The sequence below is a fragment of the Callorhinus ursinus genome, unplaced genomic scaffold, assembly GCF_003265705.2.
Source record: "Callorhinus ursinus isolate GAN/ISIS: 27379988/994484 unplaced genomic scaffold, GSC_fseal_2.0 scaffold26, whole genome shotgun sequence".
In the NCBI taxonomy this organism is placed as follows: domain Eukaryota; kingdom Metazoa; phylum Chordata; class Mammalia; order Carnivora; family Otariidae; genus Callorhinus; species Callorhinus ursinus.
In genome coordinates this window covers 17,119,492-17,191,580 of record NW_027397088.1, presented here as the reverse complement: position 1 = coordinate 17,191,580, position 72,089 = coordinate 17,119,492, and the positions used below count along the sequence as shown (strand labels likewise).

Sequence of the window (72,089 nt, the reverse complement as noted above, 5' to 3'; positions counted from 1 at the left end):
CCACGACCTTATTTTCGAAGGTCACCTTATGGTCTATGTTGGTTGTTCCAGTTCCAGCCACCATGTCTATTTTTCAACAAGCAGGAAGGAATAAACAGGGAAGAACGGGCACACACACGTAGTTTGTGTCTGAGTCCTCAAAAGATAAAGGACCTCAGGTAATAACCTCAAACAACTGATCTCTGTAAAGGAATCTGTGTAACGCATTGAAGGAGGGTCTTCCTATTTCAGAGGCCCCCACGATATGGTGCTTTAGAGGGCGTTGACCAGAGGCAGCGCTGCCTGGTGGGGGGGCTGGGGCCCGCTCTGGTAGGTGGCCGCTGCAGGTGCCATGGTCCCATCCTGTCTCCTGCAAGCAAGGGCATTTGAGAAGGTATGTGAATAAACGTGGGCGAAATACTCTGGTGTGGAGAGGGGAGGGGTGCTTGAGGTAAGAGAGTGGATCAAGAGGTCCTGGGAAAGAGGGGACTGCAAAGCCAGAGAAATATTTTTTTAAGATTTATTTATTCATTTATTTGAGAGAGAGAGAGAGAGAGAGAGAGAGAGCACAGGGGGAGGGGCAGAGAGAGAGGGGGAGAGAAGCAGACTCCCTGCTGAGTGCATAGCACGATCCCACGACCCCGAGATCATGACCTGAGCCAAAATCAAGAGTCGGATGCTCAACAGACTGAGCCACCCAGGCGGCCCCCAGAGAAATACTTTTATTATTGCTTGCAGGGTCGTATTGGCTCCCGGCCAGTGTGCCCTGAGCAATATAAGCTACAGAGCTGCAGCTCTGAGTTATACCCGCTGAAGACTGAGCCATGTCGACAGGCCACGGGCATCACCAGTGAGAGACACAAGCAGTGTTGATTCTTCAGCTCCTCAGAGCTCACCCCACTTCCAAAATCAACCCCTGTCCCCTGGTGGGTCCTGACATGGGCATGGCTGAAGCTGAGGGGGCTCCCGGGGTCGATAGGAGACACTAAGGGAGCAGAAGTCTGGAGCCAAGCATCCTGGGGAGTCATGCTTCAACTCTCCGGAGAACAAACGAGGTGGGGCGGATAAAAACAGATCTGGGTTTGAAGCTGGCCTCATGCCCTCCCAGTTCTCTGTGAAGTTCCTCAACCACTCAGCTTCTGGTTCCTCTCTTGTAAAACAGGGTGTAACACTAGTAACTGCTGCAGGTGGAGATTTCTTTTTGCTTTTCCACCCCTTCCCTCCCCTCTCCTTGACCGTCCCCAGTCTAGGTGCTGAATGGGTCTGCAGTAAGACAAGGAGAAAGGCTGAGGCTTTGTGTGGACGATAGACTGCGCCGTCCTGAAGCTTTGCCCGAGGCTGGGGTCATGTTGGCAAGAGGAGGGGTCTCCTGCAGATGTCCCGTAAGAGGGCGCTGCTCTTCGGACTCGCATAAAGGCTTGCAAGCCCTTCCCAGAGCACTCAGATCACTTGGGATCCCACCGTGCTTCCTGCCCCCACAGGGCAACCAACCTGTGGGGAAGAACAAGGGTAGAAAAGGCCAAAAAGATTCCGAGTGAAAGAGACAGAGGAAGAGAGACCAGAAAGAGAAGGGTCATTCCTTCCAAACCAATGAGCTGAAAGGATCTCAATGGGGAAAGAAGTATTAAACACTGTCTTCTTGCACTTTTTTTCCCTGTTGGATAACGGACTGTCCCTGCACATTTACACGTATTGTAGCTTTCACTGCAGAGGCAATATTATGCTCCATTGTATCCAAAGTACCGAGCACAGTGCCTGGCACAACCACTACACAAATTCCAGTGACCATCTTTAGAACAGAAGAGACCTTGGTTCTTGTCTTGATCACGCCACTTGAGAGCGGTGTTTCCTGATCAATAAAATGAGGACTTTGAGTGGGACGGTCTCTAAGTTCTGTTTGAGCTCTCCTGGCTTTGTGGGGCTGGGGCTGCGAAAATGGCGGTGGAATGCATATAACCAAGACTGGGGACACAGGTTTGACATGACCTTGGCTGGTGGGAATCACCTGGGTGGAGAGTGGAAGGGCTGAGTTCCTGCTCTGAGGTCCCCCCTGAACGCTGAACCCAGAGAACCCCAAGGGCAGACCTTTCTTCTTCAGAATGGAAGTGTGTCTACTCTTCAAATGCTCTTCTCATATAGGAAATGCCACGGGTTAAACATTTGTTCATAAGGTTTCTCTCTAAAAGTGGAAATGGTTTTGGACAAATGGTGGTATCATCTATTCGGATGAGAATGGATTCAATCAAACTGATTCTCTTTGACCCTTTAACTGACAAGAGCCACGTTTAGGAAATGGGGCCTTTGATATTAGGATGAGCAAGTGGAGGGCAGAGAGGAGGCCTGGTGTGGGGAGAGAAGAAGGTGTGTAAGACAAGGAAGGTCTGCATGGGTGCTTTGGCGAACTCGGTTTGGGGAGGGATGCCTAACGAGCTTCCAGACTGCACTAGTGTCCGGTGGCTACTATAACAAATGACTACAAACTTGGTGGCTTCAAACAGTAGACATGTATTTTTTCACAGTTCTGGAAGCCAGAAGTCCAAGATCAAGGTGTCATCAGGGCCACGCTCCTCCTGGAGGCTCTAGAGAAGAATCTTTCCGTGCCTATTCTAGCTTCTGGGGGCTCCTGGCATCCTGGCTTGTGGCCATATCATTCCCATGTCTACCTCCCTGTTCACGTGGCCTCCTTCCCTATGTGTTTCTCTGTGTGTCTTCTCTTCTTGTAAGGAACCAGTCACGGCATTTAATCCATCCTAATCCAGGATGGTTTCACCTCAAGATTTTTAACTAATAACAACTGCAAAGACCCTATTTCCACACGAGGTCACACTCTGAGGTTTTGGTTGGCCATGGATTTGCAGTGGGACACTATTCAACCACTGTAGAGGCGTTGCAAGAGTGGGGGTGGGGGCATCTAGGTGGTGCTGGAGAGGAGCCGGAATAAGCTGTAAAATTAAGTGTTTTTTCTAGAGCTGGCCCTTCCTCTCTTCTCTTGTCAGGTGAGACTTGGCTTCTCCTTCCAGAAAATCTGGCCTGATGGGGCAGAAGATGCAACTGCAGGTGCCGACCTACGGTGTTGAGCTCTCTCCCGTCCCTCAGACCTACTGTAGAGCTGGAGAACATTCTCTCCCCAGCTTGCCTCCTTTCTTACCCTGCCCCTTGTCCCCTGTCTGCTTGGTCCTCCCTACAGAGGGACCCGATTCTACCTAAGACGGCTTCACAGGGATCGGGCTTAAAGTGTTTTGAAAGTGATAGACTGGTGTTCGAGGGTTTCGTCCGGGAAAGAAACGACTAGTGGCATTCACTCATGTCAATGGCAGCCTCTAATTGTCTAAGTGCTTTTGTTAGTTATTGACATGACTCGAAAGTGATTAGATGCCCTCAACCTCTCTACTGAGCACTTTTTTGAAAATATCATCTCTTCCGACAAGGGCTCAGTCTCCCAGCTTCCTCGGTGCAACGTCTTTTTAGGCAGAGCAGAAGCCCAAGGTGAAGTGTTGGATTCTTATTAGCATTTTCCAACAGCCAGGCCGGGTGCTCCTATGCAGATGGGCGGAATGCTTTCCTTTTATGTAAAAGTCTGATCCACAGCAGAGCTATCCTCTGACTCCTTGCATCCTGCTCAGATTTTACAGGGCCCTTTTAAGGTAGCAACCATTTGTTAGCTCTAATCAGAGAAGCTGGCCTCCTTCTATCAAGAAGTTAAAATTCTGACATAGCCCTAAAATTTCTTGAGACAAATAGTTCATCTATTTTCAGTTTGATGGTACGTTAGTAGTGAGTTGTTGTTTTTTTTTTTTTCCCTTGCGTATGATAAAAGATCAACTCAAACTAGCTGAAGCACAAAGAGGGATTTGCTAGGATCTTGGGGTTTCTGACATAATCAGAGGAAACCAACAGCCTGACTGTGAAGGGAATAAGGATGGGGCTCGACTCAAGGAAAAACCGGGAGAGCCTTGAACTACCACCAGGATTTGTGCTTTGTCTCTGCTTCTGTCTGCTCGGTCGACCTTATTATCACAACAGACGAGCCCAAATTTGACATCTCGCTGAGGCCACAACCAGAGCAGGACTGATTCACTCTCTCTTGGTCTCACAGTACAATAAAATGCCAAGGTAAGGCTGTGATTGGATGGGCTGAGGCTAGAAGGTCACTCCTGGATCCAAGGGCCACAGGGATCTGGAAAAGTCCTTTCCTTTGGACGGTGTACGAACTTATATTGAGGTCATCGAATCTAAGTCACCTTCTTTTAGGTAATGCAAGTCATGCTGGTTTTGCTGTGCACATGTCTCTTTTTGAAGAAATGATGCTTTGAATACTATAGTGTTCGTCTCCTTTGAGAGAACCTTGTGGAAATATCCATCCAGGCAAAAAAGTCTGCTCTGCCAAGTTTATTAAAATGGGTCAGATGTTTTGTTTAAAATTCTGTGTTAAGTGCTATTGTGTGAAGAATATTTAGTGCTGTGGATATAGATTTAACAAACACTACAATATTGTGTCTAGCGAGAAAAACTCTTTTCTAAGTCTATCTTTCGTTTGTTGAGGAGCTAAAGCTGAGATTTAAGAGGGGCAGTTGAGGGGCGCCTGGGGGGCTCAGTCATTAAGCGTCTGCTTTCGGCTCAGGTCATGATCCCAGGGTCCTGGGATCGAGCCCCACATGGGGCTCCCTGCTCCACGGGAAGCCTGCTTCCCTCTCTCCCGCTCCCCCTGCTTGTGTTTCTTCTCTCGCTGTGTCTCTCTGTCAAATAAATAAATAAAATCTTAAAAAAAAAATTAAAAAATAAAAGGGGCAGTTGATCAAAGCAGCTCTGTGCTATGTCCCCATATTTTAAAAATAAGAGTATCAGCAATAGGTATCACCATCCTTTAAAAAGAGAGATGTTGATTGCAACAGAAAAACAAACCGGATTCTACCACTAGGCTCAGCTTTGTTGCACTGAATCACCATTTCGTGGAGCAGAATTCTTCCCCATCCTGTGCATTCCACATTCCTCGTTCCTTGGAGTAGCTAGCACTTCCTTCAGGATCCTTTGCCCCCTTTGAAGGTTGAGGACAAAGGCCAGGAGACTACGCGGAAAGCTCCATCTCTTGCTGGGATACAGCACAGAGCCTGAGACTTGGAGGCAAACAGCCCTGGCCCCAGATTTAGACTTGGTCCCTTACTGTGTGATGCTGAATAGAACACTGAACACTATAAAGTTTTGATTTTTGTCATTTGTAAAGTTGAGATCATTTTACACAGCGTTGGTTGAGTATTAAAGGAACTGCTCTACGTAACGTGCTTGGCCCATGATTATTCGGCAAGAGTTCTGTTTGGTCCCAACCATACCCTGACCTCACCCCCTTTTCTGGGTTGTCCCAGTCTCTCTCCTTGGTCCCCTGTGTGCCCCCAGCACAAGGCAGGGAGGAGGGGCATCGAGGAAGAGCCACACTCATGTCAGCCTTACTTCCAGAGGCATCACTTAACTGGAAGCTTCTCTCTCTCTCTCTCTCTCTCTCTCTCTCTCTCTCTCTCTCTTCTGTTTTCCCGTGAGCACTGGGTCATTTCTGGGTTGGCTGGTCTCACACAGGGAGAGCACCACCTGATATGGAGTGTCCTCTGTCCCATGTATCCAGATGCCCCATCGGGGTGAGAGGTTTGTCTTTAGCCGAGTATTATGCTCTTTCAGAAGCTATGACTTGGACGGTGTTCCAGTTCTTTCTTTCCACCATCCGTACTTACCTGTGTGCTCATTCCAAGTACCCCATATTCTTTGGAGAACATGTCTTAGAAAGAGGAAGCAGTGTTTGTGCAAAAGCATCAGCAGCAGACTGAGGGACACTTTGAAGCAAGGGGGTTGGCTAACCCTTTCTATGGCTGGCCCGGTCCCTGGAGGGTGACAGCAAAGAGAATCAAGTGGCGATCAGAAATAGTGCCATCTAAACCCTCAGGCACCAGGATCCCCATCCAAGAAATTGCTATGAATGTCAAGTGCATCACATTTGCTGAGGCAGGATCAGAGGACAGCCAAACTCTTGGCCACTGCCAACAGAAAGATAAAATATTACCGTTGTTTTCTGTGCTCATTAATATCCAGTTTTCCTGAGGGGACATTTATCCCAGTGCTAGAAGGAAGCAAAACATGTCTTTAACCTTCTCTATCTCTGGGTATCAAGCTCCGTTTTACAGCAGAAGAGTCCAGACTCATTCTAATGGTCCATCTCTGTCAACATAAATGTCAGAAAGAAGAAGTCGGGAGGCAGCACCTGTGGATGGGGGAAGATTAACATGGGATAGAATTTGACCCTCAAAAATCCTGCCCTTTCCAGAGGAGCTGAGAGGAATGGCAGTGGCCAGCTGCCTCTGGAAATTCTGACCAAACTTCCAGAGAAGTTGCACAACCACTGAGTGGTGCTTCGGAACTGGACCTGTCTTTTGCTGAATACCGTATATTATTCTAGCTGAGGACTCAACCGCCAGGCCCAGGGCCAAGCACCATCCTATTTCTGTTGAGAAGAGTCAGGAATGCTTGCCATTTAATTCTGTCTCAGATAATATTCAGATGCTTTAACCCATAAAAATAAATCCAATTCTTTGAAGTCTGATGTGTGTTTGGATCTTTATATAGAGACAATGGGAGCTATATTTCATTATTGGCTTTAATAGAAAAAGCAGGGACTAAATGTCTGTAAGTGAAGCCTGTAGCACCCTTTTAAAGCCTGTAATTGTCTTGATAACTGGGGGGGGGGGGGGGGAATGCACCAGAACTCAATAAAATAATAAGGTAGGTTTTAAAAATTCTAAGGACAACTCTTGGACCGATAGTTATAAATACTGTTCAAGTGCGCCTAACTTTATCTCTCAATTAGCAAAAGATAAGAAAACCACTTCTGATTGTTTTAGGTCCAGACCAGGAATGAGTAACCACAGAATGAGATAGGAGCTTCTCCAGAGCGCGCGGCTCATGAATTTGTCCAGAGCGCCACCTAGTGGAGAGATCCGTGCCGCTGCAGAAACGGCCGGGAGGGAGAGCGCAATGAGTTTAAGAACAGTGAAAAAAGCCTTTGTGGCCTCATTCTAAAATGATTTTCCTAATGTGTCCATCTATATTTTGCCTCGATAAATACAGCATCGTGAACATAACCAACCATTTCTTAGGCAAATCGGAATGATAGCGCTTCACGGTCATCCTTTAGAAAAATCAGTTTCCTAGGTGGAGAATCAGTTTTCTTAGTAGCGCAGACAGCTAGAGATCGTCACAAACGCCTTTGTTACACGTGTTTTTAAGACGTCTTTTGTTTTCATGCAGTTTACCTCTTAATGACAAAAACTTAGTGCATAAAATTTTATAGAGTTGATGCTACTGGTTAATGAAGTTATAGGTTATAGTTAATCAAGTGTCCCATACATATGTGTGTGTGTGCGCACATTATACATGTTATATTCTGTGCATATATATTGAAGCATTCAGTGTGTTTGCTTCCCACCTCCCAACTGTGAGCTTCCTGACGGTAGGAGCCCCTGCATATGGGCCTCTACACCCTGAGTGCCTAGCATAGTGCTCCCATGACCAGGGATGCAAAGCAATGGTTCTAAACTTTGGCTGTGTTTTGGGATCCTCCGGGGAGCTTTCAAGAACACTGATGCCAGGTGCCACCCCAGAGACTCTGATTTCATTGGTGTGTAGAACGTGCTGGGTATCGGGAATTTTAAAAGTTCTTCAGATGATTCTAATGTGCAGTCAATGTTGGGAACCACTGATTTTAGGAGTAAATTCTCCAAGTGCTGAAATGGCAGTATCACTTCTCATCAGTGGTAGAGGGCGGCAAGAAGAAGGAAGTGAGGGGCGCCTGGGTGCTCAGTCGGTTAACCGTCTGCCTTCGGCTCAGATCATGATCTCAGGGTCCTGGGATTGAGTCCTGCATAGGGCTCCCTGCTCAGCGGGGAGTCTGCTTCTCCTTCCCCCCCTCTTGTGTTCTCTTTCTCTTTCAAATAAATGAATAAAATCTTAAGAAGAAGAAGAAGAAGAAGAAGAAGAAGAAGAAGAAGAAGAAGAAGAAGAAGAAAAAGAAGAAGAAAGTAGGTAACACAGAAGCCCCCGGGGCCTTGCCCCTGAACATATCCCCTGGTGTGACAGTAGAGCATTGTGGGAAATTTTCTGGTCTGAACATCACAGGTAGTTGGGATGAGAGAACAGAAGAGTTTGAGGGTATTTTAAGGTTCCAGAATTAAACATCACCTCCGGCACTGGTTTATAGACTATCACATAAACAAGCAATTCACCAAAAAAGGAAATAAATTAATAAAAATATATTTAAAATGTTTAATTTCAGCAGTAACAATATGAGGGCAAATGAACATTTCTTTCTCTTAATTACAATAAAAATTATTTTGATAATACTCAGCGTTGGGTCAAGGATGATAAAATTGTTCACCCTTTGACCTTATCATGCCCCTTCTGAGAATCTATTAGGAGGAAACAATTCACAATGCAGGAAAATCTACATGGATGAAATGAATGTGCACCATGGTTATCTAATAGTGCAATATCAGAAACAGCCAAAATATCAAGCAGGAGAAACGTTAGCAAAGATATGTAAGCGGCGGTCTATTCACTGGGTGGAATATTATACATCCATTATAAATATTGATAAAAACTGAAATGCTGCACATAAAAATGTTTGTGCTCCAGTGCTAAATAAATCATGCTATAATACTGTTTGCAAACTATGATTTCCATTGGGTTTTTTAGAAAGTCATATTCAATGCCAAAGCATTCCTCTCCTGGGAGCACTGTTATTCTGACACACCAAACATTTGCTTTCTAGTTTGATTGGCCTATGATGGCTTCATTTTCGATTCAGGTCTTTGATAAACTGTCTATCCTTTGGGGGCATCTGGGTGGCTCGGTGGGTTAAGCATCGACTCTTGATTTTGGCTCATGTCATGATCTTGGGGTTGTGGGATTGAGCTCCACATCCGGCCTCTGCTCAGCGTGGGGTCTGCTTGTCCCTCTCTCTCTGCTCCTCTCCCCCCTCCTCAAATAAATAAATAAAATTGTTAAGCTGTCTACTCTTTGACTTTATTACAAAGGTTATTAACCTATTATTTTAACATTTTAAAAAATTTATCTATTTGAGAGAGAGAGAGAAGAGAGGGAGAGGGAGAGGGAGAAGCAGACTCCCCACTGAGCAGGGAGCCTGAAGCGGGACTCGATCCCAGGACATGGAGATCATGACCTGAATCGAAATCAAGAGTCAGATGCTTAACCGACTGAGCGCCCAGAAGCCCCAATTAATCTATTATTTTAAAAATGCTTGAGTCCAAGTCATTTCCTACATTCCATCAGAGAGAATGAAGATCATTCTAAACAGACGGGAAGCAACCCTGAGAGTGAGGTCATAAGAAGTGCCTATTTGGGCTTTAAGACTATTTTATTTTACTCATTGTTTATAATTGTGGTAAAAAAAAAAAAACCCTGCATAATGTAAAATACACCAACTTAACCATTCTAAAGTGTGCACTTGTGTTAAGTATACTCACGCTGTTGTGCAATAGATCCCTAAAACTTTTTCATCTTGCAAAACTGACACTCTGTGCCCACTGGAAGCCATCTTCCCATCTTCCCCACCCCTCAGCCCCTGGCCCCCCACCCCCAACGTCCTGCTTTCTGTTTCTATGAGTTTGGCTACTCCAGATACCTCACGTAAGTGCAATCATACAGTCCTTGTCTTTTCATGATTGGCCTATTTCTCTCTCTTTTTTTTAAAGATTTTATTTATTTATTTGAGAGAGAGAGAGAATGAGAGATAGAAAGCACGAGAAGGAAGAGGGTCAGAGGGAGAAGCAGACTCCCTGCTGAGCAGGGAGCCCGATGCGGGACTCGATCCCGGGACTCCAGGATCATGACCTGAGCCGAAGGCAGTCGCTTAACCAACTGAGCCACCCAGGCGCCCTGGCCTATTTCTCTTCAATAATGTCCTCAAGGTTCATCCATGTGAGGGCATGTGTTAAAATTTCTTTCTTTCCTAAGGCTGATAAGATTAATTCGATTACTTGTTTTCTTTAGTCTACAAATATGCTCAATGATCCCATCTCATAATAATAGAAATAACAAAAACAATGATCTCCTCTCTTAGATAAACCCTCAAACTTATGTTTTTCTTCTTCATCATAGACCCTTAACTACCCTGTGCTCAGTCCTTTCCTCTTTGGGATCTGGTTTGTAGCTCACCACTCTTTTAAAACTATTTCCTTGAAGAGTTTTAGAACTTTCCGGAATTATTTAAAAAAAAATTCTTCTATGACATGATGCACTCACGGGACATCTACTTCTATTTCTTGGCTTATGTTTTCTTCCAGATGAGGTTCTTTGTCCATGTTCTGCAACTCCCTTCTTTCCCCTTTAATTTGCTTTTAGTTTAATTTTGTGTAGGTTTGTTTTTAGCCATGGGACACCTGGAGAGCAGACAGAAATTACTCATGCTTTAAGCAGACAGCTCTGCTCAGACATCCAACTGCTCTTCTAAGGAGTTCTACTTGACATGTTCCTCACCTTATTTTGAGGCCAATTTTAAGGCTAGGTGTTGCTTTCAGTTCAGTTTTCTGTAGCCTGGTGGCATGAAGAGGGGTGGAGGCTAACATCCAGCGGGGGGCTAACATCTCAGGCTGGGTGCACGAGTTCTGAAAGTGTTTTGAGATTTTTCTCAAATGTAACAGGGCCCACTTGACCCAGCCAGGGGGACAACCAACCCCCATCAGGCTGGATTCATCACCCCAACTCAACACGACATCTTGGAGGGTGGGAAGCCCTCTTCATCTTTCTAGGATCTTTCCAGGACCCAACAGAGAGAAGGGCTTCTAATGTGGAAGACTTTTCCACAGTTTGTCCAGGGATGCCAAAACCATGTGCTTGGTCTACTTCTCCACAGATTGGAAGTGAGAAGGCCCAAGATTTCATCAGCTCATTCATCTTCTTTCCTCCGCTAGTGTTTCTGGGGGAGGAGAGAGCTGTCTGGAGCCACACGGATGGCACCACCCCAAAATCGCTTGATCCTTCCTCCGCGTCTCTTTTTCAAAGTGTATGACATGGTGGTCTCTTTTTTCGTGTTTGATTATGCCTGCTAAGTTTGTGTTGTTTACTTTTGGCTTTTGTGTTTGTTTGCAATGTTTTGCTCATTGCTTTAGCAACTGAGGAGAGATTCTAGAGTTGGCTTTGTGTGGTCGTCTGTGCCTGGAAGGCCAACGGCAGCGTCCTCATTATGAAACGTAATGGTCTTTTCTTGGTACTCATCCCCCACCTCCTCAGCATTTTAATGCAGTTGATTATGCCCACATCTGACCCAGGTTCTGTGATATGCTCCTGCTTGGCCCTAGGACCTCTCTTTTTTGGACTCCATCACACTAAAACGAAGCTCTCAGACCACTTGTCAGTTCTTAGTGCTGGTTGCACATTAGAATCACCAAGGGAGCATCACCCAGGAAATCTAATTAATTGAGAGCCAGGGTCTCTGAATAGTGACGGCCCCACCTCGCTTTGATGCTGTAAGGCTGTCTTCCACTCTAAAGAAGGTGGGTGGTACTTACCAGAAATCCCCACAAAGTGCAGGTAGTTGAACAACTTTAGCCCCAGGGGAGATTCCATGAACAGAAAATGCAAAACACAAAGGAGACACAAGAACTGCAGAAGAAGAAAAGCCGAAAGCAAATCGTGTTTGCTAAGTCAAGAGTAGGACCTAGAAGTTATAATTTTAAAAAGCCACCCAGATAATTTTGGTCATTGGTGAGACGGGAGAACTGGATATCTGGAGATATCCTTATATCCTATAAACATGAGGTTTCAGAAAGGTCTTTCTAGCGAATCCTGTCCCACTTAAACTCACGCCCCTGGCTTTTGCTTTCTTCCGGGCTGAGCTGTTTGGATCTATGCAGCTTCAGTCTGTCCTTCTACACCTCCCATCTGCCTTCAGCTTCCAAACTGTTACTAGGACTGTGCATCTCAAATTTGAATATGGGTCAGAATCAGCCGGACACCTGGGTACAACACAAATTCCCAAGCCCCATGGCCAGAAATTCTGAATTCTGACTCTAAAGTCTGACGTTGGGGCCAGAATCTGGATTTTTATCAGGTTCCCAGGTGAGGCTTCTGCTGCTGCCCACGCCTCGGGAAGCACTGTAACCCCGCAATCACCCTACAACGGATTGGTGCACTCGTCCATCGCCGGAAACCCTTCCGTGTTGACAGGATAAAGTCCAACCATTGAGCAGGGAATGCAGACACTTCAGTTTCTCGGGGACGTCTCTCTCTCCTCGGCATCTCTCATTCGGGCACAGCAAACTTATCCCTGTTCTAGCACCGATGTGCCTGCTACTTTCACACTTTCAGATTTTGCATCTCCTCCTCTGCCTGGAGTCTTTCCCTCCTGCTTCTATATTGGGTAAACTCCCACTCATCAGTCAAGATTCTGCTTAAATGTCACTTTCTCCATGAAGCCATTGCAAAGCCCTTCAGTAACACAATCTCTCTCTTCGCTCCTCTGTGCTCTGATTTACAATGCATCACATCACCTTCCGATGACCTATTTGTGCATTTCTCTAATGCCTTGTGAGCCCCTAGAAATAAAGCTCAATGTATTCTCTTTATCTTTGTCTTCTGTGTATCCCCGAGACCTAGGCTGGTGGCCAGCATAAGACACATGCTAAATAAACTCTTGCTGCATGAAATACTGGACAGTCAAGGGCAAACTATAGAAGCAAAGGGTCAGTTGACCTTTCCCTTAAGGCATAAAAATACGATGAAAAGATAGACTCACTCGTTAGATGGGGGTTGGGCAAATCAGCTAGAGGGGCCTGGAAAACATTTTCAAGGCTGGACACTGTGGACAATATGCAGATTTCCAGAAAGAATTCCCTTAGACCATTGTCTGCTCTACATGGAATTTTATGCTACTTTCCCCAATCCTTCCCCCGCCCCTCCAGAAAGGCATTAGCATTTTAAATCTGATCGGTGCTAAAGAGAGTTTGGGTGTGGTCTCGTTCTTCGGAGCAAATACAAACTGCCCCATTATTTCAGTGACAAAAAGCCAGAGACAGGACTTGGTAACACCCTCCCCATTTGAAATATAGGACACGCTGTAATTTGGAGGATAGAGACCCAAGGTTGTTCCTTTTATTAAGATTAATGCAAGTATCTTAGGGATGAAAGACACTACACCGGCCACAGAAGAAATTAAAAAATTTCTTTTCTCATCTATTCTCAGGTTTCTAAAACATAGGCAAAGCTGGGGGAAACCCTGTCTTTTTTTTTTTTTTTTTTTTTGTCACATAAATTTATTTAATTTTTTCCCTTTAATTTTTTATTGTTATGTGAATCACCATACATTACATCATTAGTTCTTGATGTAGTGTTCCATGATTCATTGTTTGTGCATAACACCCAGGGCTCCACGCAGAACGTGCCCTCTTTAATACCCATCACCAGGCTAACCCATCCCCCCACCCCCTCCCCTCCAGAACCCTCAGTTTGTTTTTCAGAGTCCATTGTCTCTCATGGTTCCTCTCCTCCGCCCCGATTTCTCCCACTTCATTCTTCCCCTCCTGCTATCTTCTTCTTCTTTTTTTTTTCTTAGCCTATTATTTGTTTCAGAGGTACAGATCTGTGATTCATCAGTCTTACACAATTCACAGCGCTCACCGTAGCACATACCCTCCCCAATGTCTATCACCCAGCCACCGCATCCCTCCCACCCCACCCCCACTCCAGCAACCCTCAGTTTGGGAAACTCTATCTTTATAGATGGTTTTAAGGGTGAGGATGTTTTTCAGTCACTGTCTGGTATTTTATAAAACGTGCCATTGTGTTCAGCCTTGCAGAAGTTATACCATTAGGGCTTGTACATTCAGGTAAGAGCTGGCTCAAGGAAAGGGAATTGTTGTTGGCAGAGCATAGGCCGGTAAATGGTTTGCAAAGACATGTGAGTTGGTTTGTCCTGAGTTTTAATCTTTCCTTTCAGTAAAACCTTGACCAAGGGCTTGGAGATCTGCCTGCGCTTGTACTTTGGAAGGGCAAAGTACTATCCGTCACTGAGCGGTGGGTGGTATTTGTGTGCCCAGAAACATTCTGGGATGCAACCCCTAATGCAAGGCAGAGTAATCTTTCGTTTCTCCGTCCTTCGACGAGTTGGTATTGAGGGCGGATCCTGCGCCAGGGGCTCCGGTTGGCCCCCGGGGATACCAACATACAGACACACAAGTCGCTGCCCACATGGATCTTGCACTCTGGTTGGGAGGCAGGCAATAAACCACATCTGATTGGTGTATGTGTATGGGGTATGTATGTGTGTGTGTGTAAATCACCATGGAGAAGAAGAAAGCCGGAAGCAGGCTAGAGAACTAGGAGAGTAGACAGCCTGTAGTTTTCCACCAGGGGGTCAGGGAAGAGCTTGTTGGCCCCAAGGAGGTGGAGGCGTGGTCCTGCCGCTGTCCGGGGGAGGAGCCTCCCAGGCCAGGGGAACATGCCTGGGGGCTGAGGAGTGGTGAGGTACTAGTGAGTCTGGAGCAGAGTGAGTGGGGGGAGTACCAGAAGATGAGGTCCAGAGAGCATGGGGTGGGGTGGGGGCCTCCTCATGTATGGCCTCGCAGGCCATTGAAATGATCTGGGCTTTTATTGGATGTGCCGGTGGGAAGCCTTTGTAATGTCAATTAGAAAAAGGACAGGCTCTCTTTTGTGCTTTCACAGGGTCACTCTGGCTCCTGTCTTCAGGGTAGACAGCAGGGAGACGGGGCAGACGCAGGGGGATGAATGAAGCATGACAAGGAATCTACTGAGAGATGGGTGTGGCTTGCACAGGGTCTTAGTGCAGAGGTGTCAGACTCACCAATGGACTCACCAACAGTGTCTGCGAAAGGACGGGACAGAAAATGGGAGGGAAGGAGAGAAGTCAAACATGACGTTCGGGTGTGGGGCCCAAGCCATGGAGGTAGAGCTACCATTCATTGAGATTGGAAGGGCGGTGAATAAAGCCGAGGGAGAGAGCTCTATTTGGAACGTGTGAGGTTGAGCTGCTGATGAGACAATCAGGTGGAGCCTGGTCTTAGGGAAGATATCTACATTGGGTATAAGGTCGTCAGTCATCCGCATGCAGATGGTAATTTGAAGCCACCAGCCTGGGTTTCACCAAAGGTGATATAGGTAGGAAAGAAAAGAAGCCCAGAGGAAAAGCTACATCCTGGACGGTCTAACGGGAAGAGATCAGGGATATGAGGAAGTCAAGGAACCGAGAAGTAGAGATGTGAGAAGGATATCCACGCAGATACTGAAATCGCCAGCAACGGGGACAAGAGGAGTGTTGGAAAGTGTGATAGTGACCCAGGAGCTAAGATAGTCGAGGGATAGACTATCCAAAATTTTGATTATTTATGCAATCAAGCAGAATGACTCAAAATGTAAAACCCAGTGAATTGCGGATTGACTTCAATTAATTATCCTTTTGCGCCACCTGCTGGACACAGGCCAAAGCAATAACTAGAAGGATGACGCCTCTAAGGACCGTCCTCCGTGTGATTTTAATAAATGTCATGGCAGGAGAAAAATAGAAAAGTTCTCAGTGCACTGTGATTAATTAGATAATCACTTTGGCATTTCACCAGAGGTGATCAGGTTCACAGAGCTTGGTTTCTGAAATATCTAGAGAAGAAATAGAAGAAAGAGGAAGGACATAAGAGGGAAGCTGAGTTTGGGGAAGACTAACCAACAGGCACCCAAAGGGATCAAAGAAAAGGAAACAGGAATAAGACAGAAGAGTTGTCTCTTCTATAATATGGCCTTTGGGGAATATGCTATCCATTCTCTTTTTTCATATGTACATGTCTTTCCCCCCACCCCACCCTACCTCAGTTCATTAAAGTTTTCTGTAATCAGATACTGCATTTAAATATTACTAGTGACATGCCCACCCTACCACTGAACCTAGTACAGGTCCAGGTGAAGAGTAAATGTTTAATATTTGCCAAATATCAGAGTAAGAAGAAGCACTCAACGGTAAACCTAGTTGTATAACTGTGTGAATACACTTAACAAACCATACCATGTTGTACACTCAAAAATGTTAAGATAATAAAGCTTATGTTATGTATTTTTTACCACAATTAAAAATTTAAAAAAATTTAAAGGCAATATGAAGGATCCTTGCACCAATGAAATATCTGGAATCTTGACTATCAGTGTAATATCCTGGTTGTGATAATGTATGACAGTTTTGCAAGATACCTTGATACATTTCTTTATCCCTTAAATAGGTGCTAGTTTGGCTATATATTATATATATATATATATATATATATATATATATAATAAGAGACTAGGAAAACAGACTTAAACACCTAGTTCTGCAATGGAGCTCTAAAAAAAGAGGCAATCCCTTAAAAAATAATAAAAGAAAACTTCTGTAAGTTAAATAGATATTGGTGGCCTATAGATTGAAAGGGCATACTGATTTCCAGACTTCATATATGAGAAAAAACACAGACTTGGGAAAAAATCCCAATACGAGTCCTGAATTCAAAAACGAAAGAGAAAATCATAAAACCTTCAAGCAAAAAGACCAAATCACCTTCCAAAGAAAAAGAATCAGACTGGCCTTGGACCTCTCACATGTAACACTAGAAGATGCAAGACAATAGAGTCAGATCTACAGACTTCTGCAAGAAAAGAACTATAAGCCACAATCCTATACCCAGCTAAGATATCCCATTTCCCGTGTCAAAGAAACTTGAAGGTAGGCATGAGTTCAGAGACGGTATCACTTAAGTGGCCCCAAAGGAGGAATTTTGTCAAGGAAATGTTCTAAGCAGACCACAAACCCAAGCAGGCATGAAGTAAGGCAAGAAGATGGTAGGAAACCATCATGGGCAATGACACTTGCGATATTTACAATCTGTATATAAGAGCAGCTATGGATTCCTGAAACAAAAGAGCATTCTTTATGGATAATTTAACAATATTAAATTGGAAGTACTCTCAGAAAAAGTGGAAATTGGCAGAAGTAGTAACTAAAATCATTCTAAAACTTTCAATTTAAGACAAGGTGAAGAAGGGGGCACCTGGGCAGCTCAGTGGGTTGAGTGTCTGACTCTTGATTTTCGGCTCAGGTCATGATCTCAGGGTCATGAGGTGGTGCCCCATATTGGGCTCCACGCCAAGCGGGGAGTCTGCTAGTCTCCCTCTCCCTCTGCCCCTTCCCCCCTTACACACACAAACACACACACACTCTGTCTCTCAAAAAAAAAAAAAAAAAGACCAGGTGAGGAAGGAGGAAAAAATATATTGAAAAGTACTCATTGATTTTATTGAGATGATAGGGATATACTGGAGAGACGTTTAATAGCAGGCATCTCAGGGAGGGATCAAGCTGGCTGGTTGTTCAGAGGCTCCAGGGGGCACGTGAGGGTCCCAGTGTCCCCCAAGTTGGGAGCATTGCTTGTGCAGGTCTTGCTATGCCCCTTGATCGTATGAAATAGCAGGCCTTTATCAGACAGAGTGACATGAAATTGCCCATGACTGGACCATATTGAACCTCTGAGTTTTACATTAGAGAGTGGAATGTAATATTTTAGCCAAGGCCATACTCCAAGGCCGTCTATCCAGGGCATCACTTCCTTCCTTCTTGCGATTATAGCATGTCACACTGGAGATATCAGTCTTTCTAGCAACTGATTTGCAGTCCAGCAATTGTTCACCTTGGGCTGAGGACTCAAGTCCAGATGAACTTCTCTACTTCTGCTGTTGCAGCTGATGATGACTTGTTTGTGTTTTCCAGTGAGGATTTCCAGCATTCGAACTGCACAGATTACAGCAAGTTTGGAAGGATGAAGGGAGAAGCAGTCCCTTCCTGGAAAATCGCACAAATGGTTCCAAGCCGTCGAAGCTAATCAAGCAGTCACTCACTGCTGGGGTATCTGTGGAAACGGCGATTTCCTGCATCGTCAAGTTCCCTGCAATGGTAGACGTGAGAGGCAAAACGAAAATTTCCATTGCATAGAATGTAGGGAATGAAATTGAAGACATTGAAGACTAGTTGAATAAGCTAGCATTTGTACGTTGACTGCAGAATGATTTACAATAACTTATGAAACTGACAAATTGAAACTAACCAAAACCTCCCTTAACAGAGATTAACTAAATAAATAATAACAGTATCTTCCAACTTTTTTTAAACATGCAAATCCCCTTGAATGGTTTAAAAAGTATTTTTAGCAGTTTTGAGTGGCATGTGAGAGAGAACTGATTTTATGTATTTATTTATTTTTAGAGATTTTATTTATTTATTTTTGGGGGTAGCATGCATGTGATCAGGGGAAGGGCAGAGGGAGAGGGAGAGAGAGTCTCAAACAGACTCCGCACTGAGCACAGAGCCCGACGCGGGGCTCGATCTCACAACCCTGAGATCATGACCTGAGCCGAAACCAAGAGTCGGACACTTAACCGATCGAGTGACCCAGGCTCCCCGAGAGAACTGATTTTAAATAAAAAGTATTTTTATAATTTTGATCTGTATATTAAAGGCTGTGTTATAAAATTCCTTTGAAATATAATAGACAGAATCAAGTCTGGGAGATTCTTAGTTAATAAAAAATAGTCGGTTGGACAGAGAGTCTTAAGAAACAATGCCTATATACCCTAAGTAGTTTATTTTAACTTAAAACATTTACATAGACTTTCATTTGAAGATACTTTGATGTAACACCAAGGTGTGGACTGAATTCTTACACAAGCCACATCCATAATGCATTATCCGCAACCGAAGTTTTAGTTGTTTTAATTGGAGGGTGGAATCCGTATATTTTATCAAATGATGTGAGTGTAGAACCTCTGAAGATTTTTTTTTTTTACCATCTTATCTATTCCCTTACAGACCACATTTAAAATACAGAAGCTGTTAAAAATTAAATATAATAGCCAGTACAAGTGGCATTAATAGGCTTTAAGAGAAACATAACTGACTGGTAAATATTGAAAGCAAGCCTCGGGGGGCAGGGGTCCTTGGTCCTGCTGGAAAGTGGCTTTGACTTGAGTGGGCAGCTTCCACAGGCATGCACTGTGTGCCTACGAGTGAACGGAAGCCCAGTGCAGACGTGCGTGAGCCTTAGAACTACCTGGCAGGCTTAAGCAGACCCAGAACGCTGGGCGCCACCTTCTGATATAGAAGGTCTGGGTGGAAGGCTGAGAACTAGCATTTATTACAAATTTCCAGGTGAGGCTGGTTCTACTGGTGGGGGCGGGGGGCGGTCACCCTCTGAGAAACACAGGCACAGTCCAACCCGGGGAGTTGATAAAAATTCTCTGTGCTGTCTTTTTCCCACTTAACAAGTAAGCATTGCTGTTCATTTTAAGTTAAGCAAGGAAAGGGTATGAATTGTTGTCATGTACATTTTAGATTCCATTGTGTTTACTTCAGGGACTGAGTTGTATTACATAGAGAGGAAATTTATGTATTAATTACCAGAAATTACTAGGAATTGAATTACTGCTTTCCTGCCCCTGATGTTTAGAATGATTGCACTCTGTGCTCAAAATAGCCAATCGCTTTATTTTTAGGACTGTAATTTCTTGTTTCTGAATGAGGAGAGAAAAGGTTTCAGACCTTCCCTGCAAACGGCTTTTCTGGCAATAACACTTTGCAAATGCAGCTCGCCTTTATTCCGGATCCATGAAAAGCCACCTCAGAGATGAGATGTAATTGTCACTCTTGTTTCCTCTTTATCACGTGGGCTTTTGAAGCATGCTTGAGGTCTCCATGTGCGGGAGCTGTGATGACACGAAGTCAGGAGCAGAGTCTGCAGGTGGGTCTACAAAGCTGGTTGCATCCGACCTTGGGTTCATTTGCACTGGCCATCCTGCACGGAAGGCCAGAGGAACAGAAAGCCCATACCGGGAAAGTGAGCAAGGCAGCTTCTGCCCTCCCAGGTGTTCAGACTGTTCTGGGTTCACTGGGGAAATGTTCAAGTCATTTGACCTATCAACCTTTTAAAAACAGAAATGGAACCTGCATTCTGTCTTTGGCTATGGGAACCCTTAGATATGTAATAAGAAAACAAAACAGTGTTACATCATTAAGAACGATGGTGCTCAAGTAGATTTATATACATGGAATGGCATGTTGTCGAGTGAAAAAAGCAAGCTGCAAAAAGAGTTTCTATAGCATGAGTCCATTTTTGCAGGGAAACAGTGTTGAGATACAGCTGGCAAAATGTTCCTAGCAGTTATCTTAGCTAGAGGGAAACACGTGTTCCTAGCAGTTATCTTAGCTAGAGGGAAACACGTTGGATTCCTGGTGTTTTTTGCTTCTTATGTTTTTCAGTGTTTGCTACTCCAACTTACTTACATAACTAAAAAAAAAAAAAAAAAGAGGCAGCTATTATTTTTAAAAAGCAAATACGAGTGACCCAGAGAGACCGTAACTGTCCTCTCCCATTGTTTATTTCAAAATAATTCATGCCCTTTCCTGACCTGAGACGTCCTACAAGAAGGTGAGGCCTCTACAGGTTACGTGAGTGCAAAGTGATCTTTAGCATCACACATCTTTAAAATGCAGTATTTACTAGCTGTTTACTGGTAGGAATAAGAAACACAGAAATAGGCACAGTCCTAAGTTACTGGTATCACTATAGAAACAGTCTAGGATAAATTCTATTTTTGTTCCTGTGATTGCGAAGTTACTTTTGATCTAACATAAGAATCTTACAAAGTGTATTATTTTAAATATAGGTGAAATATTTTAAATATGCCTTTTAAATATTATTTTAGATGTTATTCATAAGTATCTCCCCCACCAAAAAAACTGGAGGATTTACTAAATATCAAGGTTACCTTCTATTAGACAGGACTGGATCATCTCTCACAAGGAAATCTATATGGGCATTTTTCCGTTGCCCCCAGTTAAAGTGGTTTGAGGGACATTTACCTAATCTTGTCTTCCGGACTCATGACTTCCCAAAGGTTGTGGCTGGATTTGAGTTGAAATACCCTGGTGGTTGTTTAAAACTTTATGTTTTAAGACTGAGAAAGCCAAGTATGTTATTTCAACACCATAATTAACATGATCCCATTGCCTGTATTTTAGAAATCTCCTTCTTTTCTATTACTCTTCAGTATAAATCATTCTTTAAAAAAAAAAAAGATCATGGAAAAAGTCCCATTTACATCTGAAGTTAAAAAAATGCTTTGCAGGGATGGGTTGATAGCTCTGGGGGGCATTGTGCTTGGGTTCAAATGCCAAGGGGCACCTCGGTGGATGCCTGACTCCGAAGGTAGGAGGTGCTTAGAGCCTCTGAAACTATCCCTAAAGCCTCCGCTTGTTTTGGTGAGTAGTAATAGTAACATACTTAGATCTTTAGAGTTGTTCCCTGGGTCTAGACGTCCGCTTCCTTTGCCTCTCTTCCCACCCTTTCAAGTGTTTCTCCCTAAGGAAATAGCAGCTAGTCATTCGGGCAGTGTGACTCGGGCGTATTTGACTCTCTATATGTAGAGAGGTTTCCAAGCCAGGGTATCAGTGATGATGTCCACATCTATAGTGTGTGTATTTTAACTCAACAGACACATCCCCCAAGCCACTATAAATAGCATAGGCAGGAGCATGAAAGTTCAAGAGAAAATATTATTGGAGTATTTATCAAATTGGGGGATTTAATTTCCAAAGTTACTATACATTTGCATTTGATGTCTGTTTGGATCATTTAAATTTGATTTTTTACGGAGGTCTGAATGATACCCAAATCTTTTCCTAAGTGGCCTAGTGCAGTCATTTTAGCTACTTCAATATTTTATAAGATTAGCACATGTCACCACAAGATAATCTCCAGAGAAACATCTCAGGACACGTGGAAAACATCGTGTTGCTCACATGGGATTTTATATAAATAATATATTCTATAATATTATGGCATATTCTAGATGCCATTTTAATGATCTATATGCTTTTTATCTGCATGTTTAGTTTTTTTTTTAATTCTCTTTGTGTCATGGAGGATTAAAAGTAGCACTTTTTAAAGTAGTGTTTGGTACGACTTCATAAAAGTGGTATTCCCAAATTAACATGTAAGATAATGGAGACCCGGGGAGTCCTGGACCAGGGCTCTCCAGGTCGCACTGTATGAAGGACACTCTTAAAGTTTCTGAAAGGTTTTGTTCTGGAATGAGTTTTGAAAGAAACCCCACCCTCCAACATCATACCTCATTGGCTGCAAGAGCCCTCAGTCCTATAAGCTATAGGAACACAATATCCCCAAAGGGAATGCCTAAATGGGAGGTATCTTGTGGTTGTCAAGTCCAGTTGGCACTGCCCCTAGCTAGTGGTTCCCATCTTCTGAGGCTATCCTGCTTCTGGAAGATGTATGGGTACATTGACTCATCTGCTAACAAACTATTTACACAGCACTTATGCGCCATTCACTTGCTGAGGCGGAAACAAACAGACTTGTCTCTTGCCCTGTTACTATTGAAATATCTAGTGGGGGAGCTGCAAACGTATTGGGCAGTTGCAACGGAGGGTGGCAAGTGCAGAGATGAGCGGGCCAGTGTGTCAAAAGGCAACTATGAGGGAGGGACACCCACCCAGACCAGGAGCTTTGGAGGAAGTGGTCTGAGTGGAGACATGAACAACAAGAGGGCATTAGTCAGCTCACCTAGCGGGAGGATGAGAGGGGAAGGGGGCATCTGCAGGCGCAGAGACCCCGAGGCTAGGGAGAGTGTGCCGAGTTTAGGAACTAAAAGTTCAGGTGCGTTGTGAGAGGGGAGATCCTTACCGGTCACGGAAAGGAGTCTGGACTTTATCTTGACCACAAAAAGAGGCCAAGAGAGGGTTTTCACCAGAGGACTATGGTTTGGAGATCAACAGAAGTTGTGATCCTGTTGAATGATTGTTGGGTGTGTTGGGGGGGCGGGACACGTGTGACAAGGGAGGGGAGATCTTCAGAATGGAGACACATCCAGCCCTGTCAGTGATTGGATGTGGATGCTAAAGCAGAGGGGAGAACCAAGCATAATTCTGGTAAGATAAGGGGCCAGCAAACTCAGCTCTAAGTGCTCACAGGGAAGTAAGACACCGACTTTAGGGTGTCTTCCCAGCTCACCCCCTCCTGGACATCCTCCTAGCCCTAGATCCAACAGAAGTTTTTCTTTTTTCATATGTGGTTCTCAAGAATTGGATATTGCTTGCTTAAAGCTAATATGGATGAAACTCTAATTCAATCAGCTTCAAGATAATGGCTTTAATCCTTCACCACACAAAGAGAGTTAAAAAGAAATAACTAAACATACAGGTAATAAGAAGCGTACAGGTCATTTAAATACGTAATTCATATCCGTGCACTTCGTCTGAAGGGACCCTCAGAGGATGGGCATAGCCGAGGGCCCGGAGCCAAAAAGAAGGGCTGCATCTGGCACATTGATGTAAGCTGGGAAGTATCCATAAAGACATCTTCACGATGTTTGAAGCCACACTGGAGGAGAATGCCAACTCTATCATATGGAAGCTAGTCAAATCTTCTTGGTTTCTTCCCCTTTCGCTAGCAGCAGCATTCCATCTACTCAGATCGGCCCCTGCCTCTTACACAATCATTCCTCCACCCACAGCTTGTCCCAGTGGGGGGAGATCAGGCCTCCAGGAAAAACACGCGACAGACTAAGATGGTCACAACCAGGGAGACTGGGTACCTTTTCACGAAATTCGGGTAAGGTGGCTTTATTCAAATGCATCATCCGCTTGGTTGTAGGACCGGTCTGACTCCACCACCCCAAGTCCTTCGTAACTGAAGTTTCTTTCACTAGAGGTTGCACTGTTCTTCCTCTTCAGAGGCTTTGCTCCCTGCAGGTGGGCCGGCTCAAACTCAGCAGAGGTCACTGTGTCGAGTCCTTTGGCAGAGGGAACCTCAGCCCCAACCGGTTCCGCTGCATCTGGATGATTGGCCAAAAGTCGGTGGCTCCTCAGCCTTTTCCTTATGTCTTCTTCTTTAGTCTGAAAAGCAGTATGAAAGAAGAAAAATGAGCCCAGATAACTTGATCATGCCTGTGCCTGAAATGAACCCATATGGCTTGTCCGTTTCATCATTCAGTCACTTCACACACACAGGGTGAGGCACTGCTGTGGAGGACAGACACACTCCCTCCCCTCCTGGAGCTTCTGGGTGGCCCTTGCTCTCCGAGTGGCCAGGTAGGAGGATGGAGACAGAGGTCGGCAGCCCATAGCTGTGCAGGCTGCTTCCGGCAGGATGGGGGACAGAGGGTGATGGGGACCAGGTGTCCTCTGATGGTCTGCCCGCCTCCCCTCATCTTCCATCCTCCCTCACAATGCCCCCTCCCATCCCTGCACCAACTGAAGCTTTTCTCCTTCCCTATGAAGAAGACTCCATTCTCAGAAGGGAATACTGCTTCCTGAGCCTACATGGATGAAACCAGCATTCAGCCAGCTTCAAGATGTTGCTTTACCCCTGCACCGCACAAAGAGAATTCAAGGAAAATTACACATACAGCACAGGAAGCATACAGGTTACTCAAACACTTGATCCCAATCTCAAAGCAGCTGATAGGAAAGGCCTATGTGAGTGCATTTCAGCAGGCAACCTGCTCAGGCGAGACTTCGGGTACCTTCCTGCGCCTCTCCACCGCCTGCATCTTCTCTTCCAGGTCGTTCACTGTGAATGCTTTTGCTTCCATTTTGAGCTTAAGCTTTTTCAGCCTGGCTGGTGGCTTTCTCAGCGGAGTCGTGTTTACCTGGAGGAAGACAGTTTTCAAAAGGGAGAAATAAATGTTGTTCAGGGGCTGAGAAGAGATCCTGGAGAGGCAGAATACACACAGTGTAAAATGTCAGTCCTAAAAATCTACACAGGTATTTTGGCAGAGTTAAAAACCACCATGTGAATGCTGGGAACAACAGAACTAATTCCTCAAAATAAATAAATAAATAAATAAAACAAGTCTTCGAGATGCCTAGAAAAAACAAAACAAAACAAAAACGGGCTCTTCCTGAAACCCATGAAAGAATGTAAATATGTTCTGGAGCCAGAAGAGGATTCAGGAGAAGAAAACATTCTGGAGAATTCTGGAGAACAAGCACAAGGCAGAGAAACGTTAGCAGATGAGTGATGAACGTGTAGTTCAAGGTAAGAAGTTAAATCTGGTAATTTTGTAATATCCCACAGGCTACAAAGACCTTTCATTTAGGATCGAGGTTGGGTTTTAGTACTCTGGGTCTCAAAAAGGAGAGAATTAACAATTACCTGAGCAGCGACCCTGCTGTGTCAGGACTTTGAGAATTTTTCATTACATTAGGAAAAATCCCTGACTATTACCCTTTCTGTAGTTCAAAGCAGAGATAATGACTTTCTGATTACAATTTCTAGTTATAAAAAAGTAAAATTGTTGTAAAGGGTTTATAAAGAAAGTTTTAATGTACATGTTTTTTCTTTTTAAAAATTAATTTTTTAAATTACTTTTTTAAAGATTTTATTTATTTATTTGAGGGAGAGAGAGAGAGCACGAGCAGGGGCAGGGGCAGAGGGAGAGGCAGAAGCAGAGTCCTGCTGTGCAGAGAGCCCTATGCAGGGCTGGGTCCCAGGACCCTGAGATCGTGACCTGAGCTGAAAGCAGATGCTTAACTAACTGAGCTACCCAGGCGCCCCTAGAAATTAATTTTTCATAACATACATTCGTCATGAAAAAGTAAAGCAATACATAAATAGTTTCCTAGGCTTCGGTTTAACCACCTGGCCCCCAGTCCTATTCATCAGCATGAACTAGAGTTTGGTATGTGTCTTTCCAGAATTCTCTATGCACAGATATTTATATACGTATGTATGTGAAGTACCTCTGTAATGTTAAGCCAAACAAATGGGATTATACCCTCACCAGGCTCTGCAATTTGCCTTTTTCACTTAATTTACTACGAATGTCCTTCTAGGTCAGAATATATAGATTTATGACAACCAGGGAAGGTCCCAGTGAACTCTGGGGTTTCATTATAAATAAACTGATTGTTCTAGGTAATTTCTCTAAAGACTTTTAAAGACAAAGGAACTATTGATACCCATTGTAATATCTAAAAGACTGCTTCTTTATATTATAAGACTGCCCATACTGAAAATAACATCCACAGAGAGGAGGTCCAGCTCAATAGAAAAAGATACCAAACCAAGACTCAGACAGACCTAGGTTTGAGCCCTGGCTTGGCCATGGTATGTCTTGGCCTGAGTTCTTAAGCTCTGTAAGCCTTGCTTTTATCATTTTAAAATGACATTTTAGGGGCGCCTGGGTGGCTCAGTCGTTAAGCGTCTGCCTTTGGCTCAGGTCATGATCCCAGGGTCCTGGGATCGAGCCCCGCATCGGGCTCTCTGCTCGGCGGGAAGCCTGCTTCTCCCTCTCCCACTCCCCCTGCTTGTGTTCCCTCTCTCGCTGTGTCTCCCTCTGTCAAATAAATGAATAAAATCTTTAAAAAAATGACATTTTAATAATACTTATTTCACAGGATTTTCTTTCTTAAGGAAGTATCAGTAATCACTCAGGAAATGGTCATTACGTTTCATTCAGTGAAAGCAATGCCTTTTTAAATGAAGTTTTAAATTTTAATTCCAGTATAGTTAACATCCAGTGTAATATTAGTTTCAGGTGTAAAATGGAGTGATTCAGCACTTCCATACATCACCCAGGGCTCATCACAAGCGCCCTCCTTAATGCCCCGCTCCTGTTTCCCCATCCCCCTCCCTCGCCTACTTCCCCTCTAATAACTATCAGTTTGATCTCTATAGTTAAGAGTGTTTCTTGGCTTGTTGCTCTCTCTTTTTTTCCCCTTTGTTCATTTGTTTTGTTTCTTAAGCTCTACATATGAGTGAAATCATATGGTATTTGTCTTTCTCGGACTTGACTTATTTCACTTAGTATAATACTCTCTAGCTCCATCCGTGTTGTTGCAAATGGCAAGATTTCATTCTTTTTTCACTTTCACTCATATATATGTATATATATATATATATATACATATATATGTATATATATATATCTATCACATCTTCTTTATCCATGCATCAGTGAATGGACACTTGGGCCGTTTCCATAGTTTGGCTATTGTAAATAATGCTGCTATAAACATAGGGGTGCATGTATCCTTCTGAATTAGTGTTTTTGTGTTTTTTGAGTAAATACCCAGTAGTACGATTGCTGGATCATAGGAAGGTTCTGTTTTTAACTTTTTGAAGAACCTCCATACTGTTGTCCACACTGGCTGCACCAGTTTGCATTCCCACCAACAGTGCATTAGGGTTCCTTTTTCTCCACATCCTCGCCAACACCTGTTGTTTCTTGTGTTGTTGATTTTAGCCATTCTGACAGGTGTAAGGTGATATCTCATTGTAGTTTTGATTTGCATTTCTCTGATGATGGGTGATGTTGAGTCTCTTTCCCTGTGTCTCTTGGCCATCTGGATGTCTTCTTCGGAGAGATGTCCACTCATGTCTTCAAGTGGTGGCTTTTTTCAACACAGAATCATCACCAAGTTACAGTGTTTGTCTTGAAGGGCAGGAATGGGAACCCAAATCACAGGGGCCAGCAGGAGTCCTGGGCTTTAAACCTGGGTTGACCACTAATACCCATGGTGTCACCTGAGACAAGGCACCTCTTCTGTTTGGACTCTGTTTTCTCTCATGGAAAAATAGTGAGGAGGCTGAGGACCACTAGGGTTCCTTCCAGCTTTAAGAACCATGATTCTCGGAAAGCCTTTTAGAGGGAAACATTTGTTGAAGTTCTGGCTCAGTTACAGCCATCAGACAGTTTTATGTGGTGAGAAGTTTTTCACTACATGAAAACCGTGGGATGTTTGTCAAAGCAAGCTCCCCTCCCCCATCACTGTATTATTTTTATGACAATTGGCTCTCAGGCTCTCTGCTGGCAAAAGCTATTTGCTGCAAAGAGGGATGTTCTTGTTGTAGTGGTTCAGCTAAAGATACTGTGAAATTAGTACGAAAACAGTTTTTTTGGGAAGTTCACTCATGGAGGGCTAAAAGAACATGAAATGGTAATCCCAGATTCAATGAAGAAGGACTCTGTGAGGCTTTCCACAGGAGTCTGCATCTTGACTAAAGGAGTAGATGAGTAGTTCTGAGAGACATGGGATTTCGGGTCTCGGTGGACTCTTCCTGTGGCTTCATCCCAGATGACACCTACAAAATCAAGTACTTCCTCCTGCTTCCGGAAGTGAATCCTCCCTGTGCAGCCCTCTTCCTTTCCTTGAAAGACCTGAGGGAAAATATCTGTATTCTTTCCCACTGGATTTTCCGAAGTCAAGATTTACCAACTGTCGGCACTTGAAAATAACAATGATACTACTACACTCAGAGAGGTGCTACTCATAGAAACTCAAAAAAAAAAAAAATCCACTCTAAAACCTATGGAAGTTGCTAGTTCAATGATTGTCTTTAAGAATACCAGCAGAGGACTGCTATGGCCAAAGATGCATGTTTGGATCATGTTTGGATAAGGTTTGGATCATGTTTCCAGCCATCCTTGCTTGTATATATTCCTTTTGCAGCCACTGTGGATTCCTCAGAGCTTCCCTAATTAACTGTTGACCCACAGATGAACTACCTTGGCTAAGTTTCCTCACAGAGTCTTGTGCACAGAATGGGTCCAAGCTTCCTGCCATTCCTGCGCCATCCCTTGAGACCACCCAGCAAGGCCACAGCGTCAGCTGACATTAGTCTTACTCAGTCCACGTCCCCCTCCTTAAGAAACTCCTCATGAAGTTCAACAATGTTAGAGACTCTGGTGCAAGATGAACCAACTCCCTCACTCTACTGGAGGTTACCACTTGGCCAGAGACAGAAGGAGTCAATAGAGAAATCGGAGTCTTGTGTTTGGAGGCCCTGGGTGGGTTTAGAGACGGGAGAAAAAGGAGTTAAGGAGAAAAGACACTTCAAGTGGATAATACCAACATGGATAAATGAGAGCCGATTACAACTCTTGTAGGGATCTATACCCATCCAGACACATAGTTTCATGTGTATATAAAGTATATACACATTTATAATACAGCCACTTAAGTCTCTTTAGAATGTTTTAAAGTATACTGAAAGATTCACTTGGTCTGATATTTAGCTTAATATTATATTCCTTACATATCATTATAATTCCTTCTGAGAGAGGCTATATTCTATTAGTATGAATCTGCTTGAAAGCATGTTATCTGGGGTGGGCGGGGCACTATGGAATTGCTGTAGTATTTGCCAACAAGCAGATGATAAAAATTAAGAAAAAAAAGTTGAATGGGAGCCTGTGGGGGACATCTATTGCCATGGAACTCCAGGGAGAGATTGGCCCATGGGGGGGGGGCTGTCCCCTGATTCAGCAGATGAGCAGAGGACCCTCACTTTACAGAATCTTTTCTTATATTTCCCTCTACATGAGAACCAAATTGCAGAAGTGGACAGATCTGTCTAACACTCCCTTATATTTATACTCTTGGTCTACATAAGAAGTCCTTTTAAAGTAGTCTCCATTTATTATTCCATTCCCCCCCAATATTTGATTTAAAAGATTTTTTTGATATCAGTGAAGAAATTGTGTTACATGTCTAGTTGGCTTCATCACATTGTAGGAACTGCTGACATTAACATCCCTTTTGGTTTGTTTATTTTTAGCCAATTCTATCATCTGTTCTTTTTTTCCTCAAAACATATTATTAAATATTGGATAGTTAAGAGCATGAGCCAATTAACTATCCAATTAAGTATGATAGTATAAATAAAAGTATGATCCAATTAACTATTATTAAATATTGGATAGTTAAAAGTATGAACTGTCTAATAATATTTCTGTTCTTAGTATGGTTCCCCTTTCAGTATTCACTCATCTTTTTACATTGGCCTTCTAACTTTTCCTAAAATATGTCTGATATATATATGTTCTCACTACACCTGAATTGAGAGACTTTACCTGTGACACTGAGCAATTATATCTCTCCTTCATTTCCATATGTTCCTGGGTATATCCTTAGTCCTCTACCTGAAAGTGCGTTATAGCATTATAATATTAATTATATAATTATATATAACATATAATAATACATATATAATTATTATAACATTGTAATATTAACATTATATATTTATTATATTATTATGTTAATATATATAGCATTATAATAACATTTTCGGGAACAATTTAGAATTTTTTTTCATAGTGAATGGTCAATTTCTTTTTTTTTTTGAGATTTTTATTTATTTATTTGAGAGAGAGAGCATGAGCAGGGGGAGTGGCGGGCAGAGGGCGAGGGAGAAGCAGACTCCCCGCTGAGCAGGGAGCCCAATGTGGGGCTCGATCCCAGGATCCTGGGATGATGACCTGAGCTGAAGGCAGACACTTAATGGACTGAGCCACCCAGGCGCCCCGGGAATTCAATTTCAAAAGATTTAACCCTTTGCAGCTTTATGATGAATTTGAGGATTTTGTGTCCACGTTGGTAGAAACCTCAGGGCAGTGGTTGGTTCTCAGCCTGAGCTGCCCACCGGAATCACCTGGGAACTCTATAGCCAGGGCTCACCCCCCAGTCACTGGTCCCAGGTGGGACCTGGGCACTGGGTTTTTTTTAACGCTTCCTAGGTGATTTGAATGTGCAGCCAGGTTAAGGACCACGGCCCTAGGCGATCAAACACACAGCTGTGTTGTTGCAAGTCTGGATTATGCTGGAACATCATAGCCCAATTGCAAAGCAAAAAGCAAAAGAAACGAAATGTGTTATTCTTGCCTACCTCTGTGGTCCTGTCATCTTTAAGATTTTTTTGAGAACCCTCCAGCTAGGCTCCTGACAACAACTCCATTTCTATATAAAATGAACCCAGTCTTTCTCTTGGGCTCACCTAATGATGTTATTGAAGGTCAAGCCCATAGTTTTCATTTTTCAATAGATCTATTTCTTTCATGCTGTAGTTTAGATTAATTAACTCTGCTGGTGCCCTTGTAAAGATGCAGTCTGAACTCATTCATCTCTGGCATTTGAAACACTGACAAATGTTTTAATGCTGCTCCCACTGCTGTTAGCATCAGGGTTCTCACAGCATTTCCCTAAAGAAGGCATCGCTTCGCTACTGAAAGTTTTCACCATCCATTCTCCTCCAGTTTGCTCTCCTGTCTTTGTCCTTTTGACACACCTTCCCTTTTCTGACCCCCAGAGACTCCCCAACAGCTAGAAAAGAATCCCTCCCCTCCTTTTCCATGTTAAAGACCCATCTTCTAGTACTTTCAAATAAGATACGGTATTCTGAAGTGCCGTGTATCACAATAGTGTCGCCCAGATGTAAACTGTCATTATACTGGCATTATCTTTTCCCTTATATCATCGATTTTTACCATCCCCTGACCCCTACACCCTCTTATTACTGGCAGCCCGATAATACCATTCATGAGGATTTGCAATCTCCTCTCTTTTCCCCAAATACCTTCTGCAGGACGTGTATTTTCCTTCTTCAAAAGAAAATGCCGCTTTGGCTTTTATTCATGAGTTCTCAGCATTTCCTACACGCAGGGAAGGAAATTATCTTTATTCAAACACTTAAGTGACTTGGTCGAGGTGGCAAACTTAATTTAAATAATGCATCTTTTTTATTCCCAGTTAGTTGTTTTCCCTACAAGACGGGGATGGGCAACCATAGAGGAGACCTTGATGTTCCTTCTGGTCCCTACTTCCATCATTTCTGTGTCTTTCTTTTTTTTCCTTACTCATTTCTCCTTAGGCTTCTTTTCTCTGTTAATTCTTCTTTCCATCTTCTTTAGGATGATGGGGGTTGCCTGGGCGCTTTGGTCAACAAACAAACAAAGGAGAAAACAGACCAAAACAACACCTGCTATCCTCTTCCTGGGCTTAGAACTTATTAAAAAATTAAGGAGTCAAGACTTGGCCCACAACCAGTTAAAATCAAAGTAAAAATACTGCCCACACTAAGGAAAAACAATGATCAGTTAGTCAAGATGAATCAACAAAGAAAAAAAATTAAAGTATGAGGATTTTTATCATTGTATTCATTTCCTCATGTTTGACCTTAGGGTGTATATAAGCATATCTGTTACAGCTTTGGTATTTAGGTGTATTTTCCTATTACAGAAATCGAAGTTCAGTTTTATAGTCATAATACCTAGTACACAGGTAATGCTTAATAAAAATTGTTCAAAGAATGAAGGCAGGTTATTCAATGGGACTTACTATCTCTCAAATTCAGTAAAACCCAAGATGTTTTATTGGCTTCATTAATCGTTGAAGATTAGAGCAATTTCTGGGGTGCCTGGCTGGCTCAGTCGGTGGACCATGCGGCTCTTGGTCTCAGGGTCGTGAGTTCAAGCCTCACAATCGGGTTAGAGGTTGCTTAAATAAATAAGTTTGAAAAAAGGATTAGGGCACTTCCTGAATCTGTAGAGAAGGGTGATGTGTAGACAGGAGAGAGAATTTATGGGCGAAAAAACTGGCTTAGCTAAATGCTACAATCTGCATGGTGACTTGAAGAGTTTGCAGACTGTTACTTGTTACCGATCCTATTCTATTGCTATTTTTAACTATAAGCTAATGTTAATTATGGAATTACTTGCCATGACATCATAAGATTCTCCATTTCCAAATACTTTGCTGTGGCTTTGTATTATTCCTTGAACAATTAATTCCTCCAGAATGTCTGATGACTTTTGTCTCTCTTGGCTCTCTAGGGGTTGGGGTTTACGGATTAATCCGGTCACTAGGTCTAAAGGGAAAGAAAGAAGGAATAGAAATGTAAGCATGAACACTTTATCAATCAGATGCTAAATGGATGCCTTATAAATCACGTTACTTAACTAAATCTTAGTCTCAACACTTTTACCTATGTATCTGTTTCTATTATAAATCTTTGAATGGTTTGAAGTTCAAATTCTTAATGTTCTTACAGAGGATACACATCAGCATAATATACTGTTTATTTAGCAGACCCCATGTTAACATAAAAAAAAGTCTTTCATGTGCTGCTATGCACTACTTTTTTGTTGTAACAACACTTACACACTTGAGTATGACTACATGGGTTCTCTACGCTAATTATGAAGCTAAAACACAGCTAGGAAGGAGATATTCTTCCAGTGACTCTTCTGAGTTGCAGTTTGGTTTCTATGCTTTGTATACAAAGCATAAACAGTGGGATGTTGCCAAGAGACTTCTAGTTCTGCAACCTTGAGTTTACAATGACGTTATCTGCTAAATCTATGTAAGTAAGAGTATGCCTTTTTGAAAAGAGTCTTTGAACCAAATCACAATTGAAGTCAAGTGATATCAGCTACATTTCTTTTACTGTTTCTAAAAATGCACTGAGACAGTTTCTTGGGGAGCCTTTATAAACTGCACTAATGAGAGACCCCCCCATTAGAAATCACCCACTTCTACAAATAAACAAGCAAGCATCTGTTTTTACAGACTCACATTATAAAATAAAGGTGCAATGAGGAGTCCTCAGAAGTGGGCTATCTTCTGTTTTGTAATCATCGGGAAGTCCTGATAGTAACCAGATTCATTCCATCTAGTGGACAGAGTCTTTTTATGAAACTTTCTAACCTCACTGGTTAACAAAGACAGTTTTCATGAATTTGTAGTGGGAAGATAAAAGAAAAGAAAACGCACCCACACACCCACACACCCACTAGCCAGATGTTTCTCACTTCAGAATATTCACCTTGTTGTTACAAGAGACTTCTTTATTGACCACGGCAAGTAACTTCAACAAATTGCCAATAATCTCATTTCTCGTCCAGTGCTGGGTCTTCTACCCTTGAAACAGACTCAATTTTCACTTTAAAGAGCTATGTACAGATTTTGGTAGAGTGGTAAAACATGTCTTTCAAGTCGGTAAACTAGTAAACTAAAGCTTGAAACAATAGAGAAAAATTCAATAAAAAGTTAGAGGTAAATCCTCTTCAAAGAATTAGGAGGATTTTTTTTTTTCTTTTAGAAGGTGGGCTTATCTGGAAGGGTCAAAGTAATAGTTATTACTTACTGAGCACTTAGGTGCCTGGCACCATATTAGGTACTTTACATACTTTGTAACATTGTGAATTCTGTGACAGAGTTACCATTATCCCTATTTATAAATAAACTATATGAGAGAGGCGAATTAACTTGCTTAAGGTGACACGGGTAAGAAGAGAATCAACTAGGATTGGAATCCAAGAATGTCTGACTTTAATACCCATGTTCTCTGCCACCTCCTTCCCCAAGGTCATGGAAAGAGCTACACTGCATGGTCCATTTCCCCTCTCAGGATGCTTCTATTCTTTTTTTTTTTTTAAGATTTTATTTATTTATCTGTCAGAGAGAGAGAGAGAGAGGACAAACAGGGGGAGCAGCAGAGGGATAAGGAGAAGCAGACTCCCCGCTAAGCAAGGAGCCCGATGCAGGACTCGATCCCAAGACCCTGGGATCATGACCTGAGCAGAAGGCAGACACTTAAACTAACTGAGCCACCCAGGCGTCCCATCAGGATGCTTCTAAAAAGAATGCCATAGTCGACAACTATCACTAATGTAATAAAATTATTAAAATGATTATGAAATAAAAACAACCATCTCGATCAATTATTTTTCTGAGTTTACCAAAATACTGGCTTGACATCGATGGGGGTCAGCCTACAAAGAAACCCCTCCACTATGATGGTCTTGCAACTAATCCTTGTGATATGTCGGGATGCTGAAGATGATTGGGGGAATGTGGGAAAGTGACATGATGTTTCTTTCTGATTATGAAAGTAATACATGGTTATCAGAGTAAACTTGGAAAGTATAGAAAAAAAGAAAAATGCTCATCCTCTTACCATTCAGAGATTACCACTGTTGCTATATCAAATTCAAATTTTATTTTTACAAATTTGACCTCATACTGAACGTACAGTTCTGTTTCCTATGCACTTAACATATAGATTAGCGTTTTCTCACAAGGCTAGAAATTCTTCATAAGCGTAAAAAGTGAAGTCGTAGAAGAAAACGTAGATGAATTCATCTTTAACTCTGGCGTAGGGAAAGGCTCTCTAACTATGACTCAAATTCCAGATTCAGTAAAAAAAAAGATTGATAAATTTTACATTAAAAAAATGTTTGCGGGGCGCCTGGGTGGCTCAGTCGTTAAGCGTCTGCCTTAGGCTCAGGTCATGGTCCCAGGGTCCTGGATTGAGCCCCGCATCGAGCTCCCTGCTCCGCGGGAAGCCTGCTTCTCCCTCTCCCGCTCCCCCTGCTTGTGTTCCCTCTCTCACTGTCTCTCTCTGTCAAATAAATAAATAAAATCTTAAAAAAAAAGTTTGCAAGGCAAAAAAAAAAGCAATAAAGGTCAAATATAGATATCGCATGCCTCCTGATTTGATGTACTAAACAGGGTATAATATCATTTTTGGTATTTTTGCTAAAAATGGATAACCTGAAGCTAATCATCAGGAAATATCAGAAAGACACAAACTGAGGAAGTTTCTATAAAGTAAATGGCTTATGTCTCCAAACACATCAATTAGATAAAAGACAAAGAAAAGCTGAGGAACTGGCTCCAGATTAAAGGAGAAAAACACCGCATGATACCTAAATTAAACATGTGATCCTGGATTAGATCTTGAACGTGATATTTATTTATAAAAGACATTTGTGAGACAATTGATAAAATTTGAATATACAGATGAGATAATGTACTGCATAAGGGGTAATTTGCTGACTGTGATCCTTCTCCTGTGATTATACAAAGAATATCCTTGGTTTAGGAAACACATACTGGTGTACTTAGGAGTAAAGTGTCATTATGTCTGCAATTTGCTCTCAGAAAAAACCTATGTGTGTGTGTGTGTGTGTGTGTGAGAGAGAGAGAGAGAGAGAGAGGGAAGGAGGGGGAGAGAGAGAGACCGTGATGCATGTAATTATATCACATTCAAATGTGGTATAATGTTAGAATTTGGGGAATCTGGGGGAAAGAATGCAGGCATACCTTGTTTTTTGCAACTTCCCTTAAGTCTGAAATTATTCAAAGTAAGTTTTTTTTTTTAAAGGAAAGACTTGGGAAGTGTTAGTGTGAAACTTGAAATTTTTAACAAATACACTCTAAAGATGGGCAGAGCAGGGATGCAGAAAAGAGACAGAGGAGAAACTGGGCAGAGAACAAATATAAAGCGTAGGATACTGGTTCTTATTCATTCTGTGGGAAGGTCTTTCCTGGAAACTAATTTACGCCACATCTTGGGAACACCTACTTTAAAACTCACTCCCTCCCCAGCCTGGTGTCTGTCAGCACTACCCCGCTGGATGGACTGACTGAGGGTTCGCCCGGGTCCCTGTGCACCTGACGGTCTACAGTCTGCTAGCACCATAGACGCTGAGCATCTGTGCCAAGGTCTAGGAGGAATTCCCATCAGTGGAATTATTGAGAAAAAATATACCTGCTGGCCGGACACACAGAGAGAGGAGAGGCCGCCCAGCTGTATCCCCCACCTCCTACCTCACACCAGAACCACGAGGTGAAGGCTAATATGAAATCTACCATTAGTAGAGAGTGCCCCCAAAGTCCAAGGAAAAGAATCTCATTTACTAACCCATCTATTTTTTTAAAGATTTTATTTATTTATTTGACAGAGAGAGAGACAGCGAGAGAGGGAACACAAGCAGGGGGAGTGGGAGAGGAAGCAGGCTTCCCGCGGAGCAGGGAGCCCGATGTGGGGCTCGATCCCAGGACCCTGGGATCATGACCTGAGCGGAAGGCAGACGCTTAACGACTAACCCAACTATTTTCCAGGTCTGACATGTGCCTACGGAAGAAATGACAGTGGTGAGGAATGACACGAAAGCCTTCCCCTCAAGTAAACCAGAGCATTTTTCCTTGAGTTCTATTGAGTTCACTTTGTTTCAGAGGCTCTTAAATCAACACCAGGGGTGGGGTGGTGGTAACTCAAGTAAAGAAAAACAACCACGGGAAAAATCAAAATAGTTTCTAGGGAGCACACCAGGTCATAATGACTTCTTCTGTGTTTTTGGAAGATGACTATTTTGTATATTTGCTGATCCTTTGGATGGGAGACATGGGGGAAACAGTTTGATGTAGGTTATATTTATTTTTTCAAACGGAGAACTTTCTCTTGGAAAGATGCGAACACAGCGGAAGTTTACAGGAATGTAACCGAAGTCTGTGTGAGTCTTATTCCTAAGGCTTGTTTCCCAACCACCAAGAAGGGCTCTTAGCTTAAAAAAAGAGAGAGAGAGAGAGAGAGAAGAAAGAAAGAAAAAAGAAAAAAAACAAGACAGTTTTAATTACTTCATCTGCAAGAAGATTAATGGTTAGCATTATTTATTCACATAATGAAGTCCTAAGCCTCCATCCTCATGTCTCAGAGGTAGGGACTTTGCCATTTGGAGCACTGCCTGGTCCACAAAAATGTGATAAAAGGGTTGCTACCATACATTACACAATATGCTTAGAGACACAGTATTTTGTGGAGATTCATATAAATGAGGGCCATTACCTGAATTTATTCTTCTGTTTCTTTCACTAAGAGCTGGGGAACTTTCTGGTATGGTTCCAGGTAAGCTTCCCAATGGAGCCTGGTTTTCCAGGCTGTCGGGGCTGCCCACAGTGTCCTTGGGTAGTGCAGCTTCATCCTGGGGCCTGCTGTCCTCCCTGGAATGAGTCCCACCGACATCAGCCTGTGAAAAGGGAATAGCCCCGTGTGAGAGTCAAGATTTCTTAGGAAATGGTTTCTTGGAAGATGGAAACAACATCACAAGGTCTGCTTTGCGAATATTCAGCCAACTAGTACCTGTAGTGGAGGCCAGATAGCCCCAGCTCCCTGGGGATGTTACCTTGCTTGCAGATGTGATTCATTTAAGGGCCCCGAGATGGCTCGATGATCCTGGATTACCCAGGTGTGACCACGAGTGTCCTTATGAGACAGAGACAGGGTGACGCGACTACAGAAGTGGAGAAGGTGATTGATGTGCCACAAAGCAGAGACACACTGAAGATGCTACCAGCAGCAGACAGCGGAAGGGCCACCAGCCGCAGAGCGGGAGGAATTCGGCTCTAGAAGCCAGGACACACAAGGAAGACGATTCCTTCCTCACAGCCGCTGAAAGGAACCAGCCCCGCCAACACCTTGACTTGAGCCCAGTGGAACTGATTTTGGTCTTCAGACCTCCAGAATTGGAAGAGAGTAAAACTGGGTGGCAGTGAGCCACCAAGTGTATGATAATTTGTCATAGCAGCAATAGAAATGGATATAGTATCTACTAGGAATCTATCAGATACAGGCTACTACACTGAGCACCCCTGATGACTCCAAGATGAACACGTTCATCAAGTGTGCAAAGTGAAGATATTGCGGTGTAAAAAAGGTTTGTTTTTTTTTTAATGAAAGTGTCTTTATTGTTTTTGCTGATTAAAAAAGTAATACAGACTCATTGTGAAAATAAGTAATACAGAAACTGGTGATGATCAGTTTTATGTGTCAACTAAGCTAGTCTATAGTATTGTTATTCCATCAAATTAGGTGTTTGTTGTCAGAGTATTTGGTAAATGTGGTTATCGTCTACAATCTGTTGACTTTAAGTAAAAGAGAGTATCCTTGATAATCTGGGTGGCCTCATCCAATCAGTTGAAGGCATTAAGAGTAGAATCTTCCCCGAGGAAGAAGGAGTTCATTCTGTGGACTGCATCTTCAATTCCAACCTGTCCTTTCTGACCACTTATGCTTTTGTGTGGATTTTGGACTTGCCTAGCCAGCCCCCATAATTGCATAAGCCAATTCCTTGTAATACATCTATCCATCTATCTATCCATCCATCCGTCCATCCATCCATCCATCCATCCACCTATCTATCTATCTATCTATCTATCTATCTATCTATCTATCTATCCAGCCAGCAAATCATAATCCTGGTTCTGTTCTTTTGGTAGAACCTGAATGATACAGAAACACAGTAGAAAGTAAGTAGGTACTATTCCCTAGACAAAAGCACTATTAACATCTTAGTATATAACTTCCCAGATGTGTTTGTTTAAAGAAATAGAATCTTTAAAAATAAATTGGAATTGGCTAATTAGCACATGAAGATGCTCAATATCATTAGTCATTAAGGAAATGCAAATCAAAACCAGAAGGAGATACCACCTCACATCCACCAGGATTACTACAATGAAAAAACCACATAATAAGTGTGAGCGGGGATGTGGGGATATTGGAGCCTTTGTACAGTGCCGTGAGAATATAAAATGGTGCAGCCACTTTGGAAAACAGTTAGGGTTTCTTAAAAAGTCAAACAGAGGGGCATCTGGGTGGCTCAGGTGTTTAAGCGTCTGCCTTCAGCTCAGGTCATGATCCCAGCGTCCTGGGATCAAGCCCCACATTGGGCTCCCTGCTCAGCAGAGAGTCTGCTTCTCCTTCTCCCTCTGCCCCTCCCCCTGCTGTGCGCTCTCTCTCTGTCTCAAATAAATAAATAAAATCTTAAAAGAAAAAAAAAAGCCAAACAGAATGTTAGCGTTTGATCCAAAAATTCCACTTCTAGATATATATACCCAAGCAAAATGAAAACATATGTCCACACAAAACCTTGCACACAAATGTTCAAAACTAGTATTCATAATATCTAAAAAAGTAGAAACAACCCAAATATCCATCAACTGATGAATGGATAAATATAATGTCGTCTATCCAGACCAAAGAATATTATATGGCAATAAACAGAAATAAAATACTGAAGTATGCTGTTACATAGGTGACATTTGAAACCATTAATGCTGAGTGAAGGAAGCCAGACGCAAAGATGGGTCCACTTACCGAATATTTGGAATAGGCAAATTAATAGAAGCAGAGTATAGATTTAGTGGTTGCTTGGGAAGTGGAGGTTGGCCACTAATGGATAGAGGTTTCTTTTGTGGGGAAGATAAAAATGCTCTAAAATTAGATTGTGGTGATGACTGTGGATTGTGCATTTTAAATGGGCGAGTTGTATGATATGTGGATTATATTTTAATAAAGCTATTTGTGAATAAATCAGGTCATATATTAAATGGTATTGTATTATTTTTTAAAAGATTTTATTTATTTATTTATTTGAGAGAGAGAGAATAGAGAGAGAGAGAACACATGAGAAGGGGGAGGGTCAGAGGGAGAAGCAGACTCCTTGCTGAGCAGGGAGCCCGATGCGGGACTCGATCCCGGGACTCCAGGATCATGACCTGAGCTGACGGCAGTCGCTTAACCAACTGAGCCACCCAGGCGCCCCCAAATGGTATTGTATTATATTTCTGTAACCTGTTTTTTCATTAACAATATATCAGAGACATTTGCTTCCATCAGTGTATATAGTGTATATAGGGGTATATAGGTCAGTGTATATAGGTTTACCTCATTCTACTTAATGGTGGGGAGTAGTCATTTAGTTGATGACTGTAGTGTGGTCTATTATGTAATATACCACAACTTGTTTAACCAATTCCTACTGATGGCCATTTAGTTGTTTCTACCTGTGTTTATATATGTGTTTCTATATATATTTTCAATATAATGAACAGTGCTGGCATAATACCTGTGCATAAACATCAGTGTGAACTCACCCAATCATTCCATGAGAATAAATCCCTAGATATGGACATGCTGGATCAAAGATGTACACATCTTATATGAATACAGGTTTCTAGAGGGTCCTCCATAAATCCTGCACTGGCGTACACCACCACCTTTCCCTTTTAAGAATATCAATTTCTCCATACTACAATTCCGTTGCTTGCAAATAGGTCAAAACTCTGTAAAAAAAGGGCCCATATATGATTTAGTTTCACGGGGACTGCAGAATGCTGGTCCGCATCAAATCTTTCAGAGTCCCACAACAAGAGAAGAAAAGTAAGACAAAAATGTAGTGAGTTTTTCAAAAAGCTAAATTAATTCAATTTAAAGAACTGTCATTTATTTGGAAAGGCAGCAGCATGTTCTAAATATTGGTCTGTTCAGGAACACTTTTCTCCAGTTCCTTCTAACTCCCCTGCCCGCTCCCTCTCAGCGTTGGCTCTTCTTTTCTTGCTTGGGTTGATTGGCCAAACTCTTCTGCATCTAAGACACACATACCAGAGGAAGCCTCTTCAGTGTCCCCAGGAGACCTAAGAACATAATCACCTTCTATGACTATTGTCCCCTGGGTCTTCTTCTCATGTCTATTGATTTCACGTTGTTGGCCCAAGGGGTGCTCTTCCTCTCCTCTGTGTATTCGAAGGGCCCCAGGATCCTACCTCCAAACCCCACTATTTCCAGCAATGCCCTGGTACCCTAGTACCACGTTGTATCTTGCTGGGGCAGCAGAAGGTGTTGAAGAAGAGAAGATGCTTGAATTGGGTCTTGATGATTGAGTTTCCAAGAAGAAAAGTGGGCAAGAAGAAAGGGTCCTTCTAGACAAGAGTCTAAGCACACACAAAGACAGGGTATGAAACAATATTGTGAGCGTATGAGCTTGAATTTTTCCAGTGGAGCAGAAACAGATGGAGGTATAGAGGGGTAGGTGCTGAGGTGGGAAAGGAAAGTCAAGGAATTTGATTTTATTTTAAATGCAACAGGAATCCTTCGTAGGATTTCTGTATATGGAAGTGAAATAAAATAATCAGGCATGTGTTGTTAGAAAAATCACTGGGATTAGTGCAAACTAAGGGAGCTGAAGGAAGCAAGGAAGAGACAGAGCAGGGTGGCCAGTAACGATGACTGCAATTTTCCAGGTGAGATCTCATTGAACGTAAACTAGGACAGTGGCAGTGAAACTGGGGGAAAGAGATGGGCCCAGAAACATTAGAAAGGAAGACAGCACACTTCTCAGAATTTCCATTTAAAGGAGGGAGGTCTCGGGGCGCCTGGGTGGCTCAGTCGTTAAGCGTCTGCCTTCGGCTCGGGTCATGGTCCCAGGGTCCCGGGATCGAGCCCCACATCGGGCTCCCTGCTCAGCGGGAGTCTGCTTCTCCCTCTCCCACTCCTTCTGCTTGTGTTCCTTCTCTGGCTGTGTCTCCCTCTGTCAAATAAATAAATAAAATCTTTTAAAAAATAAATAAATAAAGGAGGGAGGTCTCTCTGGTTTGAAGTTATGACTCCAGGCACTAAACAGAAAGCATTCCCTTTGGGAAAATTGAATAAGAAAAAAAAAAAACAAAACAAAACAGGACAACAGCATGAAACTCCTGGTACTCTCACCATAAAAATCATACAAATTAAAAAAAAAAAAAAAAAGCTAAGCACATTTGTTCACTTTCTGGAAGTTCTCCCAAGTGCTTTGAAATCCCTCGGAGGCTAAGTAGAAATCACAGCAGCTAGGTCATGGTGGCTCCAACACCCTCAGGTTCTTGTCATTGAGTTAGGGATTCTCGTATGTTCATAGGGAGACTCACATAGCTCCTCATCACCGGTTTTACATAGCATGATCGCTCTAGCTAAATCAACATCACTTTATCGTGCTGAGGGTTAATTAGATCTGTGCTTCAGGACTACAGGGGAAAGTATGAAAAAGTGACGCAACTGAACAAACGAGTAAGCAAAGAAGTCAATCGATCTGAAATACAAATGGTATACGGAGAAAGCATGAGAACAAATATGTGCTTTTTCTTTCTCTCTCCATTTGTTTTTCTTCCTCGACATAGTTACTGCCGTGTAGTCCCTGTATGGTAAGCCGACCAGGGAAAGTCTTTATAGATATTACATATTATTATTTATTATATAATAATCCTATTATATCAGACAGGGTCTCTCTCACATGCACACACACACACTTATGCACACATATATCGCAAATATATATAAATACATATTGTTACATATAACAAAGGAAAAGGAGACTGATATTTTTTCTAGGACTCACAGTTCATGCTGAAGGTAAAGCAAAAGTCGTGTTAGGTATTCTTGCCCCTCTTTCCAAATGAACTATTAAAAAACAATTATCTGCAGTGATGGTGAGACAGGTGATTTTACAACTTCGTTTTGTTTTGCAGACCCTTCGATTTTTGGACCTAGGAAGGCACTGAGTTAAACACAGGGAGGAGTGTGGCCATCTCACATTTCCCATTGGAGACCCTGAAAAATTTAACCACAACAAACAAAATGCCCATATTGGAGCTGAGAGCAAATTTGAACATTCTCAGCCTCAAAGGTGGCTTTTCACAAAGATATTCTGTCATCTACAAGTCAGAGTATATTTAAGTGCCACAACCCTGCATGATCTCCCAATGGTTTCATCAAAGCCACGAACCCAGGCCTTAGCAAGGCTCTTCACCCATTTATGCTTACTTAGACCCAGTCTGCCTTCAAGCTGTGTTAGTGACCAAAGCTTAAATGGTAGCAGAGGAAACACAATCTTTTGACATAAAATACCATATACCAGCCTTCAGATTCCAGAGCAGAAATGTAAGGTTTTTCTCTTTGGAAAACTAAGTCTGTCTTTCAAATACCTTATCCATGTGCAACACATTCTGGAAATTTTAACCCTATTTCATAATCTAGACTGGAAAATAGACAGAGTTCGAAGACCAGAGATATTTACAAAGTAATTATATCTCTGCCCCTCGGGGATATGGCAAAACAGATTTCTTGTTCTTTTTATGCTTGGAGGGTTTTCATTTTCACACCAATGAGAAGTCTATCTGCCGTGGTGCTGGGAGTGAGGGTGGGGAGGTAGGGGGAGATTTTATTTTTTCCTTGAGATGAAGCTGTGGTAGAAGTACAGAATCAATATGTTTCTGTATTTTGTATCAATTCTATTCTATACTTCATTGTCTTAGGGATAAAATCTTATCAATTTTAGACAGAATTGAAAAGCTGAGAATTCTAAGCTAACAGCGATGCAGGAGAATCATCAGCATTCCAAAAAAGATACTACTTTTAACTACAGACAGAGTTGTTTTTGGTGTTTTGTTTGTTTTGGGTCTGGAGGTTGTGTTCTAAATCTTTCAGGAAACACATTTGCCAAACAGTTTGGAGGGAGTCATCTGTCAAGTCTCCCCTGAGCTGAAACCTTAAATCACATTATTGGCAGATGCATTTTAAAAATACGTTTGTCTTGCAGACATATAAGAAAAATGTATTCTTCAAAATTTGATTTTTCTAGTTTACATCTAATGAATGTAAAAACAAATAGCAACCCTCCAAAAACGCTCAGAAATATTATCTTTTAAAAATCTTGACTAGAAGAAGTCACTTAGTCCCTTTTATTCTGATGATAAACAAGACTTTTCTTGTCAAAGATTAGGGAAAACCTGTGAAGCACCCTTAGAGATGGTCTATTCCAATCTAGTCTGTTCCTTTTCATAATAAACCGTAAACTCGGAGTTCATCCTACAGAAGAACATTTCTCCAACTGAGAAAAGGTTCCCCTGCTTTTCTTATCGTGCATTATTTTATTACCGTGTCTTTTTACCACTTTAGACAAAGGTAAAAGTGAGGAGAAAGTCAGTAGGCAGGTCTTGAGAAGTTCGAGTCAGAATATTTTAAAGTTGTGCCGCTAAGAAACATAAATATTTCACGCAAGCAAGCACGTTCATCTCATTTTAAAGACACCGGTGAACTACTGAACCCTCAGCCTGTGCATTTAGGAAGTTGGCAAAAGCATCACTGCTCTGATAGCTAGAGAGTGTTTAATTAATAATCATACCTTTGCTGGATCAGATTTCCAAAGTCAAGTGCTTGGGGTGGGGGAGGAGGTATATGCGGGAGAAGGTAGTAACTCAGGATTGCACTGGAGGTCATGAAAAGGACAAGCTGGAGCACAGGTGGGGGTGGGCAGGAAGGATCCAGAGAGACCAGTTAGGAGAACTGGACAGGAGTCCAACAGAGACGCAGTGACTTTCACACCCAGGGACTTCAGGAAGAAATACAGAAACCCTCCCAAGCTTGAGGAAGCTTGGCTTAGAGGGACCCAGTGTATCCAACACACAGAGAGGATTGCTTTTTATCACTTCCTCCTGCTCTACCTCCCTCCTGCTCAACAAAATCATTTTCAGTAATAACCACAAAATGAAACAAAGGATAATGGCCAGATAAGAAACACAGATAGTGAAAATTTACTTCTATGGAAGTCTTACTCGTAATCACGCCAGTAGAGTAAATTAAAAATTTTTTTTTCATATGAAAAGAATAAAAGCACAATGGGTTAATATTTTAAATCACATTAATATATTTTTTTAAAGATTGTATTTATTTATTTGAGAGAGAGAGCGAGCGCATGAGTGGTGGGGAGGGGCCAAGGGAGAGGGAGAAGCAGGCTCCCCACTGAGCAGGGAGCCCGTCTTGGGGCTCTATCGCCGGACGCCGAGATCATAACCTGAGCTGAAGGCAGATGCTTAACTGACTGAGCCACCCACATGCCCCACATTAATATAGTTTTTGGAAAAAGGGAGAAAAATGTATTCCTATATATTAATTCAAAGCAGTAATGAGTAATAAAGATGACCAATTGTTTCCAAGAAGCTAATACATCTATGAGGCAGAAGGAGTTTTAAAACAAACATTTACCACGTGAGAAAGGACTGTCACAGCAGTGGTGTTTGGGCTCGGTGCTGGAGGTTAAGTAGGAATTCATCAGGTGAACTGGAAATGGGGGTCTGGGGAGGGCATTCCAGGAAGGGGGAATGGCATGGGGAACAGCATAAACGGAGTTGATGAGCAGAGGAAGGGAGCACTGCAGGCTCCTGGGGCAGACCCAGGAGTATGCTGGACTGGACACAACGACGTCAGAAAGAACGGCGGGACCACATGCAAAGAGTTTTGCGCACTCCAAGGATTTTTTTTTCTTAGGAAGAAAGGTGGCAGTGTGAGAGGTAGATGGGGTAGGGCGGATGCCAATGGGAGAGGCAGGAAGACCCAGCAAGAGGTAATAGGGCCCTAAACTGGGACAGAGGCAATTGGGATAGAAAGCAGGAAACAGGGGCGCCTGGCTGGCTCAGTCGGGTAAGCTTCTGCCTTCGGCTCAGGCCATGATCTTGGGATCCTGGGATCGAGTCCCGCATGGGGGTCCCTGCTCCTCGGGGAGCCTGCTTCTCCCTCTCCCTCTGCTGCTCCCCCTGCATGTGCTCTCTCTTTCTCTGTCAAGTATAATAAATAAAATCTTTTTAAAAAAAGAAAGCAAGCAGAAAACAGTGTCAAGATGGTGGGTACCAGGTCCTAAGCCCGAGTCTCTGGTTTGTTTTATGATGTGCCCCAAGAGCCTGGCATGTGTGCCACCCACACAGTAATTGCTGGAAGTGGCATCAAATGGACTGGCACATTTCTGAAAAAAAAAAAAAAAGGTGTGCTCTTTAGATAGTAGCTCCAAAAATGCCCTTTTGGTAGGGTGACTGTAAATCCTGGTTTTCTGCAGACTGTATGGACTTAGATTGGGCAAATTTGTTAATAGTGTTCCTTTCCACTTTTAAAAATATCCTGCTTTTGATGATAGATTATATGGTAATATTATCTTTAGGTGACCCCTCTCCAAGGTATAGCCCTGCAGGTTCCCAGTTTCATTTGTGCAATACTGATGGTGGTGAGGATGGGAGGAAATCCTGGACCTCATCCCTCCAGGCCCCACCTTGGAAAAAATTCCCCTTCATATCTCCAGAAAAATTACGGGGTTTGCAACCGAGAGAGAGAGAGAGAGAGAGAGAGAGAGAGCGAGCAGAGAGAGTATTGGAATGAAACTCTTGAAAATCAGATTCTATCTCCAGCTCTGCCCCCAAACAAGCTGTGCAGCCTCAGGCAAGACGTCCACCTCTCTGGGCCTCAGGGTCCTCCGGGGATAAGCGAGAGGGCTCAGCCAGACGGATGGCCTCCACGATCTCTTCGAGCTCTAAGTAATTCTCAAAGAGCCCACTTTCCGAAAGCCAATAACGTACAGCAGCTCCCAGGCACTCGCCCCGCCCCCGACCACGAGAATCACCCCCAACCCCAGCTCTGGGCAGAACGCACAGCTCTACCCGCCACTCCTGCCTCTGCCCTGGGGTGTGACCACCTCCGCAAGTTCTTGAAACACAAAAGGCTCTCAAAGCTAGTCCTGTGGCAGGATGAGTCCTGGATTCAACAGCAGTTAAACACGGGGTAAGAGAGCGGCTCCCACCCCCCCCACCCCCCCCCGAGGTCTGTGAGCCCCTGCGGACCCAGCTCCAGCCTCCAGTCGCCCCCCAAGCGGGGCAAACGGCTTTGTGCCCGCCTGTTTGTTGTGTTTGCTTGTTTTACCTTAAATCCCTCCTCCCAGCCCTTCCTGGGCGCGGGCACGCGTCTCTGGTCTTCAGCAGCCCGGGAAGGTCCGCAGCCCATGCCGCGCGCCGCGCGCTTCCCCTCGGGTCGGGCTGGCAGTGCGCCCCCGGGGATGCTCCCTGCTGCGCCCCTGCGCCCTGCACCCGCGCTCGGGTCTGGAGGCGCTCGGCAGCTGGGCAGTTGCCGGGAACTGTTGCCACAATAAACTGCATCACGCGGCCTGGGACCTGGGCGGCGGGGGGACGTTTGTAACTGGAAACTGGAAGATCCGAGGCGTCTAAACCACAAGCAGGATGCAAACTGCAGCCCTCTGCAGAGGGAAGCGAGGGGTGGGAGGAGCCCGCTGCCCGACTGAGTTAGTTTTTTAAAGTACCCTAGTCGAAGGCATCCTGCGGGGACCTCTTTGTTCCTTTCCAAGGCCCCGTGGGAGCCTCTCCCCGGCCCCCCCGGACGCTGGGGACCGCGCGGAAGGCGGCGGCGGAGTCCGATCTCGCGAGCAGCTCCTGAGCGGAGGCGGGCGGTGCAGACAGACCGACGGCCCCCGACGGCAGGGTCACAGGCAGAGCTGGGGAGGACAGTCACGGTCACGCAAACAGAAACCCACACAATGAAGAAAACCAGGCAGCCGAACAATGGGTTATGCAAATCATTTTTATGGAGACTGCGTTTTGTGAGCTGTTACATGGTAAGGAAAGTGCCTGGCTAGGCATACTTCTCTCCGAGAATTAAATAAAAATGGTGTCGTCCACCAAAAAAGTCAGACCAGGAAGACTGCTCAAAGAGCAACAGGTTCTTTCCTGGATTTCTTTTTTCTTTTTGTTCTATTTCTAAATTAATTTTTATTTTCAATAATAAAAAAAAAGCTGAAAGGGGTCTTAGACATCATCTACCAACCCCTTATTTTACAGGCTGTAAACCTAGGCTCAGAGAGGTTGAGTGATTCAGATTGCGGTGGGCAGACTAGTTAATGAGGGATCTAGAATGAGGAACGGGGTGGCCTGACTCAGTGGGTCCATGAATCCACAACACCAGGAAGATTCCAGTAAGGATTCCTGGGAATGTAAAAATCCTGGATCCTTCCGGGGAAATTACTGGTCAGCTTTGTTAGAAGAAGCTGATTATTTACATCATGGCATTTAAGTTCATTTCACTCCCTCTCCTTACTGCTTGGATGGTGTTGCCTGTCAATTTTCCTTTCACTAAAATTGAGAAGCGAGGAAAGAGGGGATAAAACTCAAGTGGAAGCGTTATAGTTATTGAGCAAGGAGCTTGAAGGATTTGTGAATGAAGCTGAAACAAGGCTCAGATGGTGTTTGGGGAACATATCTGAAAGTATTAACTCATGGTTGTAATAAGTCACATGAAATATTCCAGCTGGGAACAGAAAAATTCTCAACTAAAATAATTTGACACAAAAGACACCAGTGAAATGTTCTTGAGAAAGTTTAATGAAAGTGTACAGGATGCATGGTGAAAGGCTTTTCTCTTTCCTTTCCTTTCCTTTCCAGGCAATCTGTGAACAGAGATTTGTTAAGCTGTCAGTGTGATCAATGGGGTGGAAGCCAAATGTGTTGTGCAGGTATCTCTGGAAGCATCCTATAACTTCCAAAGTTGTGAAAATGCTTTTTCTAGGGATGTGCTAGAGTCTACTTATGCTGCCTCAGGAGAGCTGACTGTCTGGAATGTTTGGACCTAATTGTTAAACACAGTCATTATTAAAAATTAAGTTATGTAAATTTACGATTAAATTAGTTATATTAAAAATAAAGGTAATAAATACAACTCCTCAGTTCCTAATTATTTTATTACAATTTACCGCTGCTATGTTTTTGAGTTTGTTAATGTTTATTGTGCCTTCATGATGTGCTACTGTGGATCTTTTTCCAACTCCACCTCCAGTGACATCACAGCCAAAGTGGGAATATGGACACCCTGAAAATCGATAAAAGGTAACAATCAGGGCTTTCTCCCCCAACTCCCACCCCTGGAGCTGGTTATTAAACATTTACCAGCCTAACGTGGCCTTTTCTCTTTTATTCTGGGAACATCAAGGAATAGCTCTGCTCTGCTTACCCTTCCCTGATTTCTGTAGCCACCCCCCACCCCCAGCCATGGAATGTGTGTGCGTATCATTTCTCCTCCTCCCTTCATACTGGAGTGTCCTACTAAGGCTCTGTGCTGTTGGCTCTTAATGATCGTGCTCTGGTCTTAGATAATTTGTTTCCACTTTGAAGGCTGCCAGTGTGAAAAAGCCTTTGATTTTCACCAAAACAGGGCCATCGTTTGCCTCCTTTTTTTTTTTTTTTTAAGGTAAGCTTTGCGTGCAAGTTGGGACTCAAACTCACCACTTTGAGATCAAGAGTCACATGCTCCATGGACTGAACCAGCCAGGCGCCCGAACACTTGCCCATTTTAAAGTTTGACTACCATCCTTGGTTTTTCTCTTCAGTTTCGAATAATCTTGAGAAGGTCAACTCTCCAATTCCCTATAGGATTTAAGCCTGAGTTTGGATCTGAACTCTTTTTTTCTCTGGAGTGATGAGGATATTGTAAGGACTTGTGTCTCCCAAATTGTAATGTGCACTCCCCGGAGACCTCGTTAAAATGCAGATTCCCATTGAGTAGGCTTGGACTGGGGCCCCAAAGACCACATTTCTAACAAGCTTCCAGTGGTACTGTTGGTAGGGCATCGCACTTGGGGTAGGAAGCGTATGGAACACATCTGAATATTAAATCATTACTTCAAAAGACAGATGGGAAAGAGGGAAGGAAGAAGGAGGGAAAGGAGAGGCAAGAATGAACGTGAAGTCCATACTTCATTTTACTTCCATCTAGGAAGTACGTCTGAGCATAGCATTACAGCTTCTTTTCCCTCCTCCCTGGTAGAGGATGGGTCTTTGTGAGGAACTGGGTCATGGCGAGGAAGAAAAGAAAATCCTTACTTGCTGTCACCCAAGCTCTGGAGTTAGGTTTTCCTCTTTGTCTGTTTTGAGCTGGCTATCCTTCCAGGGATGGTGGATAAACCAGAGGGCAGAGACAGATGTCGCCCTGCAGCACTGAGAACGTTCGTGTATGAGGGCAGGCTCGGTTGCACTGAAGAGAACGATTCCATGCTGACCTGCATTCCCAAACATGTCCCAAATGACCAATTGCCACAGTAATGGCTGACATCTTGGGTGCTTGCTAAGGATTAACTGAGAGAGGGAAGCTGATGCCTATGTTGGTGTTTCTATTTTATTTCTATTTTATCAGCCAGTTATTGGCTTAAAGCCCGAATTGGAAAACTATGGCCCCCGGGCGAAATCGGGCCCACTGCCTGTCTGACACGTGAGCTAAGAAAGGTTTTTATATTTTTAAACAGTTGAAAAAAATATTGGAAAAAAAATAGAAAAACGAAGCCCATTAATTAATCATTTGGGACAATTACATGAAGTTCAAATTTCAGTGTCCGTAAATAAAGTTTTATTGGAACGCAATCAGTCCCATTTGTTTACATATTATCTAGGGCTGCTTTTGTGCCCTGATACGTGAGCTAAGAAAGGTTTTTACCCCCTGGGCTGTGCTGGAACACCCTGTTGGACAGGAAGGCTGTGGAGTGGGGAACACCACCTCACTATGTTGAAAGGCTGTTTTGTATCCTGGGAGGTGGTGCAGGGAACATTGTAGCTTCTGGAAAAAGAAAAGAGAGCACCAGATTGTCAGAAACGAGTGGCATTTTGAGTGTCTTCTTGAATTTAAAGACCTAATTAAAAAACCCCATCTCATTCTGGTTCCTCATGTTCCTTTGTCAGACACTTCCACCCAAACACTGTAGATCTGGGAAACAGTCCTCTCCTTCGTACACACACATCGTGTCACTCAGACGTGAGGAGCCTCTGAGGTTTGCCTTTCTGGCACGTTGCCTCCACGACAGTACCAAGCACATTTAGAAACCTCCTGAATCTGTCTATGAACTACCGCTAGTAAAGAAGAAACAATTGTACCGGAATATTGTCACAAAAAAGAGGCAATGACAGAGTTGCGTCATCAAGATCTTTGTGACCCGATCGGTGTCCAAATGCCTGCAGTAACACCAGCAATGAATTAATGGAGTTGCTTCAAAATGCAGAGGGCAGGCCCATCTCAGGCCTCGCTTTCAAGGACTTGATATGACAGATTCTTGCAGAGAACATCCAGAAAGAAGTCAGCCCTCAAACAGGGAAAAAATTGTGTGCCGAACTTTGGCATTAAGCCAACCGTCTTGGTGTTTGCTCATTCAACACAAACTGGGTACATACGGAGAGAAAACACCCATGTCAGGATAATCGCTCAGAGATTATTGACCTTGACCATAAATTTAGCAGGAACCATCTCATAGAATTAAAAGACTTCCATTTTCATCCCCCCTAAGAACCAGTTCTGGGCCACGTTTAAGGACTATGTGGGTCTAATTCGGGGCTGTGTGCTTAATGGGGTTGTGTACAAGTAGAAACAATACTCACTGAATGGCAGTTGGAGAGGCAGGCTTGCTTTTGAGAAAGCCGTAACGACTCCAGAGCTTACACATGGCAATTTTCACACACCGATATTCTCACAATTAAAGAAAAGTAATATTTAAATGATTTTTTTGGCTTCCAATTTTGGCAGTACATGGGCCCAAAGCACTGAGACTTCTCAAATTGCTGGTGTGATTTTTATCGAGCCGGCCTTGAACGTATTGTTGGACGCTGCAGGGGAGCTGGGCTGCTGCAAGAACTGAATGACTTCAGGGAGAACAAAGCTCCCTACAAGACTTGGATTTTTTTTTTTTCTCCACTGGAATGTGGTGGAAAGAATGCTGGGCCAGCTGGCTCGATTCTGACCTTGGTCCCACTCTGGGCTAGTGGACCACCTTCCAGGAAGTAATTTGGTTTCTGGGGGCCAGCCCCTCAGGCTTCTAACACAGATTCCCAGCAACTCGGGCACACCTACTGAGTCAGAATCTCCGAGGATAGTGTATTTTCAGGAATCTTCTTGGGTGGTTCACGAGCACAGGCAGGCTTGTCCCACTGCAAGGAGAACAGGAAGAACCCAGGGTTTGGAGGGAGACCAATCTTTGACCTTTGGGAAATTATTTCACCTTCTTGAGTCTCAGTTTATGCCTCTTTATTTTTGTATTTTTTAAAGATTTTATTTATTTATTTGAGAGAGAGATTGAGAGCACGAGCAGGGGGCAGGAGCAGAGGGAGAGGGAGAAGCAGACTCCCCACTGAGCAGGGAGCCCAACGTGGGACTCCATCCCAGGACCCTGGGATCATGACCTGAGCCAAAGGCAGACACTTAACCGACTGAGCCACCCAGGCGCCCTCAGTTTACTCATCTTTAAAATAAAGCAAAGCCAGTGGCATCACAATTCCGGACTTCAAGCTCTATTACAAAGCTGCAATCATCAAGACAGTATGGTACTGGCACAAAAAGAGACACACAGATCAATGGAACAGAATAGAGAGCCCAGAAATGGACCCTCAACTCTATGGTCAACTCATCTTCGACAAAGCAGGAAAGAATATCCAATGGAAAAAAGACAGTCTCTTCAACAAATGGTGTTGGGAAAATTGGACAGCCACATGCAGAAGGATGAAACTGGACCATTTCCTTACACCACACACAGAAATAGACACAAAATGGATGAAAGACCTAAATGTGAGACAGGAGTCCATCAAGATCCCAAAGGTCGCAACCTCTTCAACCTCAGCCGCAGCAACTTCTTCCTAGAAACATCGCCAAAGGCAAGGGAAGCAAGGGAAAAAGTGAACTATTGGGACTTCATCAAGATAAAAAGCTTTTGCACAGCAAAGGAAATGGTCAACAAAACCAAAAGACAACCGACAGAATGGGAGAAGATTTTTGCAAATGACATATCAGATAAAGGGCTAGTATCCAAAATCTATAAAGAACTTATCAAACTTAACACCCAAAGAACAAATAATCCAATCAAGAAAGGGGCAGAACACATGAACAGACATTTTTCCAAAGAAGCATCTAAATGGCCAACAGACACATGAAAAAGTGCTCAACATCGCTCGGCATCAGGGAAATCCAAATCAAAACCTCAGTGAGATACCACCTCACACCAGTCAGAATGGCTACAATTAACAAGTCAGGAAATGACAGATGTTGGCGGGGATGCGGAGAAAGGGGAACCCTCCTACACTGTTGGCGGGAATGCAAGCTGGTGCAACCACTCTGGAAAACAGTATGGAGGTTCTTCAAAAAGTTGAAAATAGAGCTACCATAATGATCCAGCTATTGCACTACTGGGTATTTACCCCAGAGACAAATATAGGGATCCGAAGGGGCATCTGCACCCCAATGTTTATAGCAGCAATGTCCACAATAGCCAAACTGTGGAAAGAGCCTAGACGTCCATCGACAGATGAATGGATAAAGAAGATGTGGTATATATATACAATGGAATGTTATGCAGCCATAAAAAATGAAATCTCGCCATTTGCAACGACATGGATAGAACTAGAGGGTATTATGCGAAGTGAAATAAGTCAATCAGAGAAAGACAAGTATCATATGATCTCACTGATATGAGGAATTCTTAATCTCAGAAACAAACTGAGGGTTGCTGGAGTGGAGGGGGGTGGGAGGGGTGGGGTGGCTGGGTGATGGACACTGGGGAGGGTAAGTACTATGGTGAGCGCTGTGAATTGTGTAAGACTGATGAATCACAGACCTGTACCCCTGAAACAAATAATACATTATATGTTAATAAAAATAAAATAAAAGTAAAATAAAAAAAATAGGAGGTAGCGATAGTACGTACCTCCTAGGGCTATGGGGAAAAATAATTTTGAAGAAAAAAGAAAAGGCGTAGAAAGTACTTCATTGATCCTGAGGGATTATGCAGTATATGTCAGCTTAGATGACCGAGCCTACATTTTGGCATTTAGGGTCGACCTATTTTTTTTATTGTAAAGGAGATAAAACTCTAAATTCTTCTTTTTTTTTTAACAGGAGAAAATAAAATTGAATAGGCGTATATACGGGGAATCCCCATAGGCATGAAGTACCTGATAAAATTCTAAATTCTGACTGGAAGTCCACGACTTTATCAAATTAATTTAATTTGATAATTTAATTTAATTAATTTGATTTAATCAAATTATCACTGCAAGGGAAGAAAACAGTGTTTCGTTGAATAATCTGGCTTTTAAACAAGATTTAATGTTTTTGATTTTTTTTTTAACCACGAGTTTGATTGCATCTCATTTCTACACCAATGAGGACAGTTCAACTGCCCTTTGCCTGTTGCGTCAGACCATAAAAGCTCTAGAAAAATTAAGGAAGGAGAGTAAGGATCATGTGTCACCTACCACCAGCCTAACTCTAGCATGGCTCTCTTCACAGTGGTTGTGACCCATGCTTTTTCTTGTGGAGAAGCCCCTTCTGAACACAGACAGACAGGGTTCACATGAACCCCATGATTCTGGGCTTCGCCTTCCCACCCTCTGTCTTCCTTTAATCGGGCTCTGCAATCATAGTAGCTAGAGCAAGCTGCCTTGCTTCTCTTACAGAACAAGCTGCAGTGAGGGCCTCAGAGTCAGAATTACTTGGAGTGAAATTATAGCTCTTCTCCCCAAGAAGTCTGTTGAGTCTCGTCAGGAAAACCATCACAGGGAGGCTGCTCTGGATTTCTCTCTCTCTCTGTGGGAAGACTTGAAACTCAGGCACAAACACACACTGTCGGGGGGTTAGGAATCGGGGAGGGAGGGAGACAGAGATAAAGAGAGAAACAGAGAGAGAGAGAGAGAGAGAGAGAGAGAGAGACTGAGATTGTTGATGAAGGGACAACTTTCTCTGACAGATGAGGTGCTGAGTAGGCTCTGGGCCAGGCTCCACTGAGAAAGAGAGACTCTGTTCCTCAACTTCCCTGTGCCTGATTGGATTTCGTCCACATTGTGGAGGGCACCCACCCTTGCTTGAAGAAATGGCTCGATTCCACTGAATTCCTCAAACGTCGATTGGGGACCTACCTACTAAGGGTCAGGCACTCTGTGGGGCCCATCGTTGGCCCATGGTAATGTCTGCATCAGGCCCACCTTTTGGCTGTGTGTTGTGGGTGGAATTCTCATGGTGACACCCAGGGGAAGAGAGGAGTTGGGCAGATGCTGTAGACTTAAAATGAGAAAATGTGCATTCTTTAAAAAATCTGTGTTAGAAATGCCAGTGCGGAAGGGGAATGTGCTAATGCCAAACTCTAGCTCAGTTTTGTAAACCATCCTGAGTGGCTGCTCGTAGCTTTTGATTACAGTTAGGTAACTTGGCGACTGTGCTTTCGGGTACTACTGGCTAACCCTGTGGGTCACGGGTCCCCTTCCCGTGGAGCCTACATCAGCTTGCTGCAAGATGCTGCACAGGATCTGTGGTTGAGGCTCTGTCCTTCCAGTGCCTCTTGTTTCTAATTTTTTCTTGTGGGAGATTTTCAGGCCATTTGCCCCATTCTTTTTTTTTTTTTATGTTATGTTAATCACCATACATTACATCACTCTTAAGAATCCTTCCTCATTGCCGTCGTAAATTGCTAACCAGCTATGCCCAGTCATACCTACAGACTCCTATGTTATCTCCAATTGCTTGATGTATTATATTAAAAAAAAAAAGATTTTATTTATTTATTTGAGAGACAGCTCGAGCAGGAGGGGCGAAGGAGAAGGAGAGAGAGAATCTCCAGCCGACTCCCTGCTGAGCATGGAGCCCAATGCAGGGCTCGATCCCACGACCCTGAGATCGTGACCTGAGCCGAAACCAAGAGTCAGACACTTAACCGACTGCGCCACCCAGGCGCCCCAGATATATTACATTTTCATTTGTGACCAACATCATTTGTTTCTTTGGTCTAGTCAAGCTAATTTTCTTATGATGCACACACACCAATTGGCCTGCCTTTTGTTCTACATGCATGCTTAATTATTCATTCAACAAATATTTATTGGGCACCAGGCGCTGTCCCACATGGTAAAGATATGGGGGAGAGCAAAACATAGCACCTGCCTTTATGGAGCTTATGGGTGGGCAATAGAATAAACAGATAAGTAGACATATACCATAAGAGGTGTTGGAGAGTGTTATGCAGAAAACAAAGCAAAACAAAAAACACTTGGAAAGAAATAGAAAGCAAAGGGAAGGGTAGAGCAGACATGACGCTTAGGGATGAAGGTGGGTGGAGAGAGAAGAGTACACATGCTGGAACATGCCTGGGATGCGTGAAGGAGAGCACAGGGGTTGGTGTGGCTGCAGAGGAGACAGGAGAATGGAGGGACGAGGTCAGAGAGGTACCTAACGTCAACACTCCTGCTCTTCAGACTGGGTGCGACCTCTCGAGAAATAGTACCATCCAGTTCTTGTTCTCGAGGCAGTCATGTAGTCTTTTTTTTTTTTTAAGATTTTATTTATTTATTTGAGAGAGAGAGAGTGAGAGAGAGAGCACAAGAGGGGGTAGGGTCAGAGGGAGAAGAAGATTCCCTGCTCAGCAGGGAGCCTGATGCAGGGCTCAGTCCCGGGACTCCGGGATCATGACCCGAGCCGAAGGCAGTTGCTCAACCAACTGAGCCACCCAGACGTCCCACAGTCATGTAGTCTTTATTCCACTCATCGTAGGAGCGCTTGAGGATCCGAATGGGGGGCGGGTAATACTTCTAAGTCCACCTCACCTGCATGGATCTTGCTATTTCTTTTTTCCTTAGTATGAGTTTCTCTGGCACTCAATAGAGAATAATACTGTATTTCAGGGCAAAATGCCTCCATTTCCCCCTCCCCCCAAATGTGTTTTACTTTGCAAACAGGTGGTGTTCACAGCCAGGGGGCACGCAGGATGTTGCTCAGTGCTGTGCTCTGGCAGGCACTGAAGCAGGGAACATTCTTCTCCCCCGACAGGCTCTGTTGCTAACAGTGCCATCAGACCCTTTCAGGGCAGCATCTGAAGACTCAGAAGGAGTAACTGAACAATGCTCCAGGGTGGGCAGGCCTAAAACCTTCCCACTGAGCACATTCTTGTTCCCCTCTATACAGTTAATTCCAACTGACTATGAATTAGACTGAGTATTTACCAGCTAAGGGCTGAACAGGCAGCGGGGAGATGGGTATTTGCAGTGAGAGCAGCAGTGAGACTCACTAAGCAGGGAGAATCTTACTTTTAAGGGATAATAAACGACACAGCCAAATTGTACTCTCAGTGGTTCAGAACAGATATGATATCACGGAAGACTGCTGGAAGGAAGTACTCAGCTTACTATTCTCTTATCCTTTTGGCTTCGGTTGAATTAAATTCAGCAACCATTTAAGAATTCTTTAATTTTATGTTCTATGAGGGGGAAAAAAAAGCAAAGAATGTTTCAAAGTTCCCACAAAAGGAAAAAAAAAGAGGCAATTCACCTGTCCTCTTTCCTCAGTCTGTTCTATAAAAAGAAACAGAGTGAGAAATAGGAAAGCTATCTCAGGGATGTGATTCTCCTATACCTAGACAGCTTCACAAAATTCTGGAGAATGATGCCTCCCACCATCTTCCCTTTATCCTGATGTAACATAGACCTGGTAGACTTCTGCTTCTGGTCAAAATGAATATTTATGGGAACGCAAAACCACCCAGGGCCCAACAAGGCAAAATGGATAATGTCAGACACCTAATAAAAACAAAACAAAACAAAACAAACTTACCAGGCATGCAAAGAAACAGGAAAATATGATCCACAATTGGGAGGAAAATTAGTCAGCCCACAGTGACCTGAAATGAACACAGATGTTAGAATTAGCAGACGAGGATGTCAAAATTTAGGATTGCTGTATTCTGTGTGTTCAAAGAACTAGAGGGAAGACTAAGCATGTGAAAGTGGAGACACAAAAGTTATTAAAAAGACCTAAACTGAACATATGGAAACAAAACTCTAATGTCTGAGATCTTAAAAAAATGCACTGAATGGAATTCCTGCCAAGCCTAGTCTGTTCAGGCTGCTGTAACAAAACACTGCTGGGCTGGATGAGTTAGGAACGGAAGCTTGTTTCTCATGGCTCTAGAGGCTGGAAGTCCAAGCTCAGTGTCCAGCGTGGTTGGGTTCTGGTGAAAGCCCTCTTGCAGGTTGCAGACTTCTCCCCATGTCTTCTCATGGTGGAAAGAGGGACAGAGGGCTCTCTGGGTCCTTTTTATAAGGGCACTAATCCCATCCATGAGGGCTCCACCCTCATGACCTAATTACCTCCCAAGCCCCACCTCCTAATACCGTCTTATTAGGGGATTAGGACTTCACTATATGAATTTGAGGGTGGGGGGTGGGACACAAACACTCAGTCTATTGCAATGAGCAAGTAGACATTCCAGAAGAAAAGTGAACTTGGAGACAGCAATAGAAACTACCCCAGATGAAACATACAGAGAAAAAAAGACTAGAAAATGAACAGAGCATCAGGGACAACTTCCCATAACATAATATGCCTGTAATTGCAGTTTCCAAAGGAGAGGAAAGAGAAGGAGATGAGGGAGGGTAGGAAAGATATTTGAAAGAATAATGACTGAAAAAAACTCCAAACTAGATGAAAACTATAAACCCACAGATCCAAGATACGCAAGGAAACTGGCACGAGAAGCATAAAACTATGCTAAAGTATGTCATCATCAACTGATCCAAACTAGTGATGAAGAGGGGGTGCCTTGCTGGCTCAGTGGGTGGGGTGTTTGACTCTTGATCTCAGGGTTGTGGGTTCGAGCCCCACGTTGGGTATGGAGATTACTTAAAAAACAAAATCTTTAAAAAACGAATAGTGATAAAGAGAAAATCTTAATAGCAAATGGAGAAAGAAAACCTACTAGGTGCAGAGGAACTTTTAAAGCACATTTAAAGTACTTTTAAAGCATCTGAAAATACTGCAGGCAAAAGTGGTGGCCTATCATTTTATACCCTGCAAAAATATCTATCAAAAACAAAGAGTCTTCAGATATACAAAAGGTGACAGAATTCATGACCAACAGACCCATATATAGAAATGTTAGAGGAAGTCCTGCAGGAAGAAGGAGAATAATACCCAATGGAAATATGGATCTACACGAAATAGTGGAAAGCACTGAAAATGGTAACTATATGCATAAATAGATGAGATTTTATTACTATTGAAATCTTTTTGAGATCATTGATTGTTTAAACAAAAATAAGGGCAATGCAGTGTGGGGTTTATAATGTATGTGAACATTCCATGTATGACAGCAATTATAGCACAAAGGCCAGGAGAGGAGGAATGGAAATATGCTGGGAGCATATGGGAAAAGCCAGTAACATCCTCTCTGGATAAGCCCCCAGATATTTGGAAATCAAATGACCTTCCTCTAAATAATCCCTGAGTCAAAGAAGCAACCAAAGAACTGAAAGAAAGAGTCCTGACAGCTGGTTCCTTTTCCCAGTTCTTTGGGAAATTAAAACACCAGTGAGTATCACGATAGTATTTTGGGCAAGTAATTAGTAATAGTAATTGGGAAGTGTATTAGTTTTCCATAGCTCTGTAACAAATCTCCACAAATTTAGTGGTTTTAAACCACACACACTTAATATCTCACCCTCTCGATGGGTCAGAAGTCCATGCATAGCTTATCTAGGTCTTCTTTTAAGGATCCCACAAGTGCAAACAAGGTATTGGCTGGGTCTCATCTGGGACTCAGGATCCTCTTCCAAGCTCATGTGGTTATTGGCAGAATTTATTTCCCGACAGCTGTGGAACTCATTTCAGCTTGCTTCTTCAAGGTTAACAGAAAAGACTCTGTTGCTTCTTCTATAAGGGCTCACCTGATTTGGTCAGGCCCACCCGGGATACTCTCCCTTCTGATTAACTCAAAATCAACTAATGTGAAACCTTAATTATATCTACCAATGCATTCACCTTTCCATAGTATGTAACCCAATCATGACTGAGACCTCCCATCATAATCACAGGGCCCACCACAATCAAGGAGAAGGGATTATTATGGGGGTTATCTGCCAGGGTCCTGGGATTTTAAGGGCCATCTTAGACCTCTGCCTTCCTCACCAAGAAAGAAAGGAATAAGCATAGGAAAGGATATTATTTGTTACTCATAATCTCTTGTAAGTGACTGAATATTGTTCCTGGATGTAAACAATTAGTTTTGATTGGCTTTATATTATTTTTCTTCCTCAAGACCATTCAGAAGGTTTTGAATGACCTTAGGAATAATTGTAGTAACAATAACAGCTACCATTTCTTGAATGCTTAAGCCTGACATTTTGCACAATATTTTACATATAATATCACATTAGATCTTCACAACAAGCATATGAGGTGGGTATTATTATACCCATCCTGTAGATAAAGAGAAGATCCTAAAGTTTAGAAGTCTTAAGTTACTTGCCAAAAGTAACACAGCTAGTAAGGAGGAGTGGAGATTCAGACCCAGAGCTGTCTGATTCTAAATCCAGGGCTATGGAGAAAAAAATGGGAAAGCAGATATCAGGAGAATCTGTGTTTCCACTGCTGGTTCTGCTTTTTGAACAGCTTGTTATTTCTTATTGAATTGTTTCCATTAAAGATAAATGCAGCCATCTTCAGCTTTTGGGAAATGCTCTCTCTGTTGGAAAGAAGATATAGCAAAGACTAGTGTGTACACACACACACACACACACACACACACACACACACACACAAACACACATTTCAACTCTGGCCAAAGCATTTCCTATCAATTAGAAACATTGTTCCCCATATGCACCTCTCTTCTACTTTGTCTCCCTTACTTTGTGAGCCCAGAGATCCTGTCACATCTACTGGGAACCCCACAAGACCATGCAGCCTTCTCAGTGAGGTTCCCTGTGGATGTGACTCAGGTTAGAACAAGGCTGTATAGTTGTGAGCGGTTGAATTGTGTTTCATAAGTAAATTTCTGATTTGGAGAGTGGAAATGCATGGAGACATGAAAACGTATGGGGGTGACACTGCATTAGCATGTGATTATTATATGCAATTAATACATGTAACTTCATATCTGATGGCAGTGCTATTATTTTATACATTTGAAAAATTTTTGTTCCTGAATGTCTAAGTCCCATGGAGAAGCTCCTTCTTATCAGACTGAATATTGCACAAATGTTCTCTAAAATGGGGGTCCCGAACCAGTTGTTCTTTGAGACCAAATGGCTTCATGGCTCTGGTGGTTGTCTCCCTAAGAGGGGACAAACTGTCTTTTAGTTTTAAGGGGAGCAAAAGGAGTAGATTGGTAGCCCCTAAGGAAGAGGTCCAGGTGGAGTCAACAGATATGTTTTTATCAAGAACATATTCTGATGCTTTTGTCTCTAGTTTAACTTGGAGAGAAGTCAATGCCACAGTCTCCAGGAATATCTGTGGATCCCTCTTAGCAGCGCCTTTCAACACGCAGGGCTATGTAATTAACATCACCACCAGGGGGCAATAACACCACAGCCATGCTGGAATAGTAATAAGCTTGCCGTTACTGTGTTCAAATCATCTATAAGAATTATCTTAGGTGGGGGTGCCTGGGTGGCTCAGTAGTTAAGCGTCTGCCTTCGGCTCAGGTCATGATCCCACAGTCCTGGGATCGAGCCCCACGTCAGGCTCGCTGCTCACCAGGAAGCCTGCTTCTCCCTCTCCCACTCCCACTGCTTGTGTTCCCTCTCTTGCTGTGTCTCTGTCAAATAAATAAATAAAGTCTTAAAAAAAAAAAAGAATAATCTTAGGTGAAGGGATTATGTGCTACTCATGGTCTTTGATACAATTAAGTACTGATATAGTAATTACATTTCTGCTTTAAAATAAAAATAATAATCAGCCTTTGCAACCTGTATAGTTGGGCAGGCTTTGTGGGGAAAACTTTTATTCCACTCTGCTACTTTCCCCTTAGAATGAAATTTTAGCCTTAAAAGGGATTCTGTTGGGAGCCATGGGGTGGGGAGGGGGTTGTAATGGACAAGAGCGGAAGCTTCCAGATAATGAAAATGAGTCCCAGAGACATTAAGAGTGAATCCCCCAACATCATCCTCCTAGAAACAGGATCCGAGCCCAGAGATCCTGTCACATCTACTGGGAACCCCACAAGACTATGCAGCCTTCTCAGCGAGGTTCCCTGTAGATGTGACTCAGGATCTCTGGGTTCTGACCCTGTTTCTAGGAGGATGATGATCTCCTCCATGTGCCTCAGCATTTAACATGGGCTTATTGGGTTTCTAATATAGGAAAGGCATTGGCTTGGCCTGGGCTCTACTGGGGGGAAAAATAACACCAACAACAATAATACAGACATGATCCCTGCTCCCAGGAACTTAGGGTCTGGTGGGCATACAGATAATGAGTTGATGCTTAAACCAACCTCTGATCACCAACTGTATTAGATGATATAAAGGAAAGTATAAATTAGTGGGAGATCATATAATGGGAGGAGATGTCTGAAACTGACACTTAACATGAGGCTCAAGGGAAGAAACAAACAAACAAAAAACCTGGAGAAGAGTATTCCAGGCTGACTCTAAGGTATACAGGACTATAGAAAGAAGCTGGGGCCATTTCATGCCAAGTACCCAGTACCCAATTACATTTTTGTAAGACCTTCTGGCTTCCATTTAGAGAAAAAAAAAATGAAATGAATAAGAGCTAGAGCAGAAAGAATTATTAGGGGGCCATTACAGTCATCAGGTGACAAACAATGACTGCTTAATAGTGATGATGGAGAGAAGTAGATTCCAGATGTATTCTGAGTGAGATTCAGTAAAGGCTGCTGATATCTTGGATGTCAGGGTTAAAGGAGTAAGGATTGAGAATGACCCCCCAGAGCGTTGGCATATGACAGAGTAGATAGGTGACATTTATTGAATTGGGGAAGGCAGGATGAGGAAAAGAAGACCAAATGTTCAGTTTTAGGCATGATAATTTGGAACGTTGGGGAGATATCTAAATGGGGATATAAGGTTGGACCTCAGGAAGAAGATGTAGAAATTTTAGGGATCATTAGCATAAAGCCCCGAGAGCAGATGAGACTGCATAGAAAAACAGGTTAGAAAGAGACAAAGGCAAGGGAAACAAAGGTGAAAATCAACTACTGGGACTTCATCAAGATAAAAAACTTTTGCACAGCCAAGGAAACAGTCGACAAAACCAAAAGACAACCGACGGAATGGGAGAAGATATTTGCAAATGTCTTATCAGATAAAGGGCTGGTATTGAAAAATCTATAAAGAACTTCTCAAACTCAACACTCAAAGAACAAATAATCCAATCAAGAAATGGGCAGAACACATGAACAGACATTTCTCCAAAGAAGACATCCAAATGGCCAACAGACACATGAAAAAAATGCTCAACATCACTCGGCATCAGGGAAATCCAAATCAAAACCTCAATGAGATACCACCTCACACCAGTCAGAATGGCTGAAATTAACAAGTCAGAAATGACAGATGTTGGTGGGGATGTGGAGAAAGGGGAAACCTCCTACACTGTTCGTGGGAATGCAAGCTGGTGCAGCCACTCAGGAAAACAGTATGGAGGTTCCTCAAAAAGTTAAAAATAGAACTACCCTGTGACCCAGCAATTGCACTACTGGGTATTTACCCCAAAGTTACAAATGCAGTGATCCGAAGGGGCACATGCACCCCAGTGTTTATAGCAGCAATGTCCACAATAGCCAAACTGTGGAAAGAGGCCTGATGTCCATTGACAGATGAATGGATAAAGAAGATGGGGTGTACACACACACACACACACACACACACACACACACAAAATGGAATACTACTCAGCCATCCAAAAAATAAAATCTTGCCATTTGCAAGGATGTGGATGGAACTAGAGGGTATTATGCTAAGCGAAATAAGTCAATCAGAGAAAGACAATTATATGATCTCACTGATATGTGGAATTTAAGAAACAAAACAGAGGATCATAGGGGAAGAGAGGAAAAAATAGAACAAGATGAAATCAGAGAGGGAGACAAACCATAAGAGACGCTTAATCATAAGAAACAAACTGAGGGTTGCTGGAGGGGAGAGAGGGTGAGGTAACTAGGTGATGGACATTACGGAGGGCACGTGATGTAATGAGCACTGGGTGTTATATAAGATTGATGAATCACTGACCGCTACCTCTGAAACTAATAATACATTAAATGTTAATTAATTGAATTTAAATTTTAAAAAACTATCCCCTTTATAAAAGTGTTCAAATCATGGGGCACCTGGGTGGCTCAGTTGGTTAAGTGGCTGCCTTCAGCTCAGGTCATGATCTCAGGGTCCTGGGATGGAGCCCCGTGTCGGGCTTCCTGCTCAGTGGAGAGCCTGCTTCTTCTTCTTCCTCTGCTGCTCCCCCTGCTTGTGCTCTCTCTCTATCGCTCTGTCAAATAAATAAAAACCTTAAAGAAAAGTGTTCAAATCAAAGAGAACTCTGAATCATAAATGCCTCGATTTATAGTTAGACATTTGCAACAAGAAAAAAAATCATAAGAGGGAAATCTAGAGTGAAGAAAACGAAATTCCACCATATTCTCCCTAATGTGTTATATGTTTACTTTTAACCCAGTCAAAAGCCTTATCATTTGAGGAAAAACATTCAGAAAAACTGCCTTTTTTCCAGAAACCAAATTGGTGAGGTGTCCTGATGGGCACCAATCCTGGGAGCCATGTCCTTCGGCCCTGTCAGCCTGATGGGAATGGAAAACAAGATCTTTCAAAATATTCCTTGAATCTAAGAAGCTTGCAGTTCATTGATGCCTCTTAGTAAATATTAATGACTAACCATGGCAATATTTTGCCTCCTCGTCAGTTTGAACCGTTGTCTTCCTTTTTCAGCATGGGGCAGGAAGCTCTCTCCAGAACTATCATGAGTCTCACATCTCAGGTCCACAGTTGTGTGTGGCATGTGTTTTTTGCCCAACTTTTATCAAAGAACAAAGTTCAAAGGACACCAGAATCTATAGTTCAAACCATCTCAGAGGGAGACAAAACAGGGCCAGTTTTAATGAGAGAGAACAATGGGGAAAAATTCCAATGAATAACGCTCCACCTTTTTTCTAGGACTCCTTGTGAAATACCGTGAGCATTCTTAGAACTCGTTTTTCTTTCTCTTGGGCCGTTATCAAGACTTTGTCATTTGTGTTGCTGCAGGATCTAAAGGCCTCTGCTGCCTCCCCCATCTTACTGTTACTTCTGTTAAGGATAGTTCACATTTTTGTCCTAGACTCTTACAGAAATATAAATGGATTTTGTTTCAAAAAAAAAAAAGAATAAAGAAAAAAGAAAGAGACAAAGGCCAGGAACTGGGCCCGGGAGGACGCCAACATTTAGAGGTCAAGAAGGAAATGGATGCGTGCAAAAGTGACCGCAGGAGCTGATATGTTCCAGAAAAACGAGGAGAATGTGCTATCATGGAAGCCAAGATAAGAGGATCTTTCAAGGAGGGAGTAATCCACTGGGTCAAATGCTACTGAGTGATTACTAAGTAAGATAAGACCTGTACAGGAAAATTGGATTAAGCAATATGGAAGCCATTGGTTACCTTCCCTAGAGCATTTGTCAGGTAAGTGATGGAAATGAAAGCCAGATCAGAGTATTTGAAGAGGAAATGGGCACACGATACTCCAAAATAAATCATAGATGGTTTAGGCACTTAAATGTGAAACGGGAAACTAAAAACTTTGAGAAGAGAATGTGGAAGAACATTTCCATGAATTTAGAATAAGAAACAACTTCTCGAACAATACACAAAAAAAGCACAAATCATAAAAGGTACGATTTATAAATCTGACTACTTTAATGTCAATTGACTATTAAGAACTCTGCTTCATAAAGAATATAAAAAATGAAGTTGCATATCCCATGATCCTCCTGTTCCATATTTAGGAATGTGATGAAAATCTTGCCCACACACCCAGAGATGTGTGTAAGAATGTACATGGTAACGTTGTCCATAAGAGTAAAAACCCAGAAACAGTTCACATGATCAATCTCAAAAGAAATGGTATAAAAACTTGTGGTATATTGGGGCGCCTGGGTGGCTCAGTCGTTAAGCGTCTGCCTTCAGCTCAGGTCATGATCCCAGGGTCCTGAGATCAAGCCCCGCATCCCTGCTCAGTGGGAAGCCTGCTTCTCCCTCTCCCACTCCCTCTGCTTGTGTTCCTTCTCTTGCCATGTCTCTCTCTGTCAAATAAATAAATAAAATCTTTAAAAAAAAAACAAATAAACTTGTGGTATATTTATTGAACAGAATGTTTACATATCACAGCTAGAATGAAAGTGGTTGAACTACATGGGTATCTCTCACACATGTAACATTGGACCAAACATTCAGTGTGCAGAAGATTCTGTGTTGGGTCCAGTTAGACAAAGTTTAAGAATATTATTTAGAAATATGAATCTCAATATCCAAAGAAAAAATAGAAAGAATGGAAAATATTTGCCCTTTCTTAGCAGACTTGAGTATAGAGAGTAGTGCAGAAGATTATGTTTTCAATATACTTGCTAATATTTGAATTTTTAAAACTATGTACATGTATTATTTTAATTAAAAATGTAAAAGTATTTTTTTAAGATTTTATTTATTTAGCTGCGAGAGAGAGAGAGAGACAGAGAGAGACAGTGTGCAAGCACAAGCGGGGGGAGGGGCAGAGGGAGAGAGACAAGCAGACTCCCCACCGAGCAGGGAGCCTGATGCGGAGACTCCATCCCGGGGTCCTGAGATCATGACCTGAGCCAGACTCAGATGCTTAACTGAGCCACTCAGGTGCCCCCAAAATAATCTTAAAAGTAAAGGAGAAGTGAGGAAATGGGGGCAGGTCTGAACAACTTTGGACCTGAAAGGAGGTATGGAGAGAATAGTTGGCTGACACAGAAGATGAATCAAGGGAGGGTTGTCTATTTTGACTGCTTTTTTTTTTTAGATGAAATATATTTGATACTGTAGGGGCCAAGGGCAGGCCGCCCCCAAATGTGCCACTTTGGCATATTTATTATTTCAAATGAAAGTTGCTTAAGAATAGCGATGCAAGAAGAACGCTCAGTCTCTTCTCTGTCTCATTGAAAACAGGAAACAAATCTCCCATATGATACCCTCCCTGTACTAAGAAGTAAAAAGATAGGCAGTTCCCCGCCACCCCTCCACCAGTTTTAACGTGCCTGGTTTGGGCGGCCGGGCTCCGGATCCTTCTCTGTCCTCATGGCGGGTGCCCAGGGGCAGGGGCTGGAGCTCGTCGCCGCCGCTGAGCTGCAGCAATTCCACCGGGTGGCTGTTGTCTCCCCTCGCCCACCAGAGCTTCCCATTTGACTACGATGATGGCGACAGGGAGGATGAGGAAGACGTGGATGAAGATGCTCATGATTCACAGGCTAAGGTGGCGAGCCTGAGAGGAGTGGAGTTACAGGAGTGCTCCAGTGTGGCTGAATCAGAAGATAACCAAGAAGAGCAGAAACAGGCGCACCTACCAGAAAGCCGCCTGACACCATGGGAAATGTGGTTTGTTGGCAAAGAAAAAGAAGAACGGGACCGTCTGCAACACAAAGCTCTGGAGGAATTAAATCAACAGCTAGAAAAAAGAAAAGAAATGGAAGGACATGAAAAAAGAAAGGTAATTACTGAAGAAAAGCACAAGGAATGGGTTCAGAAAAAGAATGAACAGAAAAGAAAAGAAAGGGAACAAAAAATTAATAAGGAAATGGAGGGAAAAGCAGCAAAAGAATTGGAGAAAGAACATTTGCAAGAAAAGGCAAAAGAAAAATACCAATAATGGGTAAAGAAGAAAAATGCTGAAGAATGTGAAAAGAAGAAGAAAGAAAAGAAAAAAGAAAAACAATGGCAAACTGAATTACAGGAAAAAAAGGAAATAGCAGAGAAAAGGTTTAAGGAATGGTTGGAAAATGCAAAAAAATAAACCTCGCCAATAGAAAACTTACAGATTTTTACAGTGGAAATTCTTATCCAGAACGAGCCTTTTATAATCCAATTCCATGGAAACCCATTCATATGCCTCCTTCCAAAGTAGCTAAGGACCTATCAGGAAAGAAGACTAAAAGGCCTGTGATAAGTCAGCCATGCCGGTCATCATCCTCTCTGGTGGTTCAGAAAGCCAGAAGCAATCTTTGCCTTGGAGCTCTGTGCAGAATACAAAGATAGTGGGTGTAGGAAATTGCATGATTTTACCTGAAGCTATTTAATTTTAAAAGTAGAATCGTTTTTTACTCCTCAGTCGACAGCTCAACATTTGATGTGATTATTGACACTTTCACATTTTTGCATTCGTCTGTGTTGTCCTTAGAGCTAATTGAAGAAGATGCTTTATACATTTTCATTTTTATAAGTCCTTCAAGGTTGATCTTGGCATTTTGTTTCACAGGATAAGTGACTGAATATCTAACAATTGTGTTTATGTTTAGCTTGTATTAAAACTACATTGTAATACCAATAAAACCAACAATTTGTGTTGTGTTCTTTCAAAAAAAAAAAAAAAGAAGAAGAAGAAGAAGTAAAAAGATATCCTTACCACCAGAGTTGGGAACTTTAAAGCAGAGAAAGCTATAGAAACAAGCCTTGTTGATTTTTCCTAATCTACTACCTCAACTCAAATTCTGCTTAGAATTCCTTACTGAATAAAGCTCCTAAACATTCGTTTTCTTTATCCTGTCAATTCCTCACAAATTTATCTTCTTTGTCTAAAAGGTATAACAACAACTGCTTGCCTCTGTAATTTCTTTAGTCTCAATTTTAATAGTGGGCCTCCATACGTATATAGTAAAAATTTGATTTTTCTACTCTTAACCTGTCTCAGGTAAATCAAATTCTTAGTCCACCTGGAAGATTTTGAAGGGTAGAGGAAGAATTTTTCCTTCCCTGCGGTACCAGTGGGAAGAACACGTTCAAGATGGGGAGGTCAAAGATGCAGAAGATTAGGGAGATAATAACAAGTATGGTCTCCGAGAAGGCAAGAGGAAGTAGGGTCCACACCATTTTAATAAGAGGACAGACACTTTGTATGTGATAACAAGAAGGAAGAAGGAGGGATTGAGATAGATACAGGTAACTTGGAGAGTTGTATAGAGGGAACATGAGGAAGTTCCTATCTGATGGACTCACTTCCCTTTTTTTGAGTGAGAAAGGATTATTTGCTCAGAAGGATGGTTATAGAGGGAGGGTCAGAACTTGACAGTGGGGCCAGGATGGATTTGTCATTGTACAGTTGGGCGGTGTTGGATGTCCACTTGAAGCTGAGGATCATGAATTTACAGTGATATCAGTTCTCTGATTTGTACAATCACTTTGGCCAGAACTAAAATCGGAATATATTCCTCCTCGACCCCACCCTGAGATATATGGCAATGTGTCAATAGCTGCTCAAGACCAAGGGATAAGCCTGCACAATTTCTGGAAGGTACGTTTTAAGTGATGATAATTTAGAACATTTTTATTTAAAATCCAAGAACACATTAAAACATGATTAGAACACAAAGGTCAAATCGATCTTTACAGCAAATCAGAATATTTTAAATGGGATGTTATGATTACAAGAGGTGGTTCTTCCTCAAATTCCTGGGCAAGTGACTTGTTTGCTCCCTTTTGCAGGGAGGGGTACCTGGGTGAGAAGTTTGACAACTTATGACTTAGGCGTAGTGTGTATGGGAGTCACACAGAAGCCACAAGGAGATTAGGAACCATATTTTTGGACTCAAAGGCATGTGATTTTTCTACCTTCCCACATAGCATCTAAGGATTTTTCTTCACGATTGTTCATTTCTGTGTTAGAATGTTCTGTTGAACTGCATTCTAAATGATGCATACAATAATCTTGTATTACTTTTATCAAACAGTTGTAAACGTGGCTCCAGAATTCTGGCTGTCAATGGAATTTTATTAAAACCCATGGCAATCGCTGCCTGTCACTTGGCTGGTGGACCACTCGGCTGTTTTGGGCCTTTCTTTTGGTAGAATTCAGAGCTGTACAAATTGGGCTCAACATTGTACTAATTCTGGCCTCTGTTTAGGGAAATACATTTGCATCTCTATCATCCTTGCTGTTTGACAGATGAGTAAAAGGAGTCACAGAGGTGTTGCTTTGCTCGAGATCCTAAAACTCACAAGCAGAAGCTGCTAGTTTCCTATTCTGTCAGAGTAAATGGTGCTACTATTTTTGGTTCGGTGTTCTTTTCCATTTCTGGTATCGTGATCAGAGAGAGAGAGACAAATTCTACTTTGTTCCTAAGATACCCTTCGATCTCTTTCAGGCAACTCACAAGCCGTGCTTTGTCACTGAAGCTCTCACATAGTAAGGTCCTTGGGTGGTGGTGGCTTGGTGGGGGATTCTCTGATAAAGCCCATGTTACAAAACAAATATATCACCTCAAACTCTGTGCCAGGAATGACAATGAAATCTGTGGACTTAACCCTTCCTTGATAACTTGTCAAAGCCTGTTATCTCATTAAAGCTAGGGCCCTTTGAAAAGAGCCAGAGGTGAATAAATCTCACCAATATTGAGTAACAGGCATTGGAAAAGCATTTAAATAGTGTTTAAAGGGGTAAAATTATTTTAAGTATTGAGGAAAACTAAAAATTCTATCTATATGCTAAAAAGGATAATATGATAATGGAGTCTAATAATATAGGAGGAATCAGATTAGGGAGAAATTCTCCACTGACGGGAAGTAAGAGGCTGGGCTCTGGTGCCGTTGTCATCCCAGGAAGGGGCTCGGGTTCGTGGGTACTAGAGAGGTGCACCAGTGCCCTGCAGTGACTGAGAAGATGTGGGGGAGAAAAGCAAATTAGGGGAATGTTGTAGATACAGCCAGAATTTTCCATCGTGATATTTCAAGCGAGAGGGTATTTTACAAGGCAGGGCATATGGGCAAAAAGTTACCAATCTCCTGACTTCCCCACCACCTCCCACTGACCTGCTACTGACCGTCCCTAAGTGAGAATAAAAGGAAAATGGAGGTAACGAATAGAATCTATCAGATGTCATCTTAGACCCTCTGTGGAGATGTCTGTCCATGAGAGGTAGACCCTAAGATGCCCCTGCCTCCAAATCCCCACCTTCTAGTATATATGCCTTTGTGTAATCTCTCCTTGAGCATGGGCTGGCCTAGTAATCTGTCTCTAATCAATGGAATCCTGCGAGATGAGGCATGTTCCTTCCGCATTTAAACCACACAAGACTGTAAATTCAAGTTGTTAGCAGACTCGCCCCTGCTGGCTTTGATGAAGCAAGCCAACATGCTGGAGAGACCCACAGGGCAAGGAACTCGGGACGGCCTTTGGCCAACAGTCAGCGAGCGACTCAGGCCCTTTAGTCCACCAGCCTTCGAGGAACTGGATCCTGCCAACAATCACATGAGCCTAGAAGTGGATCCTTCTCCGGATCAAGCCTTAAAATTAGAGTCACCTTGACTGCAGTCGTGTCAGAGACCCCGACACAGAGAACCCAATTAAATGATGCTCAGGTTCCTGACCCAAAAAACTACAACAGCAAGGTTATAGATGTGTGCTGTCTAAGCAGGAAACAACAACAACCAGGAGACAGAGAATATCCTCTTAAAAGTGCACGAATTCATTATGCTCTCTCAGACTTCCAAACTTTTGCCCAGCTCTGCCTTCTTCCCAGGATGGACCTTCTTTGTTCTCCCCTTCCATCTGGCAGACGCCCAATTCTTCTTGCAATCGTCAGCCATGGCACTTCCTCCCTGAAGCATTTTTTTTTTTAAGGTTTTTTATTTATTTGACACAGAGGGAGAGGGAGAGAGGGAGAGAGAAGGAGAGAGCAAGCATAGGCAGAGGGAGAAGCAGGCTCCCTGCTGAGCAAGGAGCCCGATGTGGGGCTTGATCCCAGGACCCGGAGCCAAAGGCAGACACTTGACCGACTGAGCCACCCAGGC

At 42.9% G+C, this 72,089-nt stretch overlaps 1 protein-coding gene and 1 pseudogene across 7 annotated transcripts; one reads left to right on the top strand and one right to left on the bottom strand.

Annotated features, from left to right (window-relative positions):
* Positions 1-17,296: 17,296 nt before the first annotated feature.
* On the bottom strand, positions 17,297-47,368 carry STMND1 (stathmin domain containing 1). Of its 7 annotated transcripts, XR_012373901.1 has the most exons (7): positions 47,193-47,368; positions 37,488-37,668; positions 32,575-32,723; positions 24,598-24,723; positions 23,668-23,968; positions 19,598-19,850; positions 17,297-17,948 (listed from the first exon to the last, which is right to left on the bottom strand). XR_012373901.1 is itself a non-coding variant. In XM_073877679.1 (6 exons), exons 1-5 carry the CDS (start codon positions 47,271-47,273, stop codon positions 23,696-23,698), a joined length of 810 nt encoding a protein of 269 aa, XP_073733780.1. In that variant the 5' UTR covers positions 47,274-47,368; the 3' UTR covers positions 17,297-17,948; positions 23,668-23,695. The 7 variants fall into 7 exon arrangements, 5 of the variants coding, with proteins under 5 accessions (XP_073733780.1, XP_073733782.1, XP_073733784.1 ...); XM_073877679.1 differs by lacking the exon at positions 19,598-19,850; XM_073877681.1 differs by lacking the exon at positions 17,297-17,948 and having other exon boundaries at positions 19,283-19,850.
* Positions 47,369-67,349: 19,981 nt separating this feature from the next.
* Positions 67,350-68,342, top strand: LOC112838145 (coiled-coil domain-containing protein 34 pseudogene; annotated as a pseudogene).
* Positions 68,343-72,089: the final 3,747 nt, after the last annotated feature.

Coding starts and splice junctions, on each gene's coding strand:
- STMND1 (XM_073877679.1), bottom strand. CDS start 47,273: ATGGGCTGCGGACCTTCCCGGGCTGCTGAAGACCAGAGACGCGTGCCC. Junction 24,724..32,574: donor GAGAATCTTATGATGTCATG/GCAAGTAATTCC, acceptor GTCTTCCTCCAG/GTAAACACGACTCCGCTGAG. Junction 23,969..24,597: donor CGGTGGAGAGGCGCAGGAAG/GTACCCGAAGTC, acceptor ACTGCTTTTCAG/ACTAAAGAAGAAGACATAAG.